This window comes from Danio aesculapii, chromosome 1, assembly GCF_903798145.1.
Source record: "Danio aesculapii chromosome 1, fDanAes4.1, whole genome shotgun sequence".
Classification (NCBI taxonomy): domain Eukaryota; kingdom Metazoa; phylum Chordata; class Actinopteri; order Cypriniformes; family Danionidae; genus Danio; species Danio aesculapii.
Window position 1 is genome coordinate 5,924,857 of NC_079435.1, and position 72,089 is coordinate 5,996,945.

Genomic DNA, 72,089 nt, shown 5'->3' on the forward strand with positions numbered 1-72,089 from the left:
CGGAACAGGTGTGTGTGAGGTGCATCACAGGATTTGTAGTCCATTTGGTGGCAGATTTGTAGTTCTGCCTGTCTGTAACAATACCAAGTGCTGTTAAAAGGAAAGAAGATTTTTTTTAACACATTGAGTTAATATTAAGGCTAATAATATTGACCTTAACAGTTTCAAAAAATTAACTAAAAACTAAAAAAATATATTGATAAATTTATATTTAAAACAGTGTAAATTTCACAGGAGGTCTAATGATTTTTACATTTTTTTTCAAATTAAACAAGTATAGAACTATTACTGGCTCTGTGGCATTTGTTTTACACATAAATGTAGCCATATGTACCCACAAGGACAGCAGGGAACATTTTCCCAATCAGCCTGTGTTGACTGTGGATGATTAATTAAGTCTGGTTTATACTTCTGCGTGGAGTTAGCAGCGTGACCCATGGCATCTACCTTGCGCGTTGTCATGTATTTATACTTCTGCGTGCTGTTTTGTTTAACACAGGCTCATTCTGAAAACCTAGTCCTATATACGTTTCTGGAGACCGCGAATTGTGTATTCAGAGGCACGTATGTATTTAATTTTTTAAGCGAACGCTACAGGGCGGTATGACGCTAATTATGTTCACGCTTACCAGCTGACTGCTTACCTCCATGTGAACTGCTTTTCCGCTGTAACCATTTTGTCCCGTTAGCTCATCATGTATGTTGGCTGACTTGAGACGCAGAGAGGAGTTGACCACGATTACAGGGTTTGAGTCTGGTGAGTAATGGTTCCAGAACGCAGGTAAGACAAAAACAGAATCCAAAATATAAAATAAACAAGTAAATAACAGGGTGAGAATGCTGTAAAATCTGAAAATGTGGTAAAAATCAGGCGAAGGCTTTTCTTTTTCTGGATTGTTTTTGAAAACTGTTGGTTGGATTTTAGGGAAGTGGGTAGGCTGGCCAATTGATAAAATTAGTTGGGTTTAGGGAAGGATGAGGGTGGGTTGGTCGGTTAGTCAGTCATTCAGTCAGTCAACAGCAGCCTCTGGTGGATTTACGCGAGAACAGCATGCGCAAATGCACTCACGAGAGAAACTTGACATATGAAAAAGCATACATAGCACCCTCTCGTGGATTCGCGAAAACAAAAACTGCAAAAATACGTACCTCCTGTTACGTATTTCGCGGCCTCCAAAAATGTATATAGAGGTACATTTTCAGAATGAGCCTGGGTTGGTTTTGTTGCTCTGCAATAACACTTTTGAAACACTAGTTGGCAGCAGGTTTTTATGTTCCTCTGTGTCGAGTCTCTTCAAGGGTGTTTTTTTTTTTTTGAACGCTTCCTTAATGTACAAGTAGCTAAAATTTGGCGAGAACCGGCGGACGTGCAACAACTTTAATCATGAGGTAAACAAAACAAAACTTTCCTTCTGGCGCTATTTCATGGGACTAGACAGTTGTAAACACTCACTACAACAGATTGCGTGGCTCTCGGTCCCGCCCACACTCGCTAGCACTACTGAGCCGACCAATCACAGAGCTTGTGCTATGCGTCATTGCGACGTGTAGTTAAATTTTTTGAGAGGTGTACGTCAACATCAGCCACAATGAGAGCTATGCGACCTGTGTATGACATACACATACGTGTGTGCTTGACGCAGAAGTATAGATCAGCCTTTAGACAACAAAGCTGTAGAAGCAAGTGGCCGTTTTTCTTCTAGTTTTCTTTTAAAAACACTATGTGTTGGGTTTAGGAAAGGTGTGTGTGTGGGTCAGTCGATATCAATCTGATATTTTATGCAGGACGACAAGCTGACCAGCTTCTCTCTTATGGACACGCATGAAAAGGACATTAATATTTGTCGAAATGCATACGCATGGGAAAATGTGCCCCAGTAACGCATTTGAGATTGTCAAAAATGTACGCAACGTCCTCTAGTGGCTTCGTGAAAACAAAAACTGCAAGACAATGTAGTCCAGGGTACATATTTGTAGGTTCTCAAAAAGTTGTCCTGAGCGCATATATTTCCAATATGCCTGTGCTATCCACTGTTAATATTCCACGTGCTCTTCAATTCAAATTAAAATTTTATTTGTCACATACAGTACAAGGTAATACACAGTATGATATGTTGTGAAATGCTTACAATATACAAATGCTTAACAATAATAATAATAATTAAATTAAATTAATTTTTATTTCTATAGCGCTTTTACAATGTAGATTGTGTCAAAGCAGCTTCACGTAGAAGATTCTAGTAAATGGAAACTGTGTCAGTCCAGTTTTCAGAGTTGAAGTTCAGTTTAGTTCAGTTCAGTGTGATTTAATATTCACTGCGGAGAGTTAAAACACTGAAGAGCAAATCCATCGATGCGCAACTCCCCAAGTCCCGAACCATGCAAGCCAGTGGCGACAGTGGCGAAAAAAAAACTTCACCAGTTGGCGAAAGTGAAGAATTAAAAAACCTCAAGAGAAACCAGACTCAGATGGGCACGACCATTTCTCCTATGACCAAATGTCTTGTGCAGAGCTGCAGTCTAGGCACCGAGGCTGGAGAGCGCTGGACGTCCATCATGGAGAAGCTGCAGGTGGGAGAGGTCACCGTTTGGTGTACAGGCTGGCCCTTCAGGATCAATGCGAGGACTCGTCTGTCACTGGGGTCTTACAGGGATCAGTCTCATGCTCTCCACTCCTCCATGACCACTATAGCAGCTGCTCAGGATACGGCCTAGTCCAGGATTATGGAAACCTCCGGAATAATTTTACAAAAGACTAACATAAAGCGCAGATGCCGTTAAAATTTGGGAAGTGTTCCCGGCTCCGGTTGCCCTAAATAATGCAGACTAACAATCCTTTAGAGGATAATAATAACAACAATATAATCTAAATTATGGAGAAATAGAAGTTATGCAAAGTAGAAGCAAATATAAAATGTTTAAAGACTTCTGATATAGAGTATGTGAGTATTTGGCAGTAGAAAAAAAGGAGAAAGTATAAAAATAAATAAAAGAGCTCTCTGTACAAACAGAAATATAGAAGTGTGATGTGAAGATGGTGCCGGTGAGGATGTCTCTAACCTCTTTTTCTTTGTTTTTGTCTTTTAAGTTAATTTCTAGCGACTTAAAACCAGCAAACTCAGCAAAATTACGTACATGATTGATTACAAAATTTATGTACTCACAATTTAACATTTTTAAACTCGGATCCTAGTTGGCCAGGTAAGATCCTGAGGGAGAACAAAGCACGTGACACCAAGCAGCCCCGGGGGAAAGGAGCTTCCAAATGTCTTTGTGTTTTACCAAAGAAAAGCCTTTCAATCAGTCCATATAGTGTTTTATATCAAACGCTCTATTAATAATCTGTAAACATTTCTGAAGATCTGTGCAGAGTTCTGATTGAACGATATTGATTTTTTTTTTTTCTTCTCCATCTGGTAAACTTGCTAAACTCAAATTAGCATTCTGATCAGACACACTCAAAGCTTAGAAGATGAAATGCTCAGAACTTTCTGTCCCGTTTCTTGCTCTCATTGAGAAAGCTCTGGCTGTGTGTCATGTTGACCCTGCTGGAGAGAGAAGCGCAGGTCAGGCGGAGGAGGCTCTTATCAGCACGCTAAGGAAAAACGCCAAATCACCAGGATAGAAGCTATTTATAGCATTAAATAAGTTGTAGTAGAGATATTTTAGATCACATGTTAGTTTATACATTTTTGTTTGAATATGAATTTATAAGGACACTTGTTAAATTGAATTTGCAGTGTTTATTTCCCCTATATGAAAACCCTTGAGCACTTAACGGACCACAGATTTGGCCTGTAGAAAGACAGCATGGTGAGTGGAGCTACCTGGAAATTTTCTCTGTCTTCATCCCACTCTTTCCCCACGTCTAATATAATTACAATCAAATTAGCAGCTGTGGGCGGGCGACCCTGGAGGGCTGTGAATCCTTTAGCCTGTGCCTTTAAAAAATATCCAAGAAATTGGAAAGATCACAGTTCAGGACAGGTGCATACACACACACACACACACACACTCTTAAGCATATACTGGAGTGTGTGTCTGCTTTGTCTCTAGATGTTTATGTGTCTGTTCTGAGGAGTGTATAATGAATCTCCCGCGGCTCCGCTCGGGCACCTCCATCTGAATTTAACCTGACAGGGTGTCCTGAAGCGTTGTGCTAAACAAGACTCTACCCCGGCCTGTTTCTGTTTCCTCTGATCAGGTGATTGTTGTCATGTAACGGTGGTTTCGGAGGACTCAGGTTTAGATGCTGATCTCAGATCAGAGGAGAAGGGACTCGGCCTCCTGTGGTGCCCTGAAAAGGTCACACAGTTAGAGCTCCAGGCTGAATCATCGTCAGGATGATTTATTTATATTTATATTACAGGTTATTCATGTTTAGAAATGTATTTAGAAAAAACACTCTCTGTCTCTCTGTTAACCAGAAATTGGGGGAAAAAAGTCAGAGGGGCTAATAATAGAACAGGGCTAATAATTCTTACTTCAACCATGTTTACATTGACATGTATTCATTTATCAGAATATCCAAAGCGACTTAATAGTGAGGATAAAATAGCACTTCAGATCAACAGAGAATAGCCATACATAAATGCTATGACAAGTCTAAATGCCTGTTTTCATCAAGCACGATAACAATAAATATTTAATGATGAATATATTCGTCCACACAGAAGAATGATAATGATCTGTTTCATTTTTAGATACTGCATTTAACTGGGTATTATCCCTTGTAACCAGCAGGTGTCCTCAATGTGCTGCTTCTGCATCTAACCAGTGAATCCAGCTCGTGTAATTGGTCTAATCGGTCAATTTAGCAATTTAGTCAGTTCCCCAATATTTTCAACACAAACACACTGAAACTAGCAGTGGATTCCTGCACTACTCTTATTTTTAGAGTTCAATATGCCAGCATGACTTGCATAACATCATTATTTAGCGTAGTTTAACCACATGTTTCTATGACATTTGTCAGGAAATGTGTATTTACATGTATTCATTTAGCAGATTATCCAAAGTGACTTAATAGTGAGGATAAAATATGCACTTCAGAAAGAAGCCATATATAAATGCTATAACAAGTCTAAAGACCTGTTCACATCAATCATGATTACGATAAATTTAAATAAAACAATAAATATATATTTGTGTCCACACAGATGGACTATATTGATCTGGCTATTATTAGACATTGCTTTTAATTGGGCATTATCCTTTGTAACCAGCTGGTGTCCTCAGTGTGCTGCTACAGTGTCTGACCAGTGAATCCAGCTCATGTAATCGCTCAAACAGTCAATTTAGCAATCGTAGTCAGTTCTCCAGCATTTTCAACAGAAACACACTAAAACTAGCGGTGGATTCCTGCGCTATGTCTATTTTTAGACTTCAGTTTGCCAGCAAGACTTTCATAACTTAATAATCATTATTTACCATGGTTTAACCAAGTGTTTCCATTGACATTAACCATTGTTCCATGACATTTGTCAGTAAATGTATATTTACATAGTGTATATTTACATTTAGGAGATTATTCAAATGACTGAATAGTGAGGATAAAATACGCACTTCAGATAGACAGAGTAGCCATATGTAAATACTATGACAAGTCTTAAGGCCCGTTCACATAAAGCACGATAACGATAAATAATTAATATAAAAATAAATATATATTGTGTCCACACAGATAAACGATAATGATCTGTTTAGTTTAGATATTGCATTTAATTGGGCAGTATCTCTTGTGACCAGCAGGTGTCCTCAGTGTGCTGCTATCGCATCTGACCAGTGAATCCAGCTCATGTAATCAATCTAATCAAACAGTCAATTTAGCAATCGTAGTCATTTCCCCAGCATTTTCAACACAAACACACTGAAACTAGCAGTGGATTCCTGCGCTACATCCATTTTTAGACTTCAATTTGCCAGCATGACTTTCATAACATCATTATTTGCCATGGTTTAACCAAGTGTTTCCTTGACAGATTATCCAAAGCGAATTAATAGTGAGGATAAAATACGCACTTCAGATAGACAGAGTAGCCATATGTAAATACTATGACAAGTCTAAAGGCCCGTTCACATCAAGCATGATAATGATAAATAATTAATATAAAGATAAGTATATATTGTGTCCACAGAGATAACTGATAATGATCTGATTATTTTTAGATATTGCTTTCAATTGGGCATTATCCCTTGTAACAAGCTGATGTCCTCAGTGTGCTGCTAACGCATCTGACCAGTAAATCCAGCTCATGTAATCAATCTAATCAAACAGTCAATTTAGCAATTGCAGTCATTTTCCCAGCATTTTCAACACAAACACACTGAAACTAGCACTGGATTCCTGCGCTGTTTATTTTTATACTTCGATTTGCCAGCATGATTTTCATAACATCACTATTTACCATGGTTTAACTAAGTGTTTCCACAGAAGTCATTAAATTTAAATAATTTTTAAAAAGAGAACTTAATATCAAGCAGTGTGTGCTTCTCCACTATGTCGTCTGTAGCTATAAATTGTGCGAGCTGTTTAATTTTCAATGGATTCTGATTGGCTGTCAGCGTTTTATTGTTCATTAGTTGGGAAAAATCCTTCTGATTTCCCAATGATCTTGTTCCTCTGTATCTTTACCGCTGTAGTTGTAATGCAGACTATGCTATTCTTTAACACTGTCTTTATATCTTTATCCTTTATAGTTATTGTACTTTGTCTGAACGGGCCTTTAGTTACTAAGTCTACAAGTCTAAAGACCCATTCACACCAAAGGTAATGATAAAGATATAGCTCTAAAAATATTTTTGATACCCTCAAAGTGCTAGTAGCCATCATTAACTTTCATTTTATGAATCATAAAGACTCACGGTTTCACCTAAAATCCTCTCTAATGCCCTACTTCAGAAAAAGGTCACCCACATCTGGCATGGCCTGAGGGGGAGTAAATTAACGGCACATTTTTATTCTTAGGGTGGACTAGCATTAGCTTTAATACCAGGTATAAGAAAACATTTTTGAGCTCTGCAGCTTATCTCGGTGATCTGTATTTAATTTACAAAACCCATAACAGTGATTCAGTGCACTCTGGAGATGTGGACCACAGTTAGCTGTTTTTCCAGCTCGACACACATCCATGAACAAAAAGCCATCCAAAGTCAGACGCAGCCACCCGTGTCTCCATCTTTTCCAAGTTTCTTTTGGGAACGATGCATATTTGTTGCTGAATGTTTTTTTTCTTTGTGAAAACACAGACTCTTATGGGACCCAGTGTTAAGTGTGAATGTGTGTGTGTGTGTTTGGGTTATCTTAGATTACGCAAACACTGTCTTGCGAAAGTTTTAAATGCAACTGTTTAAATAATGTTACCAAAGCTCCTTGTATCACCACCATCTGTGGTTTTTGTTTTTGCTACTGAGAGGGACAAACTGTAGATGGTTAATGATAAAAAAGAAAACACAATGCACAAACATTATCAACCATGATCGTTACTTTAAAGGTGTTTCCATCCAAACTAATTCATTCTTTAATTAATTTTCATTTGGCTTAGACGCTTGTTTATTAGAGGTCACCACAGTGGAATAAACCGCCAACAATTCCAACATATGTTTTACACAGCAGATGCCCCTCCAGCTGCAATCCAATACTGGAAAACACCCAAACACTCTCACATTCTCACACACTCATACACTACGGCCAATCCTATCCAATTCACCTATAGCGCATGTGTTGGGAATGTGGGGGAAACGGCAGCACCCGGAGGAAACCCACGTCAACACAGGGAGAACTGAAATGCTCGTCCAACCTGGACTTGAACCAGCGAAAATTCTTGCTGTGAGGCGACAGTGCTAACCACTGAGCCACCATGCCACCTCATCCAAACTAATCATTAGCTTAAAGGGATAGTTCACACAATTTATATTCTGTTTTTAAATACTACAAACTCTTTTCACATCTAACTGGCAGTAACCCGCCCCCTCACTTGGACTTTCGGACTTCTATTATGAAACATGATATTTAGAAATAATATTTGCCAAGTGTATTGGCTTTCTACAGTGAATACTAAACTATAATAGCAATATTTTAAAGAGCCCCTATTATGGGTTTTTGAGAATGACCTTGTATGTAGTGTGTAACAGCTCTAAGTAAAGTGAAATATCCAGCTAAGGCTTAAATCTGTAAGTGCACAGTGTTTAAAACTAATGATCCATTTATAAAAGAGTCGACTCATAGTGCTTCAAATGAATCGTCCTGATAATGAGTCTTGAGCCATTTCGGTGTGACGTCGATACAAAACTTAAGCCCCACCGAATTGTTGCACGCGCAAACCCTTGTAAATTGAAACACCTGCCCACAAACACAGTAGCGAAGAAAAAGAGAAAGACGCTGTGCTCAGATGAATATTATTGGAAGTGTGAGGGAAAGTTAGTGTTATTTTCTCTACCCAAAGATGAAACTGTGAAGAGTCAGTGATTGAGGTTTATTTTTGCAAAAATACCTCAGCATTATAGCCCAGCCTTGTGCTGTTCCCGTCAATTTTCTGACGAGTTTTTCTGTTTTTCAGCCAAATTGATCTAGAAAATAGCAACTTTTAATTTTCTTAGTAGACAGAAGTCTCAAAAAAAATCCTTTAAATAGGAAAATTATGAGAACTCTGGTCATTTTTGAATGAGATGCTAATGGTCTAATCAGATTCAATGATCTATGCTAAGCTAAGTTAAACGTGCTTCTGCCAGTCACAGAGATCGACTGAATGGATTCAAAAATAGTAAAACTCTACTCTTTGACTTTTGGAGAGCTGTAAAATGAGCCTAAAAACTGGACTATTCCTTTAAGTGTGTTCAGATATCTACATTGCCTACTAGTCCATGTGATTTCTGTTGTTCCAAGTATGACAAAAACCAAGTAAACAGTAAAAACAAGCACCGTTTCCCACCATAAACTCGTACACTTACTCAACATGCAGACAACGGCAAACAAAAGTTGTTTTTACAGTTTTTTGGCATGAAAAATTGTTCTTGGAGCTTGAACTACTGAAGACACATGAGTGTTTTGACAATAGTTTTGATTCCTTTTGTAAACTTTGAACATTTTTGGATCATTTCGGTTTATAAAGGATGAGGGAGCTCTCAGGTTTCATCTTAAATACCTTCGTTTGATTTGTGTTCTGAAGCTGAATGGAGGTCTCAAGAGCTTGGAATGACATGAGGGTCAGTGATTAATAGCAGAATTTTAATTTTGGAGTGAACTAACCTTTTAGAAATCATTGAAGCTTCAACCCCCAGTGATAAAGATCCTCAAGCATCAAACACTGGCAGAAAGACTGTCTGCATGCGCTCAGAATGAGTAGCAGTGAAATCAGCTTCAGGCTCTCAGACAGGAAATCCAGCTTTAGCTTTTTAATGAGGTTTGCAAGGTTGCTCTTGTTGGGTTTCCAGCTTTGGCAGCTTCGTGAACGCTCAAATTCCCACACGTCGCTTCCAATGTGTCTGAATCCGGTGCCTTGACCTTCAGAACAGCCACATAAGTGAAAGGTGTTAAAGAAAATGGCACTTCAAGTGTATTTAGAGCAAGGTTATTATAGTTTAGCATTTTTAATGAGGTTTTAGTTAGATACTATTTTTAAATTTGCTGTAAATTTCAGTTTTAATAGGTTTTATTAATGGTTTTATTAGTTTTAGTTTTTATTTTGTGCATGCAATGGGCTCTATGCACAGCTAGTGTTTTACAGCCAATGATGAACTTCCGATGAAAGCTTTACGTGGCGATTTTCAATTTCATAATGTTTCTTTTACAGCATCGATGTTGTGATGTAGTTCAAATATTTTCAGTTAAATATACTGAAACAGCCATTTGGTTGTTAAAGCGTAAAAAGAGACGAAAGACTGTTTAAACGCAGGCGCTGTCATTAGCAGCAGGCTAGTGCAGAAATTCCATTGAAAATACTGTGGTAAAATTAATTTTCAGATTTTAAAGACTTGGTGTGGGAAAATATAATTTAATACAGTGCTTCTTGTCTGGTCTGATACCCACTTTATATTGTATCTCAGCCAGGCAGTGAAGATCGCTGTTTTTTTTAAATAAATCAGATCTTAAACCATCTTTTGTATGGGATGACAATTAACCGGAAGCCCCGGGGCTGGCTGAGTGAAATTAAAAGTCTGTGTGCATATACCCCATTTGTATTTAGTTCCAATTTTTGTTTTAGTACATATAGTTTAACAGAATTAACAGACATCAAGTGTCGACCAGACCAAAGCTTAGTGGTAGTCAGTTCACCTTAACACTTTTACAGACCTCTTAGTCATAAAAATAAAATAATTGACATGGTAAAACAATCATGGAACCCAGAAATCTACAAATACAACCTAAACGAAAAATGAAAAACTTCATGTATGTAGTTAAACAGGCCTAATTTACATTATTATCATGGTTCTTTTCTAAGCGCCATCTACTGGTGTTTCTCTAAACAGCCGCAGGTGAGATTTTCGCCCCAAAATAAGTGCTTATGAATTCTAAAAACAATTATTCTTTTTGATATTTATAGTGTTTTCAGTTATTTTTGTTAGTTTTGTTTAGTTTTAGCTATTCAATTATTGTTATTATTTATTTATTTATAAATTATTGTTATATATTTTAATTGTATGTCAGTTAACAAGAAAGATTTTTGACCAATAGTCAAGTAGTTTAGTCTTTGTTTTCGTTCAATACAGATTCGCCCTATATGTGAACTATGCCAGTCGTCCTACACCAGTCACCCAACATTAACCATCCCCCCCATCCCCATCTGTGCTTAGGGCCATGGAGACCCCAGGATTGTCTATGACTAAAATAACCTTGATTGAGACTGTCTACACTGATCCAGGTACATTAAAAAAACTGTTTTCATCTACAAACGCTCCATGTCCACACTATCATTTTCAATTCGTTCCATTTTCCACACTAAATCAACTGAAAACACTTTCGTTCATATACTGTGCATGTGCAGACATACGACACTTTCACCTGCGTCATATCCGCCTGCCGTTTGTTTACTTTCCGTCTTTTCGAAACGTTGCGGCTTCTGCCACCGAACAACAGCTCCTAGTAAACATTCCCTGTCCTTTAAAGAGAGCCAAAATGGAGAATGTTCAAACTGACATTAATATTTAATAAATCTGTAAAGGACAGCATTCAAACCATCTGCTTTACAATATTGTACACTATTTTAGCTGAATTGGTCACATGACTGCATCACATGGCTAAAATGTGTCATCGTTTTCGATAGCCTCTGTTTTTACAGTTTGCACTGCAAAACGAAAACTGCATTTTCAAGTGGATCCACTATGGACAGCGCTTTCAAAAATATACGTTTTCGTTTCTTATAAATGCCGTACAGAAAGAAAAGTATGTGTATTTAAACAAGACTGTATTAGTGTGGACATTGCCTGACAGTGTATTGTTTATATAGCAGTAGTTTCAGTTTCCAGATATTCATCAGAAGTGATCGGCCTTCGCTGTTGGCAGAATGAGGAATCCATCAGAGCAGGGACTCATTAAAGCCGGAGCTCTGCTGAGAATAGCCTTCATTTATTCAGAAAGAATGCTGGATATCAGAAAAGCTTCCCTTGGCTTATCGCAAACACTGGGAATGTAGACTCATTGTAGCTTCATTTGATATTCATGCATGAAGCCCTTGTGCAAGTGGATCTCGGGGCTCTAAATCACGTCGACGCTGGGATTTTCTGAATTACGTCTGCTGGTTCAAAGAAGATCCCATGGAGATTAATTTTCCTTCACGCATTACCTCAGTTCTCATCGGCTCCAGGTTCTTCTGGGCGTTTGCAGGCCTCCTGCTTCGTGCCAGAAGTTGAGGAAGCTCATCCAACAGCCCCCAATGAGTGTTTGCAGCAACGAAATGTCCAGATATTGCTCAAGAGCGAAGTGTTTGGAAAATGTATCAACATTACTGCCAGACATCTGTGGAAATCATTAAAATCTGGGGTTACATTAAATTCTATCTATCTATCTATCTATCTATCTATCTATCTATCTATCTATCTATCTATCTATCTATCTATCTATCTATCTATCTATCTATCTATCTATCTATCTATCTATCTATCCACCTGTCTTCCAATGGACTATTTATCCATCCATCCTCTTGACTATCCATCTGTTTTCCAATTGACTATCCATCCATCCATCGTCTAATTGACTATCCATCCATTCGTCTACCAATTGACTATCCATCCATTCGTTTACCAATTGACTATCAATCCATCCATCTGTCCTCCAATTGACTATCCTTTCATCCATCCTCCATTTTACTATCCATTTATCCATTTATCTATCCTCCTTTTGACTATCCATTCATCCTTCTGTCCGTTTTCCAATTGACTATCCATCCAGCCATCCATCCTCCTTTTGACTATTCATCCATCTTACTTTTGACCATCCATCTATCCATCTGTTTTCCAATTGACTATCCATCCATCCATCTTCTAATTGACTATCCATCCATTCGTCTACCAATTGACAATCAATCCATCCATCCGTCCTCCAATTGACTATCCTTTCACCCATCCTCCATTTTACTATCCATTTATCCATTTATCTATCCTCCTTTTGACTATCCATTCATCCTTCCGTCCGTTTTCCAATTGACTATCCATCCATCCATCCATCCTTCTTTTGACCATCCATCCATCTTCCATTTGACCATCCATTCATCCATCCATCCATCTTCCAATTGACTATCCATCCATCTGTCCTCCAGTTCACCATCCATCCATCCTCCTTTTGACTATCCATCCATCCGTTCCCCAATTGACTATCCATCCATTCATCCATCCTCCTTCTGAATATTCATTCACCTATCCATCCATCCTTCTTTCTCCAATCCATCTATCATCATTCTAAATTGTAAAAAAAACTTTTTTTACGCTTATGCCAAAAATCATTAGAATAATATGTAAATATCATGTTCCATGAATATATTTTGTACATTTACTACAGTAAATATATAAAAACTACATTTAAACAGTGGTTATCATTCAGATCAGTATATTCTAGTCTGTTCTTTATATCAAACTATACAGACAGTTGTCTTTAGAATAAGATCCACCAATGCAACTTCGAAAAAAATACATATTTTTGTAGCATTATATGTATTGTGTGCTGTTACAGAGATGCGCTGCCATTTTAATCTGGTTTGTTTTGATGCCGCCATTTGTCTTTTTCTAATTCCATGCCCTGAATCCTATCTGCTTTATTAGTTTTTGGCTGCTTGCTTTCCTGTGTTATTGCCTGACGGATTGAAACCTAAGATTTGTTGCCATCACACAGGAAAGTGGTCGGCCTGTCTGCTTAGAGTGATGCTTTATTACTTCACATCTTGTTTTTCTCCTACTATATTCACCATTTTAAAGTCTCTGACAATCCTGGAGTGTTTGTAGCCTCTGCTATTTGACACTAAATGACTGCTCAGATAAGAGCCAGTTCTTCTGAAGGCACTTGAGATATCAGGCAACGGAGAAAGAGATGACAATGTGAAAGTGCAGGGAAATTGAAGACGCACTGAGCCTTTTTATCCTCCCCAGGCGAATGAACGTGGAACGAGGGAATGTAAAGTGGGAATTGATTTAGGAATGAAGAAAACAGAGAGGGAAGAGAGCGAGTGTAATGGCATCACAGGTTGAAAACTTAATTGAGGTGAAACAGGAGCACAGAAAACTGAAGACCTGAACCGACCATTAACCAGAAACTAAAACAGGAAGCAGAATTAATTTTAAGTAGCTCTTTATAGTGTGATGTTTGCCTCTTGATAAATTTAGCGTTATCTGTCTATTAAATTATTAAACTTGCCGACAAAATCAGCATTGACAACAACAATATAAACAATACAAACAACAAAATGGATGCCTCAATTCAGTTTAAATGATACTTTGGTTTTGTCCACATTTGACCAAACAGTTGGTTACAACAACCCAGCATATTTTTTAGAGTAGTGATTTGAAGGATTGTGACACAATAAATATCTATAAGAGCTGCACTGTGAACCCTAAATTTAGTCTTTTATCAGGTCATCGAGCTAATGAATTAATACCAAATTAATAATACCTAATTAAAAAATACCCAGGGAAAAACCCAAATCATTCTGAGTAGAAACATTCTGAGTAGAAATTTAGTATTAATCAGTAAAGCATACACTTAGTGCACCACTTAGGGGGCGTCCACACAGGATCTGCATCTAGTTTATATACACTATGAACAGCAGCTACGCTAATTATTTTCTTTATTCTCCATTTCCACCTGGGGATACTCTTCCCGAGGCCCTCAGACTATGCAGAGTCACTGATTCAATCCAAGACCAACGACGAGATGATCCCAAGGTTTCCATATCCTGGACCAGGCCGTATCCTGAGCAGCTACTGTGGGGGTCATGGAGGAGTGGAGAACATGAGACTGATTCCTGTGATGCTCCAGGGACAGACGAGTCTTCGCTGAGGCCAGCTTCCAGCCTCCGCCACTGAGACTGCAGCTCTGCACAAGACGTTTGGCCAGCGGAGAAATTAAAATGGTCGTGCCCAACTGAGCCTGGTTTCTCTCAAGGTTTTTTTTCTTCACTTTCGCCATTAGTGAAGTTTTTTTCCCTCTCCGCTGTCGCCACTGGCTTGCATGGTTCGGGATCTGTAGAGCTGCGCATCGTTGGATTTGCTCTTCAATATTTGGACTCTCAGTAGTGATTATTAAAGCACACTGAACTGAGCTCAACTGAACTGAACTTAAACACTACAAACTGAACTACACTGTTCCTATTTACTGTGACCTTTTATGTGAAGCTGCTTTGACACAATCTACATTGTATAAGCGCTATACAAATAAAGGTAAATTGAATTGAATAGAAACTGACCTTCAAGAAGTGTAAAATAAAGTATTAAACTTGTCAAAGATATCAAGATTAACAACAACAGTATAAAAAATACAATCTGTAAAATGCATGCAGAGAAAAACAGCAAACTGAGTAATTGTTTTATGCACGGTAATGTTATGCTAATTAAATCTGCATATAAATGATAGACTTAGCATAATAATAGGTGTTTGTACTTTATGATAAAACATTGTACAAGAAATACATGTAAAAAGTGATTAGTTGACTTTAATGTGAGTAAACCTGTTGTAACTTGAAACAGTTAAGTTGACTTAACTTAATTTTTTATAATTATGTATGTTTATTTACTTTAGGGCAATGGATTTACTCACTTTAAGTCCACTTATTGCTTTAAAGAGGACCTATTATGCAAAAATCACAAGGGGTTTAAACACAGTTGTGTGACTACAGTCTCTGAATAAGCAGCTTCTAATGTTAAAATGTATTGATTTTATTTTTTATGATCACACTTGATAAACAGTCTGCAGAAACACTTTGATTGACATTCTCCCTTTGTACGGGTCATCAGAGGAAAGCCTCGCCCACTAGTGACCATCTTTCGTTCGTTAGCATACGACACGTCTTGTCTGTGCTGACACACAGGTATCTGTAACACAATCTCATTTGAATTTAAAGCGACAGTCACAAAAATGGCACAATTAGGATCAGAGCCTAAAAGGGTCAGTTTCAAAGAGTTATAAAACATTATTTGTGTGGTATTTTGAGCTGAAGCTTCACAGACACACTCTAGGGACATCAAAGATGTATTTTACATCTTGTAAAAATGAGCATAATAGGTTCTCTTTAAAAGCAATGAATTTATGCATTTGAACAGAGGAGCAGATGGAGGCAGAAAGCTGAACTCTGAGGATGAGCTGAACCAAGACGCATTCAACCAAAAGGCAGATTATAATTTTTTAATTAGCCCTTTATAGTGTGATGTTTGCCTCATAATAGGATTAAATTTGGCTTGATGCAACTAAATACAACTGTGAGTTATTGTTTTTGCATGGAAAAACAGAAAAACAGATCAACAGCTTTATATATACAAAACAACATCTATCACATTGAAATGACATAAAAGTGGAACTAAAACAATAAAAGTGCATCGACATGTCGCACTGAGGAACTCGCGGCGACCCGAATTTGATTCCTGGCTCGAGGTCCTTTGCCGATCCTTTCCCTCTCTCTCTGCTCCCTACTTTCTGATTTTCTGTAAATACTCTCAACTGTCCTATCCATTAAAGATTATAACCCCTTACAATAATAATAATTTTAAAAAATAGTTAGGTCTTGTTTTAAACTCATGCACGAAGATGAGGATGGGCAAGGTAATGTCGAATTTCAAATAAATTAAATTCTGGAGCACTTATATATAATCCTTTTTTTACAGTTTAAAAATTTAATAATAATAAAAATGATAGTAGTTTAAGTTTACCGTTAATTATTTCGCTAGAATGAGAGTACTTTTTCTAGCATAATTATATAATTTACTCAAAAGTAATTGATTGCATGTAAAAAGTAATCCGATTACTAATTACTTAGATTATTATTTGAAAATTGGAATCTGATTACATTACAAATTACTGCCTATAAGTAATCCAATTTCTAATTTTAATCCAATTACTTATTTTATTAATTTACTTATTTTTTGAAAATTGGAATCTTGATTACATTACAAATTACTGCATGTAAAAAGTAATCAGATTACTAATTACAATTACTATATGAAAAATTGTAATCTGATTACATTACAAATTACTGCATGTAATAAGTAATCCGATTACTAATTAATTCGATTACTAATTGAAAATTGGAATCTGATTACATTACAAATTACTGCATGTAAAAAGTAATCAGATTACTATTTACAATTACTATATGAAAAATTGTAATCTGATTACATTACAAATTACTGCATGTCAAAATTATCAGATTGCTAATTGCTTAGATTATTATTTCAAAATTGTAATCTGATTACATTACAAATTACCGCATGTAAAATGTAATCAGATTGCTAATTACAATTACTATATAAAAATTGTAATCTGCTTACATTACAAATCACTACATGTAAAAAGTAATCCGATTACTAATTACTTTCAAGTTACTTCGAAAACCTAAAAAGCACTACAAACTCAAAATTGTAGTTCTTTCTTTACTTAAATTTTGATTACTATATATAAATGATGTAATAAGTTATACCCAACTTTAGTTATTACATATCAGCCTAGAAAATAGAAACTTTTAATTTTCCTGACAGTCTTAGTAGATGATATATACAGGTACACGTATCTACAAAAGAGTCAAGCTTTAAATAGGAAAATATTAAAGCTTTCATTTTTTTTTTTCAAATATATCTGAGGGTTCCTTTAAGGAGAGCCCATAAAGACATCAAAATATTACAGTTTATGAAAATATAAGTTGATACCAGCCAGCTTTGAAACTGTAGACTCATTCATGCAAGTTGGTTTTTGTTTTGTTTTTTGACTCTATCAATGGTTTTGCATTGTCGTTTATTATTCGGAACTATTTCTCAGCAGATGAGTATGCTTTGCGGTCAGAAACGTTACTCGTTAAGGGTTAGGTTCGTATATATCACGTTTGATTAATTGCGTGACACTTGAGGGCTTAAATGGTTATGTCATCTAATGAGAAAATATGGCAGATCTGAAATTGCATACTTCGAGGTGGTCTTGCGCAAGCCAAGAATCTGCCATTGAGATGAATGGAAATGCTAACAGGCTAACTCTCTCCAGATTTGAAGAGACCTTGAGTTTAGCCGCATGTTTCCAGTGTAAAAAGTCAAGCTTTAACAATGTACTTTACTTTCAGATGAAAAATGATTTCTTTTGATAAATGTGTAGCAGAAAAAGTGCCTGACGAGTCTGCAATGGTACAGTGTAACACAAATAAGTGAATACAACAGAGAATGAAAAGCCAGATGGCTAATGCAGACTGAGTTTCATTTAGACAAAATTAAAGTATATGTACAACTCAAAGGCGACCTATTATGCAAAAATCACTTTTGTAAGGGGTTTAAACACAGTTATGTGGCAGAAGTGTGTGAATATAGCCAGCCTCCAGTGGTAAAAATGAATACATTTTATTATATATAATCACCGTTAGAGAAACCGTCTGGAGTAACACTTTGATTGACATTCTCCCTTTGTACGTGTCATCAGAGGGGGAAAGCCCCGCCCATTTGTGATGATCTCTCCCTCATTAGGATACGATGCAAGTCTTGTTTTTGAACCTGCCACTATGCTGACACACAGGCCGTTGTATCTCCGCCCTCTTCTGAAAAGAACACAATCTCATTTGAATTCAAAGCGACAGTCACCAAAATGTCACAATTTGGATCAAAGCCTAAAAGGGTCAGTTTCAGAGAGTTATAAAACATTATTATGGGGTATTTTGAGCTGGAATTTCACATAAACACTCAGAGACTTCACTCAGGGTCTTCAGAGACTTGTAAAAGGGGCATAATAGGGCCTCTTTAAAGTATTTGCTTTTATATACTGAGATCTGGTGGTTGAGTTCATGTCTGTATGCTAATATTTATGTCATCAGCCTTGTGTATTTGCGTTGATGCATTTACTAACCTGAACTAATCATGAACAACACTTGTACAGTATTTATTCGTCATAATTGAACATTTACTAATGCATTATTAACATCCAAGTCCATGCTTGTTAACATTAGTTAATGCACCGTGAGTTAACATGAATTAACAATGAACAACTGCATTTTCATTAACCAACGTTAACTAACATGAACAAATACTGTTGTAAGTGTATTGTTCATTGTTTGTAAATGCATTAAATAACATTAACTAATGAACCTTATTGTAAACCGGATATTATATATATATAATATATATAATGGGGGGGCTAATAATTTAGACATACTTTTTTTACATCTATTTTTGTATTCCAACCAAACAAAGCAACAAAAAAACTTTCTCCAAAGGAAAAATAAAATTAAAAGCTAGCTTTGCCCTCTTAAACATCACTTGTGAAATATCTGAAAAATTATTTACAGTTTTAGAATGAATAATGCTGTCATTATATATGATCTAAAATCAACATTTTTGATCAATACCCAATCACTTTTTATATTTGAAAGCTGGAAACCAAGGCAGAAAAATATAAGACTTAATATAAGACAACAGAACATAAACAAAAGGCAAACAAATACAGTGGACAGCTGATTTTATTCTGAAATGTTAACTGCAGGAAACAAGGACAATCCAAGGAGACATTTAGAGCTTTCTTTTAGCAAAATCATTTACAAATAGCAACTGAACGATTCAAGCCAGAAAACATCATGGCCTGCAGCACACGCCTGAAGTGGTTCAACCCATGAGAATCATTCATCATTTATGAGCTTTAATATAATGAACTAATGTTCTTATCAGGCAGATAATGCTAACATTTAAAACAAGTGTTGATTGCTGGTGTGGCCCATATATTGTGCATCTTTACAACACAAAGGTGTATAATACATATTTATATTTAACGTTCTAGAAGTCTAATATATGACAGTTTATATGCTGATTACTTATGACATAAAAGTCCACATTTGGGTTTTACATATATAAAATATACATCATATATGCAACATACAGTTGAAGTCAGAATTATTAGCCCCCCTTTGCATTGTTTAAAAATATTTCCCAAATGATGTTTAACTGAGCAAGAAAATTTTCACAGTATGTCTAATAATATATTTTTCTTCTGGAGAAAGTCTTATTTGTTTTATTTCGGCTAGAATAAAAGTGGTTTTAAATTTTTAATTCTAAAAAAAAAATCTCTCCGTTAAACAGAAATTGGGGGAAAAAATAAATGGGGGCTAATACAAGGGACTTCAACTGTATATTTTTATATATATATATATATATATATATATATATATATATATATATAGTATATATGTGTGTGTGTGTGTATATATGTGTGCGTATATGTATGTGTATATATATATATATATATATATATATATATATATATATATATATATATATATATATATATATATATATATATATATATATATATATATATATGTATGTATGTATGTGTATATATATATATATATATATATATATATATATATATATATATATATATATATATATATATATATATATATATATATATATATACACATGCATACATACATACACACATATATATATATATATATATATATATATATATAGATATATATATATATATTTATTTATTTATATATATATATATATAAGCAGACTTTTTTTTTCAATAATTTGAAATATGTTGCATAAATGACATTTTATATATGTGAAATCCAAATATGAACTTGTATTCATGTAATTTGCATAGATTTCCATGTATCAGATTTCTACGTGGGCTCACAGATTCCTGACAAGTATCCAGAAACAAAATGGACAATACAACGTGAGTAATCCCTTAAAAGTAACAACATTGCAAAACATGACATTTGCTCAGCATTTTATCAGCACAGAGTGATTTGTTAATGCGTCATTCACAGTTCGCAGGCGCTGACACACTTCGGACGAATCTAGATTCAAACTAGTCTTTGGGTTTGATAGAAGAAGCTGGGTTATTGATTGTAAAGCTTGCTGGCAGACATGAACAGGCTTTAAACTGGCCTGCTGTGTTTTAAGTGTCGTCAAAGTTTATCTCAGAGGCACGTTGAGCGTTAATAAAGCAATGCACATTCTTTATAGCTTTTATGAACCGCTAAATACACATGCCAACACAATGACAGAACAAATAACAAACACAGCCGTCGTCATCAGACTAGGACGATCTGCAACTAAGGCATTGAAGCCGTTTCTAGAAGCTTCCACCAGTGATAAAAACTCTAGATGCGCTCATCCAGACCAAACCATTTTTTTTTGCAAATAAGATCATTTGTACATTAAACATCAATAGAAATGACAAAATAATAAAGGGATAGTTCACCCACAAATGAAAATTCTGGCATCGTTCTCCACTTGTAAACCTATTTGAGTTGTCTGTTAAACACAAAAAAAGTATTTAGAATGGCAGCAGCCATTGACTTTCATAGTATTTATTGTTCCTACTATGGAGGTCAATGGCTGCTTTTTTCCCATTATTCTTCACAATATTGTTTTTTTGTTCATCGGCGACACTTGAGTTAAGACCCGTTCACACCAAGCATGATAACGATATTTCGCATACACATTGATGAACAATAATGATGCTTATTTTTAATTTATTTAATATATATTTGTATTTTTTTTTGCATTTATAACCAGTTATTATAACCCCTTATAACCAGCAAATGTCCTTAGCATGCTGCATTTTAGCTCATTTGACCAGTGAATCCAGCTCGTGTAATCTATCTAATCACACAGTGAATATAGCAATCGCAGTCATTGTAGTGGAATTAAAACAACACAATAACGCAAAACTAGATAGCTTTTTTGAATTGCCCCTTGTAACCAGCAGATATCCTCAGTGTGCTGCATTTTAGGTTACTGACCAGTGAATCCAGCTCGTGTAATCTATCTAATCAAACAGTGAATATAGCAATCGCAGTCATTGTAGTGGAATTAAAACAACACAATAACGCAAAACTAGCACTTGATACCTTTTTTGAATTGCCCCGATGTAACCAGCAAATATCCTCAGTGTGCTACGTTTATAGAAATATACCAATAACTATATTTGTGTCCACACTGATTAATAATAATGATTTGTTCATTGTTTTATGCTTTTCTTTCTGCATTACACCTTGTAACCAGCAGATTTCTGCCATTTTTAGCTCATCTGACCAGTGAATCCAGCTCGTGTTATCTATCTAATCACACAGTGAATATAGCAACCGCAGTCATTGTAGTGGAATTAAAACAACACAATAACGCAAAACTAGCACTTGATACCTTTTTTGAATTGCCCCGTTGTAACCAGCAAATATCCTCAGTGTGCTACGTTTATATAAATATACCAATAACTATATTTGTGTCCACACTAATTAATAATAATTATTAAAAATTATTTAATGCTTCTCTTTCTGCATTGCTCCTTGTAATCAGCAGATGCGCCGTTTTTAGCTCATCTGACCAGTGAATCCAGCTCTTGTAATATATCCAATCAAACAGTGAATATAGTAATTGAAGTCATTGTAGTAGAATAAAACAACACAAAACTAGCACTTGATACCTGAAGTACTTAAGTTTTTATATTTACGTATAACAAATTGTTTCCAAAATACTCCTGATCGTTAAATTACACAAGTCATTTATATTTCAATGAATTCTGATTGGCTATTTTATTTTTATTAGCTAAGAAAAACACCGTAAGTGATCCCAATGATATAATTTCTCAACGTCTTTACTGTTATACTGTAGCTGTAGTCTCAACTTTTGTTACATTTTTGTCTTTATAGTTACCGTGCTTGGCGTGAACGGACCTTAATGCTGAGAAAATAACCAATTTTGTGTGAACTATCACTTTAAGAAAGGCAATGTTTGCTGGCATGACTTTCATTACACTGGCAGTAACTTTATAACATCGTCACATAGTAAAATAGTCTTAAATTTAAGCCATATGCACAATTATAAACATTTAACATCAGTCAAATGAAAGAATATAATATAACCCCACAGCTAAACAACAAAGAAAGCCAACAAACAGAAATCACAAGGTTGTGTCTCTTAAGGCCTCCACGGACGCCTCGCCATTTTCAAAACGTCTGCCTGATAGTTCGATCTGGGACAAGAAAAGGCACTTTGCTAACATTTGGCAGAGACAGTTTAAACACGTCAATACAGATCAGGAAACGCTATCTTGACCCTTATACTGAACACCACACCCTGAAGTACTTAAAAATAAATCCCAGATTCCCAACCCTGTGGCCATGTGAATGCTCTGAAAGTTCAATCCTGACGTCCAGAAGCAATCTTTCACATCTCGTTCGACCTGTCATTGCAAGTCCCCTGATGAGGGAAGGGAAGTTTCAGCCCAGGCGCTGTCCCTGTGTTCACTTCATATGTCCAAACATAAAGGTGTTGAATGGTAAATGTTGAGTCGCTGACCCCTGGAAGGGAATATATGGAAAAAACAGCACTGCTACACCACTGTTGGCCTTGCAGATGTCCAGCTGTCAATAGAAGAGTTGACCTACATACTGCAAACTGCTGTTGTTTGGCATTTATACACATTTGCAGACATCGCTCTCTTTCTCTCTGTTATTTAGTATCACTTGTGTACTGCTATAGATTTTGGTAACACATTCAAATCTATAACTTTTAGCTCAATAAACTCCCTATTTGCTGCTTGTTAATATTAGTAAATTGGTAGCTGGGTTTAGGTATTAGGTAGGGTTTATAACTTTGAATAGAGATATTTTATAAGGACTAATATACTTATTAATAGGAAGGTAATAAGAGTAGTTATTAGTGGCACTAAATAATTGGTAAACTAAATAATAAACATAAAAAATAATTATTTAATTTGGTGAATTGGATTAAATTATAATGTTTAAATTTTTCATTTTAATTGAAGTTGTTTACTCTTATTTTAGTATTACAACTTAATCTAAATGTATCTGAAAAATGTTTTTATAAGATATCAAAGTCTGTTCACCTAAAACACGTCTGAGCTTCAAGAACCAGTCAGGTTTGAGCTTTTGCATGGGCCAATCAGGTTTGAGCTTCAGCAAGAACCAAATGAGGTTTGAATTTTCACATGAACCAATGAGACTTGAGTTTTCAAATCAACCAATGAGGTTTGAGTTTTCGAATGAACTAATGAGGTTTGAGTTTTTGCATGAACCAATGAGGTTTGAGTTATCACATGAAGCAATGAGGTTGGAGTTTTTACATGAACCAGTCAGGTTTGAGCTTTTGCATGGACCAATCAGGTTTGAGCTTCATCAAGAACCAAATCTGCTTTGAATTTTCACATGAACCAATGAGCTTTGAGTTTTTTTTACATGATCCAATGAGGTTGCATTTTCGTAAAGAACCAATGAGTTTTACCTGAACTAGTCAGATTTGAGCTTTTGCATGGACCAATAAGATTTGTGCTTACTCAAGTACCAATCAGGTTTGAGTTTATCAACCAGTACGGGTTGAGCCTTCATGTGAACCAATGAGGTTTAAGCTTTCTTATCAAGCAACAGGTTTGACATCTTGTGTGGACCAATCAGGTTTGAGCTTCATCAAGAACCAATAGGGTTTGAATTTTTGCACGAACCAATGAGGTTTGAGTTTTCACATAAACCAATGAGGTTGCATTTTGGCATGAACCAATGAGGTTGAAGTTTTTGCATGAACCAATCAGATTTGTGGTTAATCAAGAACCAATCAGGTTTGAGCTTTTCAACCAGTCAGGGTTGAGTTTTCACATGAACCACTTAGGTTTTAGTTTTCGCATGACCTATGTTTATTCTCATGTGTCAAGCAGGTATTTAAGCTTCTGTTTATGTTCAGTGATTAATTTGTATACATGAATAAATGCCAAATGTAATCTGTTAATGATTTAAAGTGATTTCTTTAGGAGATCAAAGCAATCAAATGAGTTTTGGGTGAACAGACTTTTAATGTTTTTTAATGGAGTTTTCAAATTTGGAAAATACAAACACTTAAACTGAGTGCGGAGATGTTTGTGTGACTTACATTTTGTCAAATGTTAGAGTAATCCATACAAGAGACCACGTTTAAAGTCAAATATCTTGTAGTTCTGTTGCACTTTTCCCAGTTTAGACTGTCCAGATTGAATAAAACACTGAGTATCAGTTATGAAGGACACTGAGACACATGATTTGGCATTCAGCTTTGACTGGTTTATATTTGTGCATCAATAAATGTGTTCTCAGTGTCTGCATATGTTTGTGTTTTCTTCACATCAATCAGTAACTCGATGGCAGAGGAGAGAGGAAAAGTTGATTGTGTGCAGGAAAATCAATTGAATGTTTCTCTTCTGGAGATTTTGTGTTTGTGTGTGTGTTTGAAAAGCAGTATACCAACATTCATCATTTCTAAATCCCCTTTACTCAGGCCTAAAGTCTTTTTGGTCTTCTAAACCCCTCTTCTGTCTTCACTTGATTTTTTTAAAAAAGGGCCCAAAAGTCTGAGACCACGTCGAAAATCTGAGATTCAAGATGTAATTTAAACCTGAAAACAAACAGAAGTTGTTTAGGCTTTGAGAAATGCTTAAACAAAGGGATAGTGATGTAAAATAGAGAGGCGTTTTATACTCTAAACTGTTTATTTTTAGGTTGCTGATAAAATAAGCCAATTTTACGCTGGGAAAAATGTCCATTAAACCTCTTGTATCCTAATTAAGATGGTGAGGGTTTGTCATAAATACAATCAAAATGAATAATTCTCTTGTTTATGTGTTATTATGTTTTTATAGATCATTTATTTTGGTGTTTGTTTGTTTTTAAATCGTCAGGCCTCATAATGAATGAAAGAACTTCCCCGCCCTCTTCAAATACATCTCTGATTGGTGTTTACTGGTGTGAGGGTGGGATCAGCCTGTCACTCAGATGAAATCCACCAATAGCAAACCACTACCATCAAATCAATCCTCAGTGGACAAAATCAATAGATAATTACATTAGGTTTTGCTATGCTATTGGTGTCTATCGGAAGGAATGCATCAGTAGAGCTGCCATTTTAGTACAGGGTAGCACTCCTTTAATATGAATGTGGGAGGTTTTCCTGTGTTCAGTATGCAAATATTTATTTAAATGATGAAAATTATAATTTTACATCACTTTTCTTTATTGATGGATGAGAGATCGCACAGGCATTACCGACAAAGAGCATGTGTTTGTGCACATGGAAATGTATTATCCTCGCTCCCTGTTTAATTTGATCTAATCCATGTCTTATAACACACCCCCTCTCCTGCTTTCACTTCTAGTTCTAACAGAGGGAGCGATTCATTTGTGAATGAATCTCCGTTATAAACGATTAATGTGAACCATCGATATCTCTGTGTCTCAATGTATATATCCACATTTCTGATCTAAATAGTATATAACATTTATAATATTCAATAGTTTAGGTGGAAAGTATACACGTTGAGGCGCAGGCACTGTTATGTTATCAGACACCCTCATAAGTTACTTCAAAAACTAGTAGTTACTTCACTTAGCCGACAATAATACACGTTTTTAGCACCACAGCGTCTTGATGTCATATTTAATTTACATAGTTTGCTGATTTTATTAGCATGAGCCTAGAATTTAATGTGAGTTGGTGCTGCTGTGCCTTATGGTCAGTGCAGTAAGTGACTGTATTATCATCAGTAACGTTACTCGTTGAGCACAAAAGTTCGTAACATACAAAAACGTAAAAAACGAAATCTTACCTATGAAATGTTCTGCCTTTGTGCTTTGTTTTCTTTGTTTGCATGTTATTACACGCGTACACAGCGCTAAATTCAGCATCTTCAGATTGGCTTTAACCTTGACTAAGTGCAGTTGAATTATTTTTGTCCTGGGAGCACTGTACCAATATGGCGGCAGTATTGATGCATGCTCAGGGCCTGTATGCGATATCTAGTGTGTACATCTATGGACAAAATCAAGTCCTGCCCAACATTTGCTCCTATTTAAGAATAAATTTAACTCAAATACATGTAATATTAATTAAATCTTAAATACATACAATCTTAACATCTATTTCATACTTGGTTTCATGTTTTTTTTTTCAGGTATTCAGTTTAGTTTTTTTGTGAAAAGATAAAAATGTTAGTAATATTTTGTAAATTACATGATTTGTACATATATTGTACGCAGGGCTTGACATTAACTTTTTTTTGAACACCAGCCACTGTGGCTAGTAGTTTTCCAACGTTACTAGCCACTCGCCATTTTCACTAGCCACAATTTTGTTGTTGGGGAAAATAAATTTTATATGTATAAATTTGACTTTGGCATGCTAAAGTTACTTGATTCAGATTATGTGTTATGTCCACATGCCTCCTAAATTTTTTTTTTAATTTCACAACTTTTTATGGCTCAACGCTAATGATTTACCTTTTTTTTTCTCTCTGGACACACCAAACGAATTATTTACTTGCCACAAATTTTTAAAAACGTGTCAAAACAAGCTAAATAAAGCTGTATAGATACACTATTTATTCAACAAAAAGGTTCTTAAAAAAACAATTGGCGTTTAAAAAAATTATTCTCATTTAGATAAAACTATACGCAGTAGTCTGACCAGGCTAAAGGTCCCAGATCATCAGGTAACTATAGATAAATGGAGAGTTAATCTCCAAGTTAGTATTATTATAAAGGATGATAATTAAACCACATTAACAAAAATAACTATAAGCAAAAGAAAGCAGGAGAAAAACATTGTGTGCGATAGTGAAAGGATAATCACGTGCACACGGTTAACCTTAGGCCTAGTAATAATCTGTTCAAAGAATGGTTAAAGCGAAAGCGGCAACCGCTGCGGCTTACAAAAAATCTGGAGATCTCTTGAAAGCAGCAGGACTGCGGGTGCACGAGTGCCCATTTTTTTTCAATCTATATCAAAGAGAAATGATCGCACCAGTTGCGTTTCCAGGCACGGTTGTTTTGTGCAAGGAAACAGGAGCTGTTGAGCACTCGGACTCTTCTCTTCACATCAGCTGTGCTTCGCTCACAATGCTAGTGAGTGAGGATTACTTGTGTCTTACCGTGCACCTGATTATCCTCTCATTCGGTATTCACCTGCTTTCTTTTGTTTATGCGAACAGTTATCAATCATGCTGCTTCTTGGTTTTAAGATCACATATGCACATATATTAATAAACAATCTTAAACTAATATTCTAATTTTTAGGGAAAATTATTTTTAACCAGCCAAAGTGGCTAATAGGGGGGCATTTGGCAGGGTGTTAATGTCAAGGCCTGATTGTACGTAACATCATTACATTTTTGTTTTATTTTTATATAAAATGAAAAAAAGATGTCGTATTAAACTCTAAAAATAAACAGATTTTCAATAGTGATCTCAGACTAGATTTTTGTTTTAATCACAGCTAATAATTCCTCAATTATGAAGTAAAATAAAATGTAAAATAAATCACTTTAGAGCTAATTCATTCAAAATAGAAGTGTCCATGATTTTTGCAGGCCTGAAAAATCTCCTGATACTTCCAGATTTTCCGTGACCGAGTGGACCCTGGTGTTTCCTCCACCTCTAACAAGTATCCTGGCATTGTTGGGACATGGTCAGAGGTCACGGCTGGAGCTGGGCGTGGCCACGTTGGGCACGGGGTGAAGACTGAGCTCTGCTGCGCGGGTGGGCGGAGTCACTGGCACATTCAGGGGCGTGGCTTGAGGCTCAGGCCACACCTTCCATAAGCCGTCGGAGGGAGAGAGACAGGCAGACAGACATTTTGAAGGGATGAACAGACAGACGGTAAGAGCACAGAGAAAGAGACGGAATAAAGATGACAGACAGAGAGAGAAACAGCGTTTAGAGTGTGGACTGGCCAATGATCAGGGGTCTTGCAGGAGGAGGCTTCTCAGATGCGCTCATGCAAGACTGTAACTGCAGATCCTGCAGAAACACAGAACAGACAGTGGCAGCTCTGCACTGCTGTGTGTAGTGCTCATGATTACTGCTGTCACCACATTCACTTTACCACTGTTTTACCACTCATCAAATATCACAATACTAACACGTATCAATGCTATGTTGAAAATATAAACAGGAAAAGTCACTGAATAAAACAGTTTATGTTCATTTATTAATAAACACCCAGTGTTTGATGTCAAAGTAGAACCGTTTGAACTTAAAATTAAGACAAATAAATGAATCAATAAAAAATATGAGCAAGGAATCTACTGATTTAATTGCTGGGATGGCTTTGAAGTACTGTGGGGAAATGTTGAAACAGATTTTTTTCTGCTTTTATTATCAAGGAGTGTTATGAGCAGAATTAATGCTACAGATTGTTTAGTCGTTACTCTGAGTTATCAATTCGGAATGTGAGTTAATGGCGGAAAATATTTTGAGAAATAGATTCTGCATCGATTGGTCAGCTATTCAAAACTAACCTAGAGCGCCGTCTGCTATTCACAACCAACCTAGAGTGTCATCGGCTGATCAAATCTAGCCTAGAGCACCATCTGCTGTTCAAAACTAGCCAAGAGATGTTAAAAACTAGCCTAGAGCGCCGTCTGCTGTTCAAAACTAGCCTAGAGTGTCATCTGCTGATCAAATCTAGCCTAGAGCACCATCTGCTGTTTGAAACTAGCCTAGAGAAGTTCAAAACTAGCCTAAAGCGCTATCTGCTGTTAAAAACTAGCCTAGAGATCCATCAGCTGTTCAAAACTAGCCTAGAGCACCATCTGCTGTTAAAAACTAGCCTAGAGATGTTAAAAACTTGCCTAGAGTGGCGTCTGCTGTTCAAAACTAGCCTAGAGCGACATCTGCTGTTCAAAAATAGCCTAGAGCTGTTAACAAATTAGCCTAAAGCACCATCTGCTGTTCAAAACTAGCCAAGATATATTAAAAACTAGCCTAGAGGCCGTCTGCTATTCAAAACTAGCCTAGAGATGTTAAAAACTTGTCTAGAGCGCCGTCTGCTGTTCAAAACTAGCCTAGAGATGTTAAAAAATTAGCCTAAAGCACCATCTGCTGTTCAAAACTAGCCAAGAGATATTAAAAACTAGCCTAGAGGCCATCTGCTATTCAAAACTAGCCTAGAGATGTTAAAAACTTGTCTAGAGTGGCGTCTGCTGTTCAAATCTAGTGTAGAGCGACATCTGCTGTTCAAAAATAGCCTAGAGCTGTTAAAAAATTAGCCTCAAGCACCATCTGCCGTTCAAAACTAGCCTAGAGATGTTAAAAACTTGCCTAGAGTGGCGTCTGCTGTTCAAAACTAGCCTAGAGCGACATCTGCTGTTCAAAAATAGCATAGAGCTGTTAAAAAATTAGCCTAAAGCACCATCTGCTGTTTAAAACTAGCCTAGAGATGTTAAAAACTACCCTAGAGTGCCGTCAGCTGTTTAAAACTAGTCTAGAGCACCATCTGCTGTTCAAAACTAGCCTAGAGCGCGAGCTGCTGTTCAAAACTAGTCTAGAGCTCCATAAGCTGTTCAAAACTAACCTAGAGCGGCATCTGCTGTTCAAAACCAGCCTAAAGCACCAGCTGCTGTTCAAAACTAGCCTAGAGCGGCATCTGCTGTTCAAAACTAGGCTAGAGAGTCTAGAGATGTTAAAAACTAGCCTAGAGCGCCATCTGCTTACCAAAACTAGCCTAGAGTGCCATTAGCTGTTCAAAACTAGCCTAGATAGCTGGCTGCTGTTCAAACTAGCCTACAGAGCCATCTACTAGCCTTGAGAGCTATTTGCTTTTCAAAATTAAGCTCAGAGTCGATTCAGAACAGAAAGGCATTTTCAGAACCATTTTCACGAACAACTTGTCAACACCGCTCTACTGTATGACATCAATTTTTGGCTGCATTTGATTGTTATTGAGTCTGACATCGACAACACATGGATCATGTTCATACACTCTAAAAAAAGCTGCAATCAAAGACCTTTGAATATCACAGTGTGGGCTCAGTCTAAGCATACAGTAATGAAAATCCTGCCTTTACTGTATGTTTTCCAGACCCTGTTTTTCAGACCCCCAGTTTCTCCAGCATTTGTGTTCTGTCAAGAAAATGACAGCCTACAGGTTTTGTGTCGACATCATGGTGAGTAAATGATGGCAGAATTTTATTTTAGGCAAACTATTACTTTAAATTGCACATGTAAGAATAAAAGAGCCAAAGACTAACATTTTCAGCCGTTTTCCAGCGTCCTGTTTCTCATTCTCTACAATGACATGTTCGTTCTTGTGCACAATGTGCTTGTAATTCGGTTTCAGCTCTGAGATTCCCTGCTGCTGCTCCACATAACTGAGAGAGGGAGACAGATTGGGAAAATTAACCCTTTTCTGGAACAGCGACACCGGAGATGCTGAGCGGATGCGGGATCTGTGAAACCCTGATAAAACCTGGCCTACATTTCCACTGGCTGTGTTGCATTCATAAGAAATGAAATACACAGCTATATTTTTATTTGAAGGTAAGATATGATTATTATTATTCAATCATACATTTATATAGCATCATTTTTATTATCATTGAATAATATGGATTATTTGCGCATTATTTTTAACATTTAAATGTAGATGTAAAAAAATATATGAAGAGTTCAGATGCAAAACCCTTTAAATCCATCAGGCCTCTTGTAAATGAGCATTTTCTATCAGGCTCCTATGATTAGGTTCAGAAGTTTCATTTTATATGTAATAATAAGATTATTAGCTAGTAAATAAAATCACTTTTTTTTTCAAAAATGTCACTTTAGACAATTCTTTGTTTTTTTAACAAGGTAAATTTTCTTTTGCGTCAAAACCAGCTAAATCCACTAGTGCTTTTTATGCAAAAACCTCTGAATTCACATATTGGGACAAGACAGTGTATTTAGCTGAAAAATCAATAAAGATGCCATTAGCGATTATTTTACCAAACATAAAACACACACACAAACCACCTAAAATTAAAATGTATAATCTTTCAAGTAATTGGCGGTTCATTCCACTGTGATGAGGAAAAAAGCAGACATCTGTAAAGTAAGCGCGTTCATCAATAACATTAAAACTGACAGTAATTAAATCGTAACTATCTGTTGTCATTTCTGATATTTGAGATTTAGATTTAATGTAAGTAGAGCAGTGTAAACATAGTAAACTAAGCTTGGTAGATTCAAATAATGTAGAGTAAAAACATTGTGAAACATCTGTGCATTGTCCATTCATATAAAAAGCTTATCAGACGTATAGATAAAATAAGTAATATAAATAATGTATAGTTTTATAGATTATATTTATATTTTAAAACAAAGCTTGCATTAGCAAGTAAAACACATGGCATGTCTACTTGGGAAAAAAATAGATGCCTCTCAGACAATTTTAGAAGCTGTCATTCATTCATTCTCACCATACTCAAGGTCTTGGTCTCTTGTTTATCCTCAGAGCATCCACGTGGGATAAAAGAACGGAATCTTAACTGTCTTTCGTGAAATGGAGCTGCCGTTTAATTTATAGTAAATCAGACTCCTTCAAAGTAACGTTGCGGCGCAAAACATCATTTATGAATGCATGCTAAACTTCCGACTGTACAGTGTGTTTTCCTTATAATGCAGAGAGTTTTGAGGTAAGGGACATTTTATTTGCCATTCAATGACAGTCGGACAGACTCATCCAGTTCATCAAACTCCGTCTTTTAAAAACCGAAAGCGAAATAAAACAGTCTCCTCATAAAGCTGACGTATCAGCGCTCTGCTACATTGAACACATATGATTGGATTCGCGCCTTCTGATTGGTCGTCAGGATATATCAGCTTCTGCTGTCAAAGGCAAGTGGCGTTTAGAGGCTTTTGTCAACAAACTGTTATTTCTGAATGCGCTGATGATGGGATTTAGATGATTTGAAGCAAATCTATTTGTTGAACATGTACTACGTGCCTAAAGCATTCACTCAATGTCATTAGCTCATTTTTTGGCGGAAGTGGCGTTTACTGGCTTTTGCATCTGAACTCTTCACATATTTATTAGATAAAAATGTATAAATTTATTGGTATATTTTAATAAGTTAATGTTTTTGTATTCAGTTATGCAGTTTTTTATATTATTACCAATATATGCATACATTGTTCACATTCATTCATTTTCCTTCGGCTTAGTCTCTATTTCAGAGGTCGCCACAGCGGAATGAACCGCCATGCATATTTTGTCAATTATTAAAATTATACTATATTATATAGTATATAGTGGTAAATTTATCATGACTCATTTTAATTATATCTGTAGGTAAATTTAAATGTTACACTTAATACTGTATATGTGTGTATACAGTATAAATACTCACTGGCCACTTTATTAGGTACACCTGTCCAACTGCTCGTTAACGCGAATTTCTGATCAACTCAATGCATGTAGACATGGTCAAGACGATCTGCTGCAGTTCAAACCAAGCATCAGAATGGGGAAGAAAGGTGATTAAAGTGACTGACTTGAACATGGCATGGTTGTTGGTGCCAGATGGGCTGTTGTGAGTATTTCGAAAACTGCTGATCTATGGGATCCCATATGGGATCTATGGGAAACTGGGATTTTCAGGCACAACCATCTCTAGGGTTTACAGAGAACGGTCCGAAAGAGAGAAAATTTCCAGTGAGAGGCAGTTCTGTGGGCGGAAATGCCTTGCTGATGCCAGAGGTCAGAGGAGAATGGCCAGACTGGTTTCAGCTGATAGAAAGGCAACAGTAACTCAAATAAGCATTAGCTACAACCGAGGTCTGCAGAAGAGCATCTCTGAACACACAACACGTCCAACCTTGAGGCAGATGGGCTACAGCAGCAGAAGAACAACACCGGGTGCCACTCTTGTCAGCTAAAAACAGGAAACCGAGGCTGCAATTCACACAGGCTCACCAAAAGTGGACAATAGAAGATTGGAAACCCATTGCCTGGTCTGATGAGTCTCCATTTCTGCTGCTACATTCAGATCGTAGAGTCAGAATTTGGCATCAACACCATGAAAGCATGGATCCATCCTGCCTTGTATCAACAGTTCAGGCTGGTGTAATGGTGTGGGGGATATTTTCTTGCCACGCTTTGGGCTCATTGTCACTGAGTACTCAAATGGCCTCCACAGTCACCAGAACTCAATCCAATAGAGCACCTTTGGGATGTGGTGGAACGGGAGATTCGCATCATTGATGTGCAGCCGACAAATCTGCAGCAACTGCGTGATGCTATCATGTCAATATGGAGCAAAATATTTACAGTACCTTGTTGAATCCATGCCACAAAGGATTAAGGCAGTTCTGAAGGCAAAAGAGGGTCCAACCCGGTACTAGTAAGGTGTACCTAATAAAGTGGCTGCTGAGTCTTTATTTAAATATATTGTTTTTGTCAATTATTTTTTAAAAATATTAATTAATTTATTCACTATTTACTTACATATTTTAATTCTAATATTTGTGGCACTTATGATGAATAATTTGGCCATATAAATATGTATAATTATATTTACAAATGTATTTAATTTTATCTAGCATTCTTTCTTAAACGTTCGTTTGCTTTGTTTTATAGTTAAAGCGATGCACTTTTGGTTTTGTCCCAGAGCAATCTGTAGTTCTGGAAAGCTCAGCTGGTAATGATTGGCTCCTGGTTGGCGATCAGCAGATTTAAGGATCCGCCAGTTTCTCTGCTGTGGAAACATCTAGAAGGCAGATAAATTGTCCTGCAGTTCCAGCTGTGAAGCAGCGGCGCTGGAAAAGGGCTCAAGTGTGTGTCTGCTGCCTCCACCAATCACAGCCGGCATCAGTAAGAGCCCGTCTGACACACACACACACACACATTACAGCTGATAAAGACTTAAAGGCACTGGCGCTTCACATTGATCCAAGATCAGATGCTGGGATGTCCATCAAAGCAAAGACCGTCTTCATTCAGTCTCTGATTCTGCACTGAATACACTGTGTCTGATCACACTCCCAGAGGAATACACTCCAAATCACACACTCACATGCATGCATGTTCACAGATACCCTCATGCACACACACTTACACATACACTCACATATACTCACACACAAGCGCTTACACACAAACATACACTCACACTTATATATGCTCTCACACACACACAAAACACACACATATGTGTCATACACAAATACATATACATGTTCACGCGCATAAATAATGTCACACACACTTATACATGCTCACACATACATACATGCACGCACAAGCGCTCATACACACACATGCTCACCCACATAAACAATCACACACATACATGCTCACACACACACACACACACACACAAACATGCCTATGCACACACAGACATGCTCATACAAATAAACAATTACACACACACACTCGCGGAAACACATTCACACACATGCAATCACACACACTCACAAACACAAGCACACACATATTAATACACATATACATGCTCATTTACACACAATCACATTCACTCACACACATACAATGCATATACACTCACACATATACATGTTCATACACACAATTACACCTCTACACATGCTTGCTCACACACACACACACACACACACACAGGCTCTACACAAATACATACACACACATATTGTTACTCACACATTCACATGCAAATGCACAAATTCACACACACTCATAAATATGCATGCACTCACACGCATGCAGTCACACTCACACACATACAATACATACACACATACACTCACACATATACATGCTCATACACACACATACAAGTAAACGATCACAAACCTGCACACACACTCACACATATTCAATCTCAGACATTCACATGCAAATTCACATACACACACACACACACACACACACACACACACACTTACACAAGCACACAGACTCACACATGCATATTAACACACATACACGCATAAACACTCAAACAAATTCATGCTCATTCACACATTCACACACACACAATAATACATCCACACACACTCTTACATACACACTCTCACACAGATTCACACACACATTCACATGCAAATGCACACGTTCACACAAACTCACACATATACATGCTTATACACACACACAATCACACATCTACACACCTGCTCAAACACACACTCTCATACACAAATACACACACACACACACACATACAATACACATATTAACACACGCATATACATGCTCATACACACATACATGCTCACACACAATCTACACACGCTTGTTTACACACACAAACACGCTCTCATACGCAAATACATACACACACAGTACAGACACATATTCACGCTCACACATTCACATGTATATGCACACGTTCATACACACACACACACATGCTCATACACACCCATACATGCTCACACACAATCTACACACGCTTGCTTACACACACAAACACGCTCTCATATGCTAATACACACACATTCAGTACAGACACATATTCACTCTCACACACTCACATGCAAATGCACTCGTTCACACACAAACACACATATACATGCTCATACACACCCATACATGCTCACACACAATCTACACACGCTTGCTTACACACACATGAACGCTCTCATACGCAAATACATACCCACACACACATTCATGCTCACACATTCACATGCAAATGCACACACAGAGACATGTATTAACACACACATACACTCTCTTTCTCTCTCTCTCACACTCACACACACACAGTCATATTCCCGAATGGTTCACATGGTCAGGATGAACTGTAACACACTGCGGTTCCTCCGTTTCATCATCTCTTTTTAGCAGAACTGAGCGATATGATCAAACACAGCTGCTAAAAGTGTGTGTAGATGAGCGGAACAGTCAAGTGCAGCTCGGCCAACCACACACTTCAGAAATAATGATGAGAGTGTTTAACACAGTTACACCGTTTTTACACCATCGTAGTGTTACATTTTTCAAAAGCCTCGTCTCTTCATTGGCGTCAATCAGTCCAAATAAAAGCCAAAAAAATTCACCTCACAACAAGAAGCTCGCTGGTTCGAGCCTCGGCCGGGTCAGATGGCATTTCTGTGTGGAGTTTGCATGTTCTCCCCGTGTTGGTGTGGGTTTCCTCCGGGTGCTCCGGTTTCCCCCACAGTCCAAACACATGCGCTCTAGGTGAATTGGATAAGCTAAATTGTCCGTAGTGTATGAGTGTGTGTGTGAATGTGAGTGCATTGATGTTTCCCAGTACTGGGTTGCAGCTGGAAGGGCATCCGCTGTGTAAAACATATACTGGGATAATTGGTGGTTCATTTCCTGTGGTGAACTGATTCACAATACGGAGGGGAAAAAATATGTCGCAGCTTCCAGTTCATGCAGACTTTGTGTCACGAGCTCACACTTGCAATAGTTTCAGAATAAAGCGTATTTGGCGTGCTGTCCGGGGAGAGGGCTCTGAGCTCGGGGAAGACACCCAAACTGGAGTTATTCCCCTTATCAGGAAACAGAGAGGAATAGGGATTCGAGCGAAGTATCTAGCCCGGCCCCAGAACGCTCCCCCCGGGATTGTAATGCTTAAGAGGTGAGGTGACGGGGTGGTGGAGGGATGCTAAAGTCGTAAGATGCTGCAGGTTAGACAGCTTTGGTATATATATAGGGGTTTGGTCAAGAACTGATTGGATAATAGAATAATTGTCAATGACGTATTTGATACTGAAACTTCTGCGCGTGCTCCTCCCGAAATTTGTTTATAAAACATCACATATTATTAAACACATGAAGAGTTCAGATGCAAAACCCTCTAAATCCATCAGACCTCTTGTAAATGAGCATTTTCCATTAGGCTCCTATAATTAGGTTTAGAAGTTTCATTTTATATGTAATAATAAGATTATTAGCTAGTAAATAAAATCACTTTTTTTTTTCAAAAATGTCACTTTAGACAATTCTTTGGTTTTTAACAAGGTAAATTTTCTTTTGCATATAAACCAGCTAAATCCACGTCTGATTTTTATGCAAAAACCTCTAAATTCACATATTGGGACAGGAGAGTGTATTTAGCTGAAAAATTATTAAAGATGCCATTAGAAATTATTTTACCAAACATAAAACACACACACAAACCATCTAAAATACATAAATCTGTCAAGTAAGTGGCGGTTCATTCCACTGTGATAAACCATGGAAAAAGCAGAAGGAAATGAAATCTGTAAAGTAAGCGCGTTCATCAATAACATTAAAACTGACGGTAATTAAATCGTAACTATCTGTTGTCATTTCTGATATTTGAGATTTAGATTTAATGTAAGTAGAGCAGTGTAAACATTGTAAGCTAAGCTTGGTAGATTCAAATAATGTAGAGTAAAAACATTGTGAAACATCTGTGCATTGTCTATTAATATAAAAAGCTTATCAGACGTATAGGTAATCAGAATCAGAAAGAGCTTTATTGCCAGGTATGTTCATACGAGGAATTTGTTTTGGTGACAGAGCTTCTACAGTGCAACAGGATAACAGAGACAGGACAAAAAACAGATAATAAATATATTTAAAAAATAGAAGTAAGTAGTGAATGCAAATATACAAATTGACAAGTGTGTGTACAGGTATATTACTATATACAACGTTATATGTGCAGCTGTTATGTGCAAAATGGCATGTAAAGTGTGTTGTTAAATAAGTGTATATGTGTATAAAAGTGTATGGCAAGTAGTGATGTTGGTTCCACAGTTATTATCATCAATAATGAGATGGATTGCCTGAGGGAAGAAACTGTTTGTGAAGTAATGAAAATAATATTACTCTTTTAATATAATAATACTGTTCTCTTTTAAAACAGAGCTTGCATTAGCAAATAAAACACAAGGCATGTCTACTGGGCAAAAGGAGATGCCTCTCAGACAATTTTAGAAGCTGTCATTCATTCATTCATTCATTCTCACCATACTCAAGGTCTTGGTCTCTTGTTTAACCTCAGAGCATCCACGTGGGATAAAAGAACGGCATCTTAACTGTCTATCGTGAAATGGAGCTGCCGTTTAATTTATAGTAAATCAGACTCATTCAAAGTAACGTCGCGGCGCAAAAAATCATTTATGAATGCATGCTACACTTCTGACTGTACAGTGTGTTTCCCTTATAATGCAGAGAGTTTTGAGGTAAGGGACGTTTTCATTTGCCATTCAATGACAGTAGGACAGGCTCATCCAGTTCATCAAACTCCGTCTTTTAAAAACCGAAAGCGAAATAAAAGAGTCTCCTCATAAAGCTGACGTATCAGCGCTCTGCTACATTGAACACATATGATTGGATTCGCGCCTTCTGATTGGTTCTTGGGATATATCGGCTTCTGCTGTCAAAGGCAAGTGGCGTTTAGAGGCTTTTGCCAACAAACTGTTATTTCTGAATGCGCTGATGATGGGATTTAGATGATTTGAAGCAAATCTATTTGTTGAACATGTACTACGTGCCTAAAGCATTCACTCAATGTCATTAGCTCATTTTTTGGTGGAAGAGGCGTTTACTGGCTTTTGCATCTGAACTCTTCACATTATAGTTTATTATAATAAGCATTTATCATCAAAATAGTTCTGTAATTTCAATAAAAGTATCTCCATCGCTGGTCAAAAGCTGCTCTGACTGCTGCTTGACCGTTTCCGTTTCAATAGTTGTCTCAAAACTATAAACTAACACATGTGAGATGATGTCATGAGGAAACACTCTGATGACTGGCACTTACTGTGATTTACACCATTATATGGTGTTTGCTCATGCAAGCACTCAGTCCTGTTTCTTCAGGTTTCACACACACACACACACACACACACATATAGATGCTAACAGACGTGGACATTGGGAATGTTTATTGGGAACATATGAGGGCTGTTTTCCCTGAGGGCACTAAAGGAGGTTATGACTGACGGACAGGAAGAGACACACACACACACACACACATGTATACATGCACAAACACACAAATGTGCACAATCATACTCGTATACAGGTACGTGCAGACTCACACATATGTACACACTCATACACACACACACAAACACATATACACACACATGTATGTATACAATTAAAAACACACACACACTCATATACACACATATGCACACGCACACATATGTACACAATCATACACACTCATATGTACACAATCACACACACACACTCATATGCACACACACATATGTACACAATCATATACACACATGTATACAATCATACACGCACACTCATATACACACACGTGCACACGCACATGTACACAATCATATACACACACACGTGCGCACACACGCATGTACACAATCATACACACACACTCATACACACATGTGCACACACACATATGCACACTCACACATATGTACACACTCGTACGCACACATGTGCACACACACTCATGTACAAAATCATATACACACACATGCACTCACACATGTACACAAGCATACACACACTCATATACACACATGTGCGCACACACATATGTACACAATCATATACACACACATATGTACACAATCATATACACACACATATGTACACACACACACACACACAAACTCACATGCACTCACATACACACCAATTCATATACACTAGTACTGACACAAACTCACATGCCCTAAAGCACACACACACACCAATACACAAACTCAAATGCATATATACACTCATACATGCACTCAAACATACAACAATACATACACACTAGTACACACACACAGACAAACTCACATCCACACACACAAATACACACACACTTATACTTACACTCACACATACATAAAAACATACACGCTAGAACACACACTCTAATGCACACTTACACAGACACACACTCTCACTCTCTCACACACACACACACACACACACTCTCTCACACACACACACACAATCTCTCTCTCTCCCGCTCAGTCCATTTGCTGCGCTCTAAATCAATTTCAGTGAGCTGGTCTCTTTGGGGAGTGAGGAAGGAGCAACATGTTGGCAGCAGCCGTATCCAATGTGAAATTCTCAGCATGTTTGTAATCTTCAGAGATTTCACAAACACAGCAAAGCCAAGGGCCAAAAACCAACCGGCCCCAACCAAACGTTTGTTTTTCTTCTTCTCCTACAAGAGCGCTTTAAGAAACAGTTCACCATAAAAAACATCATTTACTCGCCTTCATGTTGATCCAAACTCCTCTGCGGGACACAAAACCACTCAACTCTCTATTCTCAACACTTAGAATCAGTCTTAAATGGTCATCAAGTGCTCATTTTAAGCATTTAGATTTATTTTTATTTTAAATATTCTGGTGGAAAAAATATGAGTTTTTTAGAAATCAAGATTATTAAAAATTCAGTAGAAATCAAGATTATTCGCCCTCCTGTGGTTTTCTTCTTTTTCAAATATTTCACAAATTATGTTTAACAGAACATGTTTAAAGGAATTTTCTACAGGATTCCTATAATATTTTTTCCTCTGGAGAAAGTCTGATTTGTTTTATTTCGGCTTGTTCTTCATTTAAGATCAATATTAGCCCCCTTATCCAATATTACTGGCTGCAGAATGAACCACTGTTAGATAATGACTTGCCCAATTAACCTAATTTGCCTAATTACCCTAGTTAAGCCTTTAAATGTCACTTTAAGCTGTATACTAGTATCTTGAAAAATATTTAGTCAAATATTATGTGCTGTCATCATGGCAAAGATCAGTTATTAGAAATTCAACCCAGGCTCATTCTTAATACATACCCCTATATACATTTCTGGAGAGCACCAAATACATCCCAGGAGGTAAGTTTTTTGCATTTTGTTTTTGCGAATCCACCAGAGGTTGCTGTGTACGCTTTTTAGATCTCAAATTTCTCTAGTAAGTGCCATTCGCGCCTGCTCTTCTCGCATAAATCCACCAAAGGCTGCTGTCGACTGACTGACCGACCAATCGACTGACCCACCATCCTCCTTCCCTAAACCCAACTGACAGTGTTTTCAAAAGCACCGATTGATCAGCACCCACCCCCTTCTCTAAACCCAATCAACAGTGTTTTCAAAAGCACAGATTGAGCAGTGCCCACCCCCTTCTCTAAACCCACCTATAGTGTTTTCAAAAGCACTGACTGACCAGCGCCCACCCCTTCCCTAAACCCAATCGATAGTGTTTTTAAAAGCACCGATTGACCAGTGCCAACCCCCTTCTCTAAACCCAACCGACAGTGTTTTCAAAAGCACTGACTGACCAGCGCCCACCTCTTCCCTAAACCCAACCAACAGTGTTTTCAAAAGCACTGACTGACCAGCGCCCACCCCCTTCCCTAAACCCAACCAATAGTGATTCAAAAGAACTGACTGACCAGTGCCCACCCCTTCCCTAAACCCAACCGACAGTGTTTTCAAAAGCACCGATTGACCAGCAACCGCCCCCTTCCATAAACCTAACCAAGAGTGTTTTCAAAAACACCGATTGACCAGAGCCCACCCCCTTCCCTAAACCCAACCGACAGTGTTTTGAAAAGCACCCATTGACCAGCACCCACTCTTCGCTAAACCAAACCAACAGTGTATGTAACAACATGGCCACCTGATTTTTACCACGTTTTCAGATCTTATCATGTTCTCACCCTGTTATTTACTTGTTTATTTTATTTTTTGTTTTACCAGCTTTCTGGAACTGTTCTTTACTGGACTCCAACCCTGTCGTCGCAGTCAACTCCGCTCCACGTCACAAGTCCGCCAACATACATGGCGAGCCACTGGGCAAACTGGTAACAGCGGAAAAGCTGTCCACATAGAGGCAAAGGTCGTAGTGTTTGTTTTAAAGACTAAATACAGCCATACCTACCTCTGGCTACATAATCTGAGATCTCCAGAAATGTATATAGGGCTACTTTTTCAGAATAAAATATGTGTTGAAGTGACTTATTATAACTATTACCTTAGAAATGTGTTGAAAAAAATATTTTTTTCCAGTAAACAGAAATTGAGAAAATAAACATAATAATTCAGGAGGGCTAATACTTCTGACTTCAACTGTATACACTTTTTTTACCTTGATTTTACATAACACACACTCTAAAATGTCATTCAGTGTATCAATATTTAAATTATTTCCCAAATAATAAGATCTCAGATCATTTTTGAATGTTCTGATATGGAAAAACTGGAATTTCATATAGGGCGTCCAAACTTTTTCACACGACTGCGTATACACATAAACAAACATTGTGCGTCCTGGTGCTTCAGTAGGCAGTTTTAGTGTTTTTGTTCTGTTGTTTCTGTTGCCGGAAGCTTATATAAACAGCCGGCTCTCTCATCTGTTCATTTTTGGAGATAAACTGAAACCGAATCCCTTTATTTACTGACTCTTTCTCTTTCTCACACAACAGGAGTCCCTACAGTTTTCCAGCAATAGGACAGCTTTATTACACTGCTCAATGGGACTAAGATGGACAGTGTCAGCATCTCTCCACCCACAGCTCCCTGATTCATTTGAGAGATTTCATTTTTAGGCCTGATCCTTCTGACCCGGAACCCCTGGAAACATCAGTTTGTGAGCCCACACCGGAAACATGTCACCCAGATCAGTGTCCTTTCTAAACCAAACAACTTTCCACTGATCCGTTCGGTGAATTCACATGAGTAACATCAACCTATTTGCCAAATCTGTGTGTAAAAGGCAACCCAGGCTCATTCTGAGAACGTAGTCACGTGGACATTTCTGGAGACCGCGAAATACGTAGCCAGAGGTATTTACGGCAGGGAACGTGTGGAGGGTTTTCCCGCCACAGTTTGTCCGGTTAGCTCTTCGTGTACGTCGGCAGACTCGAGGGGCAGAGAGGGGCTGACCACGACAACGACTGGGTTCGAGTCTGGGGAAGAGCGGTTCCAGAAATCAGGTAAGAAAACAAAAACAAAATCCAAAAAATAAAGCAAACAAGTTCATCACAGTGTGAGAATGTGGTCAAAATCCGAAAACGTGGTAAAATCAGACGAGGGCTTTTCTTTTTCTGGGCGGCTTTTGTGAATTGTCGTTGGTTGGGTTTAGGGAAGGAGGAGGGTGGGTCAGCCGATTGGCCGGTCTCACGGTCAATCATTCTGTCATCCAGGCAGACAGGCAGAAGGTCGTTCGACAGCGGCCTCTGGCGGGTTTACGCGAGAACGGTGCAGGTGCGAACAGCGCTCGCGAGAGACGTTCGAGATGCGGAAAAAGTGCGCACAGCGGCCTCTCATTGATTCGCGAAAACAAAAACTGCAAAAATACGTACCTACCGGGATGTATTTCGCAATCTCCAGAAACGTCCAAGGGACTACGTTCCCAGAATGAGCCTGTGTTGGTAAAGGGGATAGTTCACGCAAATATGAGAATTCTATCTTTTACTCAACTTTCACTTGTTACAAACCTATTTCATTTTCTTCTGTTAAAGACAAAAGAAGATATTCTGAATAGAAAACCTGTAACCATTCACTTCCATAGTATTTGCTTTTTCTACTATAAATGTTTGCAGCTTTCTTCAAAATATCTTCTTTTGTGTTCAAAAGAAATAAGAAACCAATGGAGACTTGATGGTGATTAAGTAGTGAGTAAATTTACATTTTTGGCCTGAACTATCCCTTTAATCTTTAGTAGTGATGGGAAATTCTTTATTCCATTGATTAGTATTGAAATGACTGCATTTTGAATGGTAAAAGTGTAAATGTGACTGTAGCTTTAAGGGTAAGTTCACACAAATTCAAATTTGCTCAGGATTTACTCGGCCTCAAGGCATCTTAGGTGTTTATACACATTAGTAGTAGCAGAACAATCATTTACAGTTCTTAAAATACACCACAGTTGTCTGTGAAAATAGCAATAATCATATAAGCATGATCTGACAACTTGCTTAATTCATACAGTATCACGTGTGCATAATTAGACATTTTGTGCTGTCCGTAACTATACTTTTGCGCATGCGGATCAGTTTAGGACCATGATCTGTTCACACTGCAAATCTGATATTGGCCATTTATAAGGGCAGTGTGAACAGCCATGCAAAAAAATCAGATCGGAGAAAAATCAGATTTAGCCTGGCAGTGTGAACGTAGCCATAGATAGTAGGTGGTGTGTGTTTCCTACAATTATTTTAAAATCAAGTAATGCACCTTCATTAAAAAAATCTCTGACTTGCAATATATGAGCATATTTACTGTACGAAACCTGTCAGTGAACTATGAGGGCAAAAAAAAAAAGAATCAATCATTAATCGTAATTGAATTAAAATGTTCAATTAATCGAGATTTTGATTTTAGGCCAAATTTACCAGCCCTAGCGTAGCGGATGCCTAAACAGCACATACATCCTACATCATCCACCAACTGGACAATCACTCTTTTGAAAGTTTATAAAGTTTTAAATATGGATGTTTTTCTTTCTTATTTTTAAAAATCCATTTTAGAATGGATGCATTTTAAATTTTAGAATTCAATAAAAGGTGATTAATTAGGGCTTCAACCTAAATTTAAATTCTAGGCCAAAACTGACAAGCCTCAATGCACTTGCCGAAAATTGCTCTAAAATTCTTCGTTATTTTATTAAATATTAAGTAATTTTGTAAGACTTTTTTAAAATGAACTTAACTTAGATTATACAGATTGAAAAATAACACAATCCAATAATGTATTTTATTGACAGTAAACGAGCTGTGAGTAACCGGTCTTGGGATGCAGGGTGATATGGCTTTGGCAATTGTCGTCATGGATGAAAGTGTTTTATAGGACTTTTTTGCACTGTTTCAAGAGTTCCCACTTAGATATGCTTAGCGTATAAAGCAGGTTTGGCATGCTGTCCCGGGAGAGAACCCTGAGCTCGGAGATATTTGAGCCCAGGGCTCCCGCCCGGTCGATAAGCATATCAGGAGATCCGAGATCAGGTAGGTCTCGAGAGCTCCCCCTTTTAGAAAAGGGAGTAAAAGGAGGAGAAGGGGTGGAAGGGGGGATTCTTCCAAACGAAGATAAAACATTAGGGAGAAAAAGATCCATTTATAGTAAACTAGGATCACTCTGATTGGATTATTACTGATTACTGATGAGTGGCCAGGCGTGCTCAATCATATCACGTGCTCCTCTCGAAATTGGTTTATGAAACTTCACTTAAAAAAACATCTGCACTTTGCTGTTGTAGAGCAACAAAGGCACTTTTTTAATAACTAAAAGAAGAAAGTCACATACATTCACCTATGATGCATCAATGGTGAGTAAATCATGGGCTAATATTTATTTTTGGGTAAACTAGCCCTTTAAAGACATAATTTAACCACAAAAAAGTCATAATTTACACACCCTTCGCTTCACCCTTCGCTTCTATTGAGCACAAAAAGACGATATTTTGAAGAAAGCTAAAAAAATACCTGTAATCACTGATTTCCATAGTATTTGTTTTTCTTACAAAGGAAGACAGCAGTTACAGATTTCCAGCTTTGATCTTCTATCTTATGTGTTCAACAGAAGAAATTTAAAAAAATTGAGTAAACAAGTCACATTTGGGTGAACTGTCCCTTGACTAGACAGAAGTACACCACAATAAGAGCACTGAACTCCTTCTGTTAACATGTATATTTTAAGTGAGTGTTTGTGATGTGTTTTTGAGTGACTGTACCTGGCTGCCCTGCACGTGTCCGTTAAAGTCATTGTTTCGAGGTGTGAGGAACGAGTCGTTGGTGGTGGTTTTCTCGGTGCGCGGCAGGCTGGGATCGCCGTCCTCCACGCCATTGGCCTTGCGCACACACAGCACCTTCCGGAAACTCTGCTTGAAGTTGTCGGACAGAAACCCGTAGAGAACCGGATTGGCGCAGCTGTTGGCGTACGATAGGATGACGGCGAAAAAATACACGCCCGCCATCCAGCTGTTCTCCGGCAGAATGATCACCAGGTTTACGATGTTGATGATGTAGAACGGCAGCCAGCAGAGGACAAAAACCACCACGATCACCACCACCATGCGGGTCACCTTCCTCTCTGAGCGCCTGCGCTTCGTAAATCCTGCGCGTGCACCAGACGACTTCACTTTAACTACAATAAGAAGGTAACACATGCAGATGACCAGCAGGGGGCCGAAAAATCCAAGCGTCGCTGTGTAAAGTATGAACGCTGTCGACCAGATGTCTCGTGGCTCCGGCCAGCTCATGTTACATGAGTTAAAAGTGTCCTGGACGTCGGAGAATATCACCACCGGTAAAACAACGATAAAGGAAAACGCCCACACCGCTGCACTAACAGCTTTAGCTACTCGTGGCCGGCGCCATCTAGTGGAACGGATTGGATGCACCACTGCTAAATAGCGATCGATGCTCATCACTGTCAAGCAAAAGATGCTTGTGAATTGATTAAGTGAGTCTGCCGTCATCACAACACGACAAAGGAATGAGCCGAACGGCCAGTACGAAAGTACGTTTTGTGTCGTGAGGAACGGCAAACCCAAAATGTACAACTCGTCAGCCACGGCTAGGTTCAAAATGTAAATGTTTGTGACCGTTTTCATCTTAGCGTAGCGCAGAACAACGTAGATGGCCAGAGTGTTGCCAGTGAGTCCGACGATGAACACTGTGAAAGATATGACTGCGGTGACCATTGTGCTGCTGCCTTGGAAAGGCATGCTTTGATCAGACACATTGGCGGTGTAATTCCCAAAGGAAGTTTCTGGAAATACCAGTCCACCGGAGGAGGAGTTATAATCCCCTTGGATGAGCCCCGCCCCCCTGGATTGGTTAAACGACTCCATTTTGGATCTGGAATGGATGGAGATATAAAAAATAAAGTGTTAGAAACTAAAAGGTGAGTGGACTTGACAAACCACCTGTAGAAAACAGTCTTTGGTACTTTAATAGACACTTGCACTGGACACGTTTTTACAGTTCAGCACAAAAAGAAATTGTGCATTTATAAAGTGTGCCTCACACAGGTGAGTGGGCTTGACAAACCACCTATAGAAACACTTCTCTCTCTCTCTCTCTCTCTCTCTATATATATATATATATATATATATATATATATAAACCTCCCCCTTATTCTAGCACTTTATTCTCTGAGCACTAATAGTTCACTTTATAGCACTTAATTAGCACGTGTTTATTGCCTCTTCCAATTGAGCAGGCATTCAGCGATTAAACAAGAAGTCACTTTGGACAAAAGGGTCTGCTAAATGACTAAATGCAGGGGTGGATTTAACCAATAAGCAAGGTAAGCGGCCCCGGGAAATCTGAGCACCCCCAAATAAATACTTAGAAGTATAAATCGTCGCCTTGGAGTTATAAGGTTCTGTCTGCGTTCTGAATGATTTGGAGATATTGAGCTTCAAAGTTTTTGCATTCCATTGCAAACAGTATGTGTGTAACATTTGTTTTTTTTAAATAAAACGTCTTAATGTAAACAACTTATGAAAAAAACATCCCATAATGTCTATTAATTATATATAACATAATTTTCTATCATATTTACTGTGATGATATTTCATATTTACAATAGGGGGTCAAATAACCTTCATTAACACTGTATTATTGAACGTTTAGCCTTAATTATGATCTTGTTTTAGTCAATAAACTTGAATATTCCCCAATAAATGCCATAATTAATGTGGATATAACTTTCACTTTAGAATAGGGGATCAAATATCCTTTATTAGCTCTGTATTAACGACATTTTAGCCTTAATTATTAGCTTGTTTTAGTCAATAATTAAGTTTAAAGTGGATATAACTTTCATTTTAGAATAGGAGGGCAAATATAATTTATTAGCACTGTATTGATGACATTTTAGCCTTAATTAGCTTGTCAATAAACCTGAATATAACTCAAGTGCCATTATAAACGTTGACATAACTTTAACTTGAGGACATGAGGTTAAACTGTGTTTATCACACGATTTTAGCCATATAGAATTGCAAACTATCAGTAATTAAACAATCACTAGGTTGTTGTTCAGTTAACTTACACAATAAATCAAGGAAATAACATATGGCTCATCAAATTGTAAATGTTGGTTAAAATGGCTTTGTTCAGTTAATCATGAATGGTGTGTTTGCTCATGCTTAACTAATGCATAATTTGGGACCATTCAAATGTTTAATGAATCATTATTTACTAGTGCTTTTGTTTTTAACTAGTGCTTAATTGTGAACAAATTAACCATTAATTAACGCTTAACTAATGCATTATTTTGGACCCTTAAAATAAATTTTTACCAATCAACCAGCAAAAAAATACTGCATAATGTCTGCAATAATGCTTAATTTTGAACCCAACACAACATTTTCTTATACTCCGAATGCCTTCAAACTTGCCTACCTCCTTCCTCGACAAGCAAAAAGTAATATCATGTCTTATTCTTCCCTTTTATAAGCCCTTGAAAAATCTATTCAACCTGGTCTCACGCGAAGGAGGAGAGAGAGAGAGATAATGGAGAAGCTATGAAGTCAGTTTTTCTGTATGTGTGCATTGTTTGTCATTTATGTCTTGACTTCATTTGGACGTGTTTGTCTTGGAGCGAGAGATCAGAGAGAGTGAATCAGTGCAGATGATCACACCTCGGCTATAAAGATCAGAGCCAAAAAACGCAAACCCACACAACTAAAGTGACACAGCGAATGCTGCTTGTTTTGTTATTCTCCTCAATCTTGCACAGAAGCCGAGCACGCTTTATGCCTCACAACCAGCGAGTGCATTAAAACTATTGGATATGCGTTCCACTAATATGGAATCAGTGTATTGATATCTACTGGACCAAATAAGCCTTTTCAAGCTTTCGTCTTACACATGTCATGACTTTACCAAGTACGATCGATCCTGGATTAGCATCTATGTTGATCCTGGAACATCATTTATATGGGAAAATGTAATCCATACCTATTCCCTACCCCTAATCCCAACCATAACTGTAAATTATTCCCAAAATCAGAGGGAAATAATACTAACATTCATGCAGAAGTGCATAACCCTAACCGTAAATCTAACATAAACGTAAACGTATCCCTTAATTCTGATTGGCTGATTGGATTGTTGTTCCAGGATCAACATAGATGTTAATCCAGCAACATGTCCTACTTGGTAAAGTCAGGTTGGCGATCGTTTTACAAAAACACACACATACAGTTAACTCTGACAATGATTGCATTGATTGATCTAGAAGTCTCATTTTCTTTTAATTTCAGCACAGTTCAACCAAATCTGTCTATAGCACGTCGAAATATAGTAAGAGAGCTGATTTGATTTGTCAACATACTTTTTAAGTTTATATTGTGTTGACATCCAATTTTGGCTAGTAATCATTGGTTAAAGTCCAACAAACAGTGCATTATTTCTGCAAATTCGCACTTTCAACAAGTGTCACCAATGTAAAACCACAACTAAGCATTTATAATATACGTATAGAGCAATTATCAGTGCATGGAGTGAGATAGGGCTTTCTCATATCTTAAATGTTAGATATTTATAAAATTTAGTACTAACAGAATTAGTTTCACACGATTAAACTAATAGCTAAGTGTGTAATATCTTTTACCCTTATTTTTTTACTGCTTAATAATGCTGAAAAGCTGTCACACGATTGATAATTTATTAATAATATTAACAGCTAATAGTCCCGTGGTAGACAAACAGGCTTGAGTTCATACATTAAACGTGTAGACCTGCCGCTGGTAAGTTCATAATATTTACCATCAGAATTGACAAGTAAGAAACGCTCTGAACTTAAGGATTGGATTACAGTGTAAGAGAGCTGATTTGATTACTTTTAATTTTATATTGAGTTGAAATCCAATTGTGGCTTGTAATCATTGGTTAATATTCAACAAACAGTATATTATTTCTTCAAATTCACACTTCCAACAACCATCATCAATATAAAACCACAACAATGAGCATTTGTAATATACTTATAGAGTAATTCTCAGTGCAGGGAGCCAGATTGGAGCTGTCATATATCGTAAATATTAGATTTAAAGAATTTAGTACTAACAGTATTAGTTTCACATGATAAAACTAATAGCTAAGTGTGTTATAATCTTGAATTACAGTGTAAGAGGGCTGATTTGATTTCAGTGAAGGTTAATTACTTTTACTTTTGTATTCTGTTGACATCTAATTGAGGCTCATTGGTTAAAGTCAACAAATAGTATATTATTTCTTCAAGTTCACACTTCCAACAAACAACACCAATATAAAACCACAACTACCGTATGAGCATTTATAATGTACGGTTAAGGTCAGAATTATTAGCCCCCCTTTGAAATGTTTTTTTCTTTTTTAAATATTTCCCAAATGATGTTTAACAGGGCAAGGAAATTTTCACAGTATGTCTGATAATATTTTTTCTTCTGTAGAAAGTCTATTTCGGCTAGAATAAAAGCAGCTTTTAATTTTTTTTTTTAATTAAAGCTCAAAATTAGCCCCTTTAAGCTATATATTTTTTCGACTGTCTTCAGAACAAATCATCATTATACATTAATTTGCCTAATTACCCTAACCTGCCTATAGTTAACCTAGTTAAGCCTTTAAATGTCACTTTAAGCCGAATAGAAGTGTCTTGCAAAATATCTAGTCAAATATTATTTACTGTCATCATGGCAAATATAAAATAAATCAGTTATTAGAAATGAGTTATTAAAACTCTTATGATTAGAAATCTCCGTTAAACAGAAATTGGGGGGAAAAATAAACAGGGCTAATAATTCCGACTTCAACTGTAAATATAGAGCAATTCTCAGTGCAGGGAGCAAGATTGGAGCTGTCACATATCTTAAATGTTAGATATTTAAACTATTTAGTACTAACAGTATTTGATGAAACTAATAGCTAAGTGTGTTATAAACCTTTACCTCGTTGTTTGTTATTAGCTACTATTTACTGCTTAATAATGCTGAAATGATGGCTGATGTAAATAATTTTTACAAATGTGTGACAGCTCTTCTGGCAGATAAATAGGCTTAACTTCATACTATAAATGTGTAGACCTGCTGCATGGTAAGTTCATAATATTTACCGTCAGAACTGACAAGGACAAAACGCACTGAACTTGAAGATGTGTGGAAAGTCTCACTACAAAAACATTGTTAAAACATCATTTCTCACACTGATAGCATCAGTCTGAAGACCTCAAATACAGTGACGGACGCTGCATGCTTGCTTTTCTCGCATTGGGGATATTCTTCAGAACACTTATGTACGATTTATGTGTCGAAATAACACTTGTGAGAGAATAAAACTGCATATTAGCCTAGCATATATACGGTGACATTAAAACTTAACTGCGTTTAAACTCTAGTTTCACTTTAGGATTATTATGAAGAAATTGTTGTGTTTTAATCTGGTTTATATGCAATATATTAACCTATTATAAATGAAACAGTGCTGCATGAAGTTATATAATGATCATAAAATGGCTTGTTTGCTAAAGTCAACTTAAATCATCTCGAACATAAATAATATTGTTCTTCTTACCTGAAATTCTATCAGTAAAACGCACGGAGTCCAGAAAACCCCCGCGAATGTGATGAGGAGAGTAGCTGGAAAAAATCAGAGACACCCCAAAACATTGTGGATGTTGAATCTGTCAGTATCTGTTGAATTAGTTCTCGGTCCACACTAGTGCTCAGGTAAAGGCATCTGAGCCCGATTCACTCTGGGATCCAACTAAACTGAGAGAGAGAGAGAGAGAGAGAGAGAATGCGCGCGATCGCAATCCTGCAGTCGTGCGCGTGCACCAGTCACAACCGTCCATCCCCTCAAAGTAATGAATATTTTAAACTCGTAACATGATCTAAAGACTGAAAAATACAAATACGAGATGATGATTAAAGGTAAAGTTCACCTAAAAATTAAATGTTTACTCACCCTCATGTGCCTAAACAAGGAATTTCTTCTGTTGAACATATATGATACTTCAAAAAGTAAGAAAAACAAATATTGTGGAAGTCAATGGTTACAGTTTTTCAGCTTTATTCAAAATATCTCCTTTTGTGCTCAACAGAAGTAAGAAATTTTAATAAATTTGCAACAAGGGTAGAGAAAAACTTGACAGAACGTTTTATTTTTGGGATGAAATCTCTTTAAATTAGTAGTTTATTAGTAATTAGTTATTAAAACGATAGGTTCTGCATATTCAAATTCAACATCCGAGGTCAGTTTTGGCTCCTCCTTTTTTACCTTATATGGTCAAGCGCTTAACTCACCGAATGTAAACAAAAATGGCGGTCCCACGGGAGCGGGAGGATTTATGTTAGTAATCGTTAAAAGTTTGGTCTGTTCTACAAAAAAGCGTATGAGAAGACTTGTAATGTGCAACTTAAAGTGTTTGAGCTAATTTTAGATCCTCTTTAATAGCATGGGGGTGTCATTTTTGTGTGAAGGGAGATGTGTAAATGTATTGAAATATCAATAATGTTTTACATTTTCTGAAGGAAATAGGAGTATTTGCATGCTTTTAGTACTCTTACTGTTTTTATGTCATTGCTTAATGCTAGATTTGGGTTTAATGATAATAAATTTATTCCAAGGCATTATGCCAAACTGTTATGACAATCTTTCATAATAAATTAATCAAATAAACGTGAATTAAATATTTGATGAAATTCAATTCACCTTTATTTCTATAGCGCTGTTACAATGTAGATTGTGTCAAAGCAGCTTCAAATTCAGTTGGGCAAAAAATTTATATTTGTGGAGTTTCAATTAAAGTAACCACCCGCTTAATAGTGTAAGCATAAAGATACATTTCTTAAAAAACAGTTAGGGTTGTTTTTATGATATCAGTTTTAACCAATTCCTGAATTTTTGACAGGATTATTTGGTGTTCTGAAAACAGAACTTGTTCAATCTTAAACCTTGTCCAAGATCTTGTCAACTAAAACAGAAATAGGGTATATGCACAGTTTGCGTTTCTTCCCATACTGATAAACTTCTGCTGAACGGGTGATTTGACTTTTTTTCAATTTCATAAGGTTCCTTTTACAGCATCAATGCTGTACTGTAATTAAAATATAATCAATTAAACTCATGTGTAAAACGAGATTAAAAAAGACCGTTTACATGCACACACCTGTCCACATAAGCAGGCTAGCGCAAAAACTCCATTGAATATACTGGTGTAATATAAATGTTTACATTTTAAACACATGTAATTTAATGAAAAATGTAATTTAATGCAGCACTTCTTGTACATTCTGAAATCCACTTTATATTGTATATCAATCAAAAGAAAACAAGAAAACAGACCTTAAACTCGCCGGTTTTGTAACGGCTTACAATTCACAGGAAGTGCTTGACCCAGGTTACTGAAAAATTAAAAGTCCTTCCGCATACTTCTGCATATACCCTATTCAGCTTATTCTTTGCCGACCAGCGGGCGCAGCCATTTGAATCTTTTTGGCTTGAGACTTCCGGTCTCATTCACTTCTATTCATTTTTGGACATTAAAAACTGCTCGTTACGCTGCTTGATGTTGCAAACTGATATTTTCTTATTATATTATTCTACTTTGTCTGTATTGTCATGCAAACACTTGTTTGTAGAGTAAGTAGTTTGACCGTTTTCTGCCGTTTATTATTCCTAGTAATTTTTACCATAGGGGACCTAATTAATAAACAGGCGCACTACCGCATTTTAGAATAAGGTCAATATGGTGGACTACAAGTGAGCATGTGCGCTGGTGCGTTTCTTTCTTTATAAAGTCACATCGCCACCTACTGGCCTGGCATATTGAATGCTGTATTTTTAAGAAATTTTTACAGATCCATGTAAACAGGTAACTTTTTTCACAACACTGTTGTCTGTACACAAAACTTTTAAAAACTCACATTCCTGATTTAAGTACATTATTGTCATGTAAACAGTATTGTGACATTTTGACAGCTGATCATAATAAGTTTTCCTACCAACTTGTCATAACTTTAATGTGTCTGTATGCAATTCCCATTTATATAAATGCTTCTTATTACAAAGACAAATGTAAAAATAGAGGAAAAACAAATAAATCAATCATGTAAATAAATTATCTAAATTTTATTTCTTATTTCTAACCTTTTCCTGACAGGTTTTGTGAGATTCACCTGTCAAGAATGCCAACATGACACCTCCAATATGCTTTATCCATTAAAACGAATGGTGCAACTCTCACGAAGACCTCGGAAAGGTTTAAATCCTGATGTGAACCGAAGGTAGATGTGCCTTTAACAAGCTTATAGTAGCTTGTTGGAAGAAGGTGCGAGACAAAGTTGAGGTGTACGGCTCACAGGTGTCTCCCTCCTTGCCTGACAACTACACTGAAGCGCTTTGACAGTGGCATCTCATTACATAATTCAGTTCTCAGCAGGAAGCAGAGCGTCTGGACCCGTATCTCTCCTACAGCTGCCGGGTTTTACCATAATTATGCAGCAAACGGATACAACAAAAGAGCTTTGAGGATGCGTAGAGTTGAGGTACTGTACACCGAACACAGGTGTTAATCGCACACAAACAGATGGTGTCTTTCATCAGGCCATCACTTGGGGAAATGTTTTATTTTTTAAAATACCTGACATTTAGAAATATTCCCACTCAGCTGATAGATATCACTGAAATTAAGACATTTAGTCAGAAATTTCTTTGCACTGTTTAAAAAAATTGGGGGACAGTGGCTCAGTGGTTAGCACTGCCGCCTCACACAAGAAGGTCGCTGGTTTGAGCCCCAGCTGCGTCAGTTGGCATTTGTGTGGAGTTTGCATGTTCTCCCTGTGTTGGCATGGGTTTTCTCTGGGTGCTCCGGTTTCCCCCACAGTCCAAACACATGTGCTATAGGGGAATTAAATAAGGGAAGTTTCATAAACTAGTTTCGAGAGGAACACGTGATATGATCAACTTCAGCTGATCCTCATCACTAATCATTAGCTAGCCTATCGGAGCACTCCAAAACTACTATATATATTCTAGCTAAACTTCATTCCCTATCTCTGTTTTCGGAACCCCCCTCCCAACCCCCCTATCCTTCCCTTATCCCTCCTCCTCTTTGATCGGGCAACACGGTGGCTCAGTGATTAGCACTTTAGCCTCACAGCAAGAGGGCCACAGTTTCAAGGCCCATTCGAACCAGTTGGCACTTCCTGCGCGGAGTTTGCATGTTCTCCCTGTGTTTGTGTGGGTTTTCTCCGGGTCCTCTGGTTTCCTCCCACAGTCTAAAAACATGTACATAAGTGAATCAGAATACAGTCACAAGCACCCAGCGTATACATGCCTAACCAACCAGTATCACCCATTAGCCAGAAGCAGGGGGACATTCGAGAAACACCTGCTCTCGTGTCCCTCCTAATGCTCATTAACCAGGCGGGAACCTTGGGCTCATCTATCTCCGAGCTCAGGGTTCTCTCCTGGGACAGCATGCCAAACCTGCTATTATAGTTGAGCATTATCTAAGTGTGAACTCTTAAACTATATTAGCCATATTATATGAGTGTGTGAATGTAACTTTAACAACAAGCATGTCAACTTTCTGTCGTCTTCTTCTAATCGATTAGGTTTGAATCTGGAAAAACGTCTCAAAAAACGCTGACGATAAATGCAAACAAAAAGCGTCTGGGTTTGTACGAACCTTAAGTCGAAGAAAAATGAATGAATGTAAAAAAAAAATGCTGGGTTCCACACAATCAATTTGTGACACATCAACTTTAATAGGTTTTACAAATTTAAGTGGATTGAACATAAAACAATTAAGTTGTCCGAAAAAAAAAATCAAGAATTGTGTTGTTTCAACTCATGAAATGAGTAGTTTGAGTAAAAAGCAAACCTACTTTTTGAGTGTGTGATTAGTTTTGTCAGGATTTTTTTTCCCTTTAAATCTTTTTTCCTAAAATCTTTTAGTTCTGCCTTAAACTTAAATTAAAACTTTAATCAATTCAACTGGCTTGAAACATCAAGTTGAAGTTTGTATATTTAAAAAATAAAGTTAAAACCTTATTAACTTATTAAAAAATAAGTTCATTTAACATAAAAAAACACATTGTCATGACTTTTTGAGGGCATCTTTTTTTCTTGTCTATTTGTTGTTGTTTTTTTACATTTTTCTTTAAGTAAATATTATTTCTCAATAGCTATAAATCATTCATTTTCCATATTCTCTATTCTTTTATACAGTGACTGCATTTTAAATGGAGAAATGGTGTTATTTTACTGTACCCGTGTCTAAAGGAAAAATTGCTTAATAAACAGGCCCATAGGGCGGCACGGTGGCTCAGTGGTTCGCACTGTAGCCTCACAGCAAGAAAGACGCTGATTTGAGACCCGACTGAGTCAGTTGGCATTTCTGTGTGGAGTTTGCATGTTTTCCCCATGTTGCCGTGTGTTTCCTCCGGGTGCTCCTGGAAGGGCATCCCCTATGTAAATTCGCTGTGGTGACCCTTGATAAACAAGCGATTAAGCCGAAGGAAAATGAATGAATGAATCAGGCTCATAGATTGTAATATTCTCTTAATAATTTGTCATTTGTACATTGATATTCTCTGTTTAGATTTTAAAAAACGTATCACATTTTTAGTAAATCAAGTCTCATTTAATTAAACCAACAACCGAAGTGAGAGCTTTCAAATCAGACTCAGATTGAATCAGGGTGTCTGAATCAATACCTACCTAGCCTAGGACTTTGTAATCTTTTTTATGTATGCTGGGGTTTATTGATGGTTTTTGAGGTATGAAAAGAGTATGCATACTTCCTGAATTGAACTCTTACATAATTGATGTTGCTGATATTGCCGTTGTTGTTGAATGAAACTGAACCAGCACTGAGACACTGTTGTCTTCTCAGAGCTAGATCACAGCAGGTTTTCTTTTATTAGATGAAAACTGATGAAGAATCACTTAAACAGAGACTTAAAGTTACAAATAACTTTCATAATTTGTGAAAAATTTGAACATTAAGCTTATAACATCCACAACTTATGGATATTTTGGTCATTTTTTAGAGCCATTATGATTAAGACATTATTTTCATGCCATTTAACCACAGAATTCATTGTCTTCAAGCTTTTATTATTCCCAGAATTTTGTAATTCCCATTATTTCTGATGCTTCTCAAGATTCTCATTGAAAAGAATAATTTTAAAATGTAAGAAAATCTTAAATAAAGCATGGTGACTTGATTAGATTTGATTTTGTTTCTATATTAGCGTGGAAAAGAGTAAATTAAATCCACGACTATGCAGATTTCATTGAACAGTAAGTGAACAATGCTGCTATTTGTGAAGTGTGCAACCACAGCCGAGCTGAATATTTTCTTTGTGTTGTTAGTAAATCACGACAAATGATGACAATAATGGCAAGATGGCGGATAGAGTGTGTTAAGGAATATAATTGCACTACATATTTGCATAACTGAAAAATCTGCTTCATTAACAGCTTGGAAGTTCATTAGTGGAGTGCAAATGTAATAATAGCCAAGATTGTAAAACTTTAACAAGTGCATAAAAGTATAGACATACAAAATACACCTTAATTTAAAGTGCCCCTATTATGCTATCTGGAAAGTTCCTAATTTTGTTTTTATGGTCTCTTGCTGTTTTACATTCATACAAGGTAAAAAAAAATCTGTGTAATTTTCTCATAATATCCACTGCAGCTTCAGCTCTTTCTCACAGTTCATTCAGCTTTGGTCTCTCTAAACCTCGCCTTTCTGAGAGCCTACTCTGCTCTGATTGGTCAGTTGGCCCTACTTTGTTGTGAATGGGTGACACCAAATGTTAATTACCATATCAAATGCCAGTCTCTCTAAACTCCACCTTTCAAAAAGCCTAATTTGCTCTAATTGGTCGGATGGCCATATTCTGTTGTGATTGGTTGACACCAAATTTCAATAACCATATCAAATGCCTTCTTTTGTGATTGTATAAATGACAGTCTCTCTAATCTCCACCTTTCAGAAACTCTGTTGTTCAGATGGCAAAGTTAGTTCGTATCGTCAGCAGTACTCTTTCAATTTTTAAAGACATACCTTAGTCAAAATGATTTAGTAACTAAGTTTACAGTACGTTAACATAACTGCAATATTATGGACTGAAAGATCCACTCTAATTGCTGCTCTCTGAATGTAAACATGTAAACACCTCAATCAAACTACTGTCGTGTAGGATTTTCGCTGCATTTTGTGACAGGACAGTCTATACACACACGGCTTTCTGACGCTACTTACCGAGTGCATCTAAGTTTCAGAGAAATGCTGAGGGTTTTTTTTTCTCCCATTTGCCGTGTGGTATCAAACATTTCGATAAAACTGCACTCTTCCAGCAGTTCCATATCTCGTTTGTAACAGGGGGCATGCATGAAATGTTCCTGAATGAAAGTGAAAGTGCCACACTGCAGTTGAAGTCGACAAATTAATAATTTGGCAAATAATTCAATTACAGACGTCCATGTGAACACAGTCACCGTCTTTCTCCTCTGCGTCTGAAAATCAGCACGTGCTTCAACCGAAAGTCCCATTTTTATGCAAACCCATCCCTCTTTCCCTCCCCTGACACTCCCACCTAAACAGAGCTGGACACACCCACTTTCATGACTTCTTTCAAACTAGAGGTGTGAAAACACCCTGCTGAGACACGGGGGGGGGGGGGGGGGGATGGGGGGGTCATGGCCCTTTAATAATTGGTCGACAACAAATTTTTATGACTAAATCAAATGCCAGTCTCTCTAAATCCCACCTTTCCGAGAGCCAACTCTGTTCTGATTGGTCAGATGGCCCTGCCCTTTAGTGATTGGTTGACACCAAATTTCAATTACCATATCAAATTCCAGTCTATATAAACCCCACCTTTCAGAGAACTTACTTTGCTCTTGACTGGTCAGATGGCCCTACTATATTGTGATTGGTCGACACCAAATTCATTACCATATCAATTACAATATTGCAATCCAAGTCATGATGCAGTTGGATTTACCAAATCAATTAAAGTTTTTAACAAATAAAAAGACAATAACTTAATCATTTATCTGTACTTTGAGACTCTTCAGATCTTTTGCATTCACAAACAGCTACATAAACATAATAAGGGGCACTTTAAAATCTTATTATAACTTAAAAGCATTTAAAAAACATCTGATTGAGTGTTTCTCAGTCAACACATAGTCTCAAAGTGCATAGGTCTAAATAGAGGTGTTTACTGCTTAGAGAATCAGAAAACAAACAAACACACACACACACACACACACACACATTGGGATCAATTGAAGTCATCTTCATTCATGCATGAGGCAGCTTTGAACCTGACAAGTACACAGTGGGATAATTACAGATATTGATTAAGCAGAATCCACATGTGTTCCTGCAAATCTGCTGCGTCTCTCTGCTTTATCGCCGGGTTTCCTAGACGGCTCTGACAGGCCGGATTCTGCTCCAGTAATCACCACATCACAGGGTATTTATTTATAGGCGACAAATCTCAGAAGCACACCGTCACGCTGTACGAAATCAAATTCATAATAATGGACAGAAGAAATTTGACAGAACTTGTCTTGTATTACTGGTTGAAAAATATTAGCATTGCAGTGAGTGGTTGTGTGTATGTGTGTGTGTGTGAGAAAGAAAGATTTCAGATTGAAAAACCTCTAAATATGTCTGACATGTTTTTTTTTCTTTTAAATGGCCAATTTAGTCAGGCCCTTATGTTTGGTAATTGCACTTTAATCGCAATAAAAGGTTATTAGTCAGTTATTGAAAAGCCCTTTTTTCATTCACGCCATTAAAGTGCAATTACCGAACCTAGACTCATGATAAAAGGCTTATTTCAAGGAAAATAATGTTAGATTTAGAGACTTTCCATTTGAAAATTAATATACAGTATATAGTTTTTATTTAAATGTGTATTTAAATATAGGAGGAAATTAAAATGTGTGTTTTATGTCATAATATATGCATAATTAGTATTTGACTTGCTCAAAAATGTAATTTAATGTGTATAAAATTTATATTTCTTTGATTTTGTCACATTTGTGGGTTTAAGTTTTGACTTAAATGTATTCACAAACATACCGATAATTAATTTTAACTTCATTTTTGGTGATTATCTTTGATATATCGAACAAATCCACTTACATTGATGAGTATATTCAACTATAGCAGCATCATGAAGAGAGTAACACCATCTCAAATGCCCTTTAACCGCTTTACATCTGCTGACAGCGTCCCCTACTGGACACAATGCACACTTACTCTTATCATTAACCGGACCAGGTGCTTTTCGTCTCGTTTCCAAGGCTGTCATTACTCAATACACTACTTTTACAAACATTAAAGTGTCACTGATAAATCTAGTGAGTGAAACACTATTTACAGACAGCAGGTCGTAGAAGCACAGACAGTAAAAAAGACAGATGAAGGGTTAATGACGAGTTCTCTGCTGCTGTAAATCATGTTTAGCGAGCGAAGTGACCTCTGTGAAAAGCATATAATAATATCTGCGCACATATATTGAGTTTGGGAGTGTACGAAGTCCGTCTATGTTCAGATTGGTGGTGTGTTTTACACTAAATCACCGCTGATCTGTCTCTGTTTCTCTGTAATTGGGTTAATTAGCATGGAAAATTCCACTCTGCAAACAGAAGAACAGCCCGAAGTGAGCTTTTATGACTGTCCCACGCACAGTAGTTCAATACGTACCCAGCTAACAATGGTAGGTTCTAATAAAAATATTCTCTTAATGTTCCTCTTAAGTTATACACTCACTGGCCACTTTATTAGGGACACCTTATTAGTACTGTGTCGGACCCCCTTTTGCCTTCAAAACTGCCTCCTTCGGGGCATAGATTCAACAAGGTACTGGAAATATTCCTCAGAGATTTTGCTCCATATTGATATGATAGCATCACGTAGTTACTGTCGGCTGCACTTTCATTATGGGAATCTCCTGTTCCACCACATCCCAAAGGTGCTCTATTGGATTGAGCTCTGGTGACTGTGGAGGCCATTTGAGTACAGTGAGCTCACTGTCATGTTCTAGAACAATGCTCAATTGGTTCTAATGGTGCCAAAGTGTGCCAAGAAAATATCCTCCACACCAATACACCAGCAGCCTGAATCATTGATACATTGATAAATACCATAATTTATCCAATAATTTTATTCAAAATGCTTTAAACATTATTAGAACATTACGATCACTTTGTATTAATGTGCTAAGAATGTTTCCCTAACCATCTCAGTATGTTATAAAATGTTATTGTGGTAATTTAAAATGAGCAGTTTTTTTAGATAATGTATTTGCATTGTCTTTTGGCTATAGCTTAATAAGATTATTCAAGATGTTGCTTTGAACATTATTAGAACATTACATTCACATTGTATTAATGTGCTATGAATGTTTGCCTAACGTTCTCAATTTGTTCTAAAACGTTGTTATGGTAATTAGGATGTTTAAAACAACCAGTTTCATAGATTATGTATTAATGTTGTTTTTTTGGTTATAGCCTTTGTTATTCAAAATGTTGCTTTAAGCGTTATTAGAACATTCTATCCCCATTATATTAATGTGCTAAGAATGTTTGCCTCTACGCTCTCAGTATGTTATAAATCGTTATTGTGGTCATTTAAAATGACTTTTTTTGTTAATGTATTATATTTTTTTATTATAGCCTAATAATCCTATTCAAAATGTTGCTTTAAATGTTATTAGAACATTTTAATCACATTATATTAATGTGCTAAAATCGTTTCACTTACATCCTCATTAAAATAAAACTGTAATGTGGTGATTTAAAGCGTTCAGTTTTATAAACAATATATTAACGCTGTTTTTTGGTTATAGCCTATTAATGTTATTTAAAATGTTGCTTTAAATGTTATCAGAATGTTTCAATCACATTACATTAATGTGCTAAGAATGTTTTTACTAACGTTCTCATTAAAATTAAACATTATTGTGGTAATTTAAAGTGACCTGTTTTTTTACATAATGTATTAATGTTGTTTTTTGGTTATAGCCTAATAATGTTAAAAATGTTGCTTTAAATGTTATTAGAACATTACGTTCACATTATATTAAAGTGCTAAGAACGTTTCCCTAAGAACTATCTCAGTATGTTATAAAACATTATTGTAGTAAGAGGTTTAACGACCAGTTCTTTAGATACTGTAATAACAGTTTTTTTGGTTATAATGTTTTTTAAATGTTATTAGAACATTATATTCACATTATATCATTGTGCTGAGAATGTTTCACTAACGTTCTTGCTCTCAGTATGTTATAAAACATTGTGGTTATTAGAATGTTTAAAACATCCAGTATTTTAGAAAACATATTAATGTTATTTTTTGGGTATAGCATAATAATGTTCAAAATGTTGCTATAAAAGTTATTAGAACAGTATATTCACATTATATTAATGTGCTATGAACATTTCACTAATGTTCTCAGTATGTTATAAAATGTTTTTGTACACTCTCAGAAATAAAGGTACACGAGCTGTCAATGGGGTGGTACTGTACCTTTTCAATAGATAAACATTTGTACTTGAAGGGTCCATATTGGTACCTCAAAAGTGTATAATAGTAACTACAAATTTTAAAAGGAACACTTTTGTACTTTTTATGTACTATTACTGTATGTACCTTTGAGGTGATAATATGAACCTTTTAGGTACAAACGTGTACCTTTTGAAAAGGTATTACCCCAGTGACAGATCTCGTACCTTTATTTCTGAGAGTGTAGACTGTTTTGGGCATAGCCTAATAATTTCATTCAAAAGGCTTCAAACTTTATTAGAAAATTACATTCACATTGTATTAATGTGCGGTGAGTGTTTGCGTAACATTCTCAGTGTTATAAAACGTTAAGTAATTAGGATGTTTAAAACAACCAGTTTCATAGATTATGTAGTAATGTTGTTTTTTGGTTATAGCTAGGGCCAGACGGAATCTGCGGACATTTTTTGCTATTTCTGCACAGAATTTTGTTAAAAATCTGCGAATTTATGTGGAATTATTTAGGCAGTATCATAACTAAAACCTTAATATATGAACTAAAAAGTATTCTCTCTTTAACTTTTTTAACTATTTAATGTTTACAATGCAACTCTAATTAGATCCACTTTATTTGGTAAACAAAGCAAGTCTATATAATAGTAACTAAACTACTAAAAGAGAGAAAATATGACTTTACAAACTGTATTGTAAATAAATTATATGAACATTTACATATTAGTCAATAATATTACTGAAATTAATTTAAAAACTGAATAAATATAAATTTACACACATTTACACACGTAAATAAACAGAATCAATGATGGACTAAAAATCTGCGGAATTCTGCGTGCGCAGATTCCATGTGGACCTACTTATAGCCTAATAATGTTATTCAAAATGTTGCTTAAACGTTATTAGAACATTCTATCCCCATTATATTAACGTGCTTAACGTTTTTTTTGTATGTTATAAAACGTTATTACAACGTTCAAAATATATAGCTTTTAGACAATGTATTAACATATTTTTTGGCAATAGCCTAATCATTGTATTTAAAATGCTGCTTTAAACATCATTAGAACATTACAGTCACATTATATTAATGTTCTAAGATTGTTTTTCTAACTAAATAAGAATGTTCCTAAAACATTTTAATAATGTTATGTGATAATATGTTTCTTAGCTGTTATGGAGCATTACAGAATGTTCTGAGAATGTTCTCTGTTAGCTGAGTAAACATTGTCAAAACTTTTCTGCAACATTACAGTATTTTTCCTTACGCATCAGACATTTAGTCAAAAATTGATAAGTTGCAGTGCTTGCTGTCACTATTTATTTACACGGACCGTGTCATAGAAGGTTCATTTAGTTTATCTGCTTTTGGGCAGAGATGGGGGAAATTCAATACAGTTTGTTATGATGCGCTTTCTGAATTCTTAATGGAATCTTCTGTTCAAGCTAGCAACGAAAGGCTTACAGATCTTACATAACGCCATATAATCAAACTCATCTCTTGTTGTAGCCTCATTAGCACTGCGTTTGTACTGATATTGTGTGGTTTCACCTCAATCTAAGCAGTGAAATTAAATGCTGCTCTGGGTTTTGGTCTCAAGATATAAATCATTAGAGTGCTGCTGCAATGCTCTCAAGCACAAATATACTGCATGTTATTAATTAGACAGAGGATCAGACAACAACATACATGGAAAAGCGGTGAAATGGACAGATTGAGCTTCTGCCTGGTATTTACAAATAAATATTATGGAGTCAAAAACATCTATTGCAGTCTGCAGTAAAATATATATCATGTAACTTTCATCTGACTGAAGCCTCAGTTCTACTGAATCATTCATTTGGAGACGTTGTTTGTTTTAATAATTGGTATTCATTTGCTGTTGTTGGCTGTAGTTTAAGCATGACTGATGTATACAGATGGTGCAATGTTCCTTTCATATTTGAGTAGTTCTTTAATTTAAACAGTTTTAAAAGTTTTTAATTTGAGCAGACACCGTAAAGTCAATTAGAATTATTTAATATTTCAGATTTAGAAACCTGCCAAGTCAGAAAACACTGTTTTACCCAACACAGGCTCATTCTGAAAACGTACTACTATATACATTTCTCGAGATTGCCAAATACGTGCCAGGAGGTACGTCTTTTTGCAGTTTTTGTTTTCGTGAATCCGCCAAATGCCATTATGTATAGTTTTTGAGATCTCAAATTTCTCTCGCAAGTGCCATTCGCGCCTGCTGTTCTCACGTAAATCCACCAGAGGCCGCTGTCGACTGACTAACTGACTGACCGATCGACTGACCCACCTCCCATCTTCCCTAAACCCAACCGAGTGTGTTTTTTTTAAAAGCACCGATTGACCTGCGCCCACCCCCTTCCCTAAACCTAACCGACAGTGTTTTCAAAAGCAATCCAGAAAAAGAAAAGCCCTCATCTGATTTTTATCACGTTTTCAAATTTTACCACATTCTCACCCTGTTATTTACTTCATTATTTTATTTTTAGGCTTGTTTTTGTCTTACCTGCTGGAACCGCTCTTGGCAAGACTCGAACCCTGTTATTGCAGTCAACTCCGCTCCTTGTCACAAGTCTTTCGATGTACATGGTGAGCCACTGGACAAACTGGTAACAGAGGAAAAGCCGTCCAGATGGAGGTAAGCGGTCAGCTGGTAAGCGTGAAAAGGTACAGCATCATACAGTCTTGTAACGTTCATTTTAAAGATTAAATGGAGCCATACAATACGTACATCTAGTCACATAATTCATGCTCTCCAGAAATGTATATAGGGCTACGTTTTCAGAATGAGCCTGTGTTGGCTTTAGCAGTATATGCAAACCATGATATTGTTATTTTATTTTACACAAACTGAATTTCTTAAATGAAAAAAAAAACATTTATAATAAATTGTATTATTTGCTACCTATTTATGATAAAAAAAATAATAATAAATTAAAAAAAAAAATATATATATATATATATATGTATGTATATGTGTGTGTGTGTGTGTGTGTGTGTGTGTGTGTGTGTGTGTGTGTGTGTGTGTGTGTGTGTGAAATGGCATGTAGTCCATTGTCACGATCACCAGCGATCTAACAACCAGAGATCGCTGGTAAACATTCACACGAACTACAAATCTGCCGATTAATGGACTACAGATCCCAGTCATGCAACACACACACACTCACCTGTTCCAAGTCACCATTGATAAGACACTCAAAGCTAAAGCTGCTTGTGGACTGTTTACTGCGCTAAAAATACAGCACACTAACACATAGTTGTTGCTGAGTCTTGTTATCTGTTTTTGTGACATAACAGGTTTCCCTTGCCTAGTCTTGCCGTGTACTGATCTTTGCTTTACCTTGTTTGTTTGTTAATTCATGCCTGCTGCCTGCCTTCTGACCATCTGCCTGTGTATCTGACTACCCTCTGGATTGTCTACATACAGCTGTTTGTCCCTGTGTTGACCATTGCCTACCTGAGCTCTATAATAAACCTGCATTTGGATCCGCACCCCTGTTCTCAGCATCACATCCCTCGTTACAACCATATTTTACAGTGCATTCGCCATTCTGAAAAAATGAAATAAACATATTTAAGCTAAAATATTATTTGCTATGGAAATATTTATCATTTTTAGTTTTAAAGTTTATCATTGTACTAAAATATATATCACTTAAAATTATGAATAAATTTTTTTTTAAAGAAATAGCACAACTAAAACTACAAAGATTCAATAGAGAACAGAAAAATTCATTCATTTTCCTTCGACTTAGTCCCTTATTTATCAGGGGCCACCACAGCGGAATGAACTATCAACTATTCTGGCATATGTTTTACTCAGCGGATGCCCTTCCAGCTGCAAACCAGTACTGGGAAACACCCATTCACACTGACATTTACGCACACACTCATACACTAGAGCCAGTTTTGTTTAGTCAATTCCCCTATAGCGCATGTGTTTGGACTGTGGGGGAAACCGGAGCACTCTAAACCCATGCTAACACGAGGAAAACATGCAAACTCCACACAGAAATACCAACTGTCCCAGCCAGAACTCGAACCAGCGACCTTTTTTCTGTGAGGTGACAGTGTTATCCACCCAGAACAGAAAATTCTAAACGCAAAATAACTAAAAATAATATTATATCAGTTTAAATAGCATTTTAGTGAATATTATTAGCTTAATCATGATTTTTAAGGGATGTTTTCAGTTTTATGAGTCTCAGAGTTCAGATTCACTCATGCAACTTACTCCAGACAAAAAAAAAACCTAATTTAATCAATGTATTATACTTCAGTCTGTGATAATATTTCAGCCTAATAGCGAGTAACTGCTTCATTCACTCACCGGTGCAATTTCAATCACATTTGGAGCAGCAATTTAGCATTCTGAGTGCAAAATTAAAAAAGCGTGACATTTCCATTTCCAAGCATATACTGTCACTGGTTTTCTGCTGCCACATAAAAGTTGTGAAATTTCAAATGAATGTCAGCGCTTTCACTGCTTTCAAAGAGTGCTGCCAATTTGCTGTGAAATTTCTCCTGTGGGCAATATATAACCAGCATAGCTTTTATGTACAAGTTGAGTCCCTCTCTTGCAATCTCTTCGGTATTGTTGTCGAGCTCACCTGCTCACTGGTCTGAGGTCAGTGATGGGTTCATGCGGTTGACAGAGCTGGTGAGCTAAATTCTGACTCTGAGTGTTTCTGAGTCAGTGAAATGTAAGGATGAGCACTGACACACACGATCCTCTCACTTCACATTAGTAAAGCAGTGTCGGCTGATGTTTGGCGTCTGATGGTTCTTCTCATGATGGGGGCACAAATGGTCACAACTGGTAGAAAAGATTCTTTTTAAGATTCTTTACACAGAGTAACAGCTCTGTTTACTGTATAACCATTTCATCTTGAAGATCTTATGCTGAAATGGTTAGTTGCTTGAGTTCTTTGTTTCCCGCCTTTTTGTTTTTGAGATCTGTAACTGACAATGTTTACATACTACTGATTTTCTCAAAGACTTCTTTTAGACTACAGTTTAAATTGGCTTCAAGGTTCTTAACAGATAACATTTGATTTATTTAGAACTACACTCACCGGCCACTTTATTAGGTACGCCTTACTAGTACCGGTTTGGACCCCCTTTGGCCTTTAGAACTGCCTTAATCCTTCATGGCATAGATTCAACAAGATACTGGAAATATTCCTCAGAGATTTTGCTCCATATTGACATGACAGCATCACGCTGTCGCTGCAGATTTGTCAGCTGCACATCCATGATGCGAATCTCCAGTTCCTCCACATCCCAAAGGTGCTCTATTGAATTGAGATCTGGTGACTGTGGAGGCCATTTGATTACAGTGAACTCATTGTCATGTTCAAGAAACCAGTCTGAGATGATTCGCGCTTTATGACATGGTGCTGGAACTAGCCATCAGAACATGGGTACACTGTGGTCATAAAGGGATGGATATGGCCAGCAACAATTATGCTGTCTTGGTTCTTTGTGTGTAAGGTTTAGGGTTCTTTATTTTCTGCCTTTTTGTTTTCTAAATCTGTTACTGACAGAGCAGCTCATTACTGATTTTCTAAAGCTCTTCACACAAAATAGTTCAGTTTAAAACTACAGTATATTGACGAAGAACCCTTTTATGATGACATGGTTCTTTGTCTTTAAATTTAGTTTTTTTTCCCGCCTTTTTGTTTTTAAATCTGTAACTGACAAAGCAGCTTGTTCATTTTCTGGAGCTCAAGTTTCATATAAAAATATGGTTTGTGTTTAAAGTTTAGGTTTCTTTTTCCTCTCCCTTTGCCTTTTTGTTTTGCAAATCTGTAACTGACAAAAGCAGCTTTTTTTTAAACTACAGTCATTGAAAGATGTATTTTTCAAGGTCCTTTACACAAAACCATTCTCGTTAGAACTATATATTCCTAGAAAACCATTTTATGTGGACATAGTTCTTTGTGTGTACAGTTTAGGGTTCTTTATTTCCTGCCTTTTTTGTGTTTCAAATCTGTAACTGACAAAGCAGCTCATTAATTTTCTGAAACTCAACTTTCAACTAAACATTTTTTTCAAAATGCTTTGTACATAGTAACAGTTCTAATTAGAATGATATCATCATAAATGAACATGGTTCTTTGCGTTTAAAGTTTAGGGTTAATTTTTCCCCGCCTTTTGTTTTTCAAATCTGTAACTGACAAAGCAGCTCTTGCATTTTTTGGAGTTTAACTTTCAAATAAAAATATGGTTCTTTCAATATTCTTTCTACACCATAAAGTAACATGGCATGTGTTTAAAGTTTAGGTTTCTTTTTTCCCGCCTTTTTGTTTCGCAAATCTGCAACTGACAAAAGCAGCTTTTTCTGAATTTATTTTTTAAAACTACAGTCATTAAAAGATGTATTTTTCAAGGTCCTTTACACAAAAGTTTTCTTTAGAACTATATATTCCTCAAAAAACTCCTTTATGCTGACATAGCTTTTTGTGTGTACAGTTAAGGGTTCTTTCCCGCCTTTTTGTTTTTCAAATCTGTAACTGACAAAGCACCTCATTACTGATTTTCTGAATCATGAACTAACAAATAAAAAAGACTATTCTTTAAAGACTCTTTTGACCATACCAAGAGTTAGAACTAAATAATCCTAAAGAACTTTTATGCTGACATGTTTCTTTGTGGGGTTCTTTATTTCCCGCCTTTTTTTTTAAATCTGTAACTGTCAAAAATTCTGTTACTCATTATCTGAAGCTCAACCATCAACTACACAAACTGTCCACACTCTCTAAGCAGGTCGGTCATAGCTTTTTTTACTTTCAAATTGTACCTAGTTTCCTACTAATTATGTCTTTTCCTGTTTTTAGTTTAACAGAACACTTGTGACCTGTTCTGTTCAGTTGAGGATATTTCTTACCAGGTAAATAACAGAGATGCTGATTCTAGGATTTTATATAACTCTATCACCACACCAGGTATTCACATATTACTCATTTTTCTACTTTTGGCCCTCCTAATCATTAAACTCAACTGTGTATTTCAGAAGCTGTTTTACAGCATGCTCATTAAAAGACACACTAAGTTACACCAAAGTACACATAATAATAGACTTAAATATATCATAGAGCATTGTGAAGATAATTATACATATGGAACCTTATAAAAAGCCTTCTATTTGGCACCAAAATGGTTCTGCTATTGTTACTAGCTGACTAATTCTAATTTGGTACTGTTTAAAAGCATTTTTCTGAATTCTTTTTCCTGATTGAACCTTATACCTTTGAGAATCATGTAAATATCATGGAATATGAATCATCCAGCAAAATATGCGAATTCATTTGCTTCAATCCTAGTGGAGTTTTCTGTCTTTCTGAGGAATATGTGAGATTGCATCAGTCTTGAGGGGGAAAAAATCAATACCGCTCCGCTGGACCCTTATTTTGTTATTCTTTGGATTCATTTTTTGTTTTATTATTTTGTTTTCTTACTTTATTTTGACCCGCAAATCTTGCCTCATCATCTTCCTCTGGGAATCTTACCGTGACTTTTGGTCAGTAATGTTTTAATGCTGTAGGTGTACTTTCTGATGCTTTTTTATTATGAAGGAAATGCATTTGTCGTAATATAATATACATATAATTTAAAAGCTTGATTCATAGCATCAATATTACTGTTTTGAATGTTATGATCCTTCAGAAATAATTTTAACATCCATATTATCGTCAATGCTGAAAAAAATTCATATTCTGAAGAATCATTTTTTAAGGAAACTCTGCAAAAGTTAATAAATTCACAGTAACTTTTGTCTGACTGTCTAAGTTCAGCTCTTTAAACACCCATAGTACATCCCACAAATCTCCACAAGAACACAAATGAACTCCATCAACATTCACTTGCCGCCGACGTGGGGGCTGGCAGAGCACATGAGCCTAAAATAAACAGATCAATGTAATAAAGAAAGGTTAACTTAATAAACAAAGCAGGTGGGAGAGGAGACGGACGGATGGATGGATGGAAACGTTCTGCGCCCTGTCAATGAACTCCTCACGCTGGGCCTGAAATCGGTTTATTTTGGCCTTGTCTTGGGATGATGAGACCATCTAATCTGCAGATCATGTCAGGATCAGATCAGCGAGCTGTAAAACACATGATTAACTGTTTACTCACTGTGACATTAGCATAGAGAAAGTCAAGCAGAGCTGTCGTGTGTGTTATTGAGCTTGTGGCCAGAGTTATAGTGGACAATGAAATGACTGGAAAACATATGTATATCATCTTGAATTTTCTTCCTGATGTTTTCTTCAATTTTGGAGTGAATGAAATTGCGTGCTCTCAAACCCTGCCAAACAAAAATTACACAAGTCGAGTTTAAGAGTATCACATATTGGGAATGCATCTTCAGACTGTTGTTCTGAGTAACTCACCCTGTACAGACCACAGAAGGAAACGTCGATTTGATTTACATTCACACTTAATCATGTAGTATACTCCTCATGTAGACGTAAATTATTTTTAAAGCAAGTCATTTCACTTGGCGGCCATCTTTGAAACCTCTCAGGTTCTTGAAGCCTCTCAGGCATGCTCTTATCACTTTGAAAAGGTTTATTCATAAGTTTATTTTAAACTTAACAAACGCACTAAACTGCATTCTTTAGGTTTCCCAAGCTAATACGCATGTGCACTCAAAAGGATTATACTTTATTACTATTTTCTGAAGGACATGACCTGATGTCATCTTGTGAGCCAAACTTCGTAACTACTGTACCTTTAAGAATAAATAACTTAATTGTGACACAATATCATCCTCTGAATAATGCCGAGTAATTTCCAACTTTTTCCTGACAGCAAATCTTTTCCCAAAATTACTTTGATTGTTGGAGTTCAAGTGGTTTTTGTCATGTGATTTGCATTTGAATGGTGGAGGTGGGAATTCATGAGGTCAGACCTTTCATTCATTTCATAACGAAAACCAGAGAACACTTGTTTTCAGGTGTAGTTGGTTGATTTAACAGTAGAGATCCTGAGCTTTATGTAGACATATTTCTCAGGTATGTGAAGCAATTATTTGCTGAGATTCCAGTGTGTTTGTAGACCCCAGAAAGTTCGTAATAATGAAGCTGCAGAAACTAAAAAACAGCCTAGTAACCAAAAAGCAATGCCATAGCAACCATCCAGAACACTATGACAAAACTAAAACCACAGCAGCAACCACATGGTCAATTCA

At 36.7% G+C, this 72,089-nt stretch overlaps 1 protein-coding gene across 2 annotated transcripts; it reads right to left on the minus strand.

Moving 5' to 3' along the window:
- Positions 1-27,791: 27,791 nt before the first annotated feature.
- On the minus strand, positions 27,792-52,063 carry LOC130223782 (somatostatin receptor type 5). 2 transcript variants are annotated; one of them, XM_056456423.1, is made up of 3 exons: positions 51,888-52,063; positions 46,055-47,183; positions 27,792-28,246 (listed from the first exon to the last, which is right to left on the minus strand). In XM_056456423.1, exons 2-3 carry the CDS (start codon positions 47,174-47,176, stop codon positions 28,124-28,126), a joined length of 1,245 nt encoding a protein of 414 aa, XP_056312398.1. In that variant the 5' UTR covers positions 47,177-47,183; positions 51,888-52,063; the 3' UTR covers positions 27,792-28,123. The 2 variants fall into 2 exon arrangements, with proteins under 2 accessions (XP_056312398.1, XP_056312399.1); XM_056456424.1 differs by having other exon boundaries at positions 28,153-28,454.
- Between the last annotated feature and the right edge of the window lie 20,026 nt (positions 52,064-72,089).

What these genes read in the sequence shown, in the direction of transcription:
- LOC130223782 (XM_056456423.1), bottom strand. Translation starts at nt 47,176, where the DNA reads ATGGAGTCGTTTAACCAATCCAGGGGGGCGGGGCTCATCCAAGGGGAT. An exon ending in GACACGTGCAGGGCAGCCAG is followed by an intron (nt 28,247 to 46,054) that starts GTACAGTCACTC and finishes GGCTTATGGAAG; the next exon opens with GTGTGGCCTGAGCCTCAAGC.